We start from the raw sequence: 57,757 nt of genomic DNA, 5'->3' as shown, positions 1-57,757 counted from the left end.
GACTCAACTGTAATCATATTACAGGCAATCTAGTGAGTCATTTGACCTTCTCTGTATTCATAATAGGGACCAAGCTGTAATCTAATGTTATGTAATCTAATGTTTGATATAATTACAAAGATTGTTCAAGCCAGACAACTAAAAGCCTAGAATGATCATATCTCTTAGTAGAGGCCTAATACAATATTAAATACATGTGAAAAATCACATAGAGCTTTGACAGCCGATACTGTACCTCAGAGAAAAGCAGCATATACACTGCATGGTAAACAGCTCATAAGCAGCATGTTCTGTTTTATTTACACTCCCGGTAAGGACTTTGAATATTCATAAAGATGAGTAGGAAAAAGTAAACCAAGATTATTTTTTTTGCATCCCTTCTTTCAGCCTGCATCTGCAAACTTCCTGGTCATGAAAACTAATGGAAATGCATGTGGGATTTCAGCGGAGGCTCCAATCCATTTTAATCCTGAAGGCAATTACGGCGTGGGGTTTTAGGGTCAGTAGTGCTGTTGATTGATGGGAAGAAAAAGTCACTTTAACAAAGTGCTGTGAACTTCATCCACCTGGCTGCAGCACAAAGGGTGTTGCTTGATGCACCGAGACAAAGCTTTAATGCTTTTTTAATACATTCAATGAAAGAATGCAAAATGGAGAATTAATGATTGTGTCTCTGATAGGTCCTATGTGTCAATATCACAGATGCCTTTTGAATTACAAATTAATTCCTTAATTTCTATGGATCATTTGCTGTTGCCTGAGATGAACCTGGTAATGTTATTGCCACCAGCAGCACTGATGACACACAGTTTAAAGTGGGTGGTGTCATTGATCAGTGACATATTTGCAATGCCTCAAAAGCCAGGTTTGTTTGTGGGGGAGAATCATTCGCTTCACTGTTTTCTTCTTGCTCCCTTTTAAGAGCCGTGCTCCGTATCCTAGCAACAAGACTCACCCGCCCCCTGCCATCCATAGAGTCTGTGGCAGGGAGCAAATGCGAGAGTGTAGGACCCCTACTGTCTCCTGTCACTGTCTCCACATACTGGTCATATTCAGCATACATCTGTGGTCCAACTTCCATATGATGTCTCATTCAGCTAATTCAGATATCCTAACTTTACTGACATACAGTAACTACTAAGTACATTTACCGGTACTCAAGTACTACAATATTAAAACAACATGAAATTGTATATATTAATAATATAAAAAATAATGTTTATATTAACAATGGATCAAATTACTGTGTATGTGAAGGGGGTCGCTGGTAATGATGATTATAACCATGTAGTTCCCCTCAGCTCTATGGAGAATTGTAGCATAAATTTTACTCATTGTTTTGATTTTACAGCCTGCAACTTTGCTGTTTGAAGTTTCATTTACAGGCACAACCGGCAGATGTTTTCAGCAAAAAAAGCTGTGATGAACATACTGTGCACAACCTACACAGCACCTAACAGCAGACAAAGACAAAGTTAATGAATAACTAGTGAATATACTGTACAATTTAGCAGCTGAAGAGACGAAAGAGAGATGTTTCCCTCAGAAGTTGTTGGAGACCCAAACAGAGCTAAAAGGAGAGTGCAATATTGTTGCTGATGTTGCTTTGTGTCTGCTGGATGAGTTAATAAGTGACTGTTTGCGAGCATGCTCTCCATATTAACTTTATAAGGTGATAATTTGACAATATTGTGTTAACAGCTTGTTGCATTTCCCTCAAGTGGCCAAAAGATCTGTTGCAGGTTCAAGTACATTTTGCATTGTGGTATTTCTTTTTTTTCTTCAACCTGAAATAACTGATTCTTTCTTGGCCACTTGGAGGCAGGAAAAACAAGCTGTGAACACAACACAGACATGTTATCGCTTTTTCAGTTGATATGGCAAACAGTTGCTTATTTATACATTCAGCAGACACAAAGCAACTTCAGCATTCATTTGGAATCATGTTTCTGGCCACAAATGTAAAAAATGTAAACAATCACTTTCCTTTTTGCTCTATTATTTGTTCCCATTATCTCCTGAGGGAGATATCTGGCTCTTCAGCTGCTGAATGCTCCACTATGTTCACCAGTTAGTCGCTAACTTTGTCTGCCTGCTGCTTGGTGCAGGGTAGGTAGTGTACATAGTGTAGCTTATCAGGGCTTTCTTGCCAAAAACAGCTGTCTGTTGCATATCAAAATAACACTGATGAGAGCGTTGAGAGTTAACCAAAACAGTGAAGTTACAAAACCAAAGTTCTTATTCCAAAACAATGAGCTGAAAGATGCTGAAAATTAAGTGATACGTCTCTGCAACTTTATCAATACGAGCCCACATATATGTAAGTTATTAATTTCATCCATAGTTAAAATATAAATATTGATAATAGCAGTATATTAGAGTACATTACATAAGACTGTAAGACCACCGATGTATGAAATGATGTTCCTTTCTTTCTTCTTCCTGAGAGGCACAAAACAAAATTAATTGTTCATTTAATTGTTTCTTCAACCACTTTACTAAAATATCTGCTTAACTGAGAAACCATAAACTTTTGAGTATTTCTACCTCCTACAGTATCAAACACAAAGGTCTACTGGTTTACTTAGAAAAACACCAAAGGCCTATTATGGTATCAAAAATACCACAGTTGCATAAACTAAAGGCTGATTTTTTTGTAGCCCAGTGGGAGTCATAATTCTCACCCTCACAGCGTTGTGCCATTCTCCACTCACTGAACCCAACAGGAAATTGAACGGCCTTTAGTTGGAGATAAAACTGGAAAGATTTGGGGATCACAACTGTGCCTGAGGACCAATGTAACCTACTGTGTGAGCCATACCTCATGCTGTTCCTAATGACCTCTGCGCATATGAAGTAAAAGTCCTTTCAGCAAACCATTCCTATGCTCAACCTCTAGTGCCAGTACCCATGCATATTATCAGACAAAAAAGACCAATGGGACACCAATCTGCCAACCTCCAGCACAAAGCTGGTATGATTTCCTGGGATGAATCACAACACACTCTAGGCATGCTCTCTATTCAAAAACCCTGTGGCCTCAAAATTCTACCCCTTCCTTTCAAGTCTGCAATCAAATTCGTTGCGGAACAGACACACAAAAAAAGTACACAACAAAAAGGGCAATGAAGAAGAAAAGGATTCAGAATGTTTTGCTGCTAGTACGCGATAATGTTGAGGAAGTATTGGGGGGTACAAGGTCTCACTGATGGCCCAGCAAATGAACGGTTCCTCCAGGGGGTGGGTCTCATCAGGCCATGATGGTACTCCTGTTGAGAGTCATCAGCTGAGGGGCTGATTTGCCCTTGTTTCATGACTCCTCCAGACTGGGCATGGAGTGACCGGACTGCAGCAAACAGTGAGAAAGCAACTACAGTGCTCCCCTAGGGTGTATGAAAAAGAAAAAGCTGACAGTAATTGTTTCCTTTACGCCTGTTTCGCTTGTACAAAAACTGCATATTTAGCCACGTTTGTGTGAATCGTTGAGAGCTTTAAACGTGTGAATATGGATGGACGACAGAGAATGTGTTGATTGTTCCGCATGACTGGTGTTAGGAGTTTCATGTTGAAATCTTACTCTTTTTTTTTGCCAAGAAGCATAATGACCATAAGGGGAGTATATTTTGAATTCAAGATGCTTTTCTCTGTGAAGAAAGAAACTATGAACATTTAAAGGCAACATTCTAAGTCTGCTGAGGGTGAATATTTTATACTACAAAGACAGATTTAGGGTGGGTTTTATTGGTTTTATTTAAAGTACATGCAAAAATGTAAAGCAAATTACAGATTTTCTCTCACTTTATGGAAAATTAGCTATGTATTTTCTTTTAATCAATTGTAATTAATGCTGTAATGTTATGTTAACACTTTTAAGTTTCAAAAAGTGCAATTTCAGACCTTCTCATTTACTGTAAATGCAAGCTATTAGTCTGTTATATTCACTCTCTGCTCCTGTCTCAGACATTTTTCAAATTATGCTGTTTTCATATTACCGTCCATGCATGACATAAGCTGCCGATAAACTTCCCCTAGACTTATATCCATGTGTCATTTATAGTTTGCGAAGGCTTTGCATTCACAAGACAGTTGGCATTCTATCTTCCTTTTTCTTTGCCCCAGTACCTCCACACCACCAGCCCACCCCACAACTCACAACCCTTATTATTTTTCTAATAGAAGATAGCTATTATCAGTTCAATGACAGAGGACATAATCAACATAAACAGAGTTAGCAATTAGCAATAAAACTTTTACTTCATTTGTATGCAGCATTGATGCAGTATATATTGTGCTGACAAATTGGATGCACTGTGGCCGTACACTCACACACAACCAAAAACACAGTTACACTATACAAATATTTTATGTTCTAGTGTTGGTACATATACAACATATACCAAAACTATTAAATAATACACAAATGTCTCATGTTGCCTGGGTAATATTAGTCTGACCCAACCTTTCTGACTATTAACTAATTTTAATGTAATAAAGTAACACATTTTATGTTGTACCATATAGAAAAGCACATCAATTGAACTACAACATATAAAAAGTATAAGATGGGTTGTCAGTCCCCCAATTTCAGCAGCAATACGAATGAGATTATTATTATTTTTAATTATGTTAAATAAATTGATGCCGTTAGGTAGTTATTTAGCTACAAAACACTTTACCCACAAATATTAGAGCTGGTGATCCAACAACACTACCACACTACTTTTAATCACATTACCAGCAGGAATATTGACATGCTAATGGCCAATGGCAAATCAATATTGTAATTACAAGCTTTAGTGCTAATTACAAGCTTCAAATTACATGCAGTAGGCAGGGTATGTTGTGGTGTTAGTTTGTAATTGGATGTTGCCAAAAACATTGCTCTTAAGTTTCTCCAGTATGAAACAAGGTAACAACAGTTGTGGCAACTAACAAGAGAGAAGAGAGGTGTGCATAAATTAATCCTCAAAAACTTAACTCATGCAGACAAACTTTATGCAGTTTGATCCTTTGATTATTGTTTGCTTCACTATCGCACGGACTTGCTTCATAAACAAGCTTTCAAGACTTTTACAGGAGGATTTTTTCAGATTTTTTTGCTACAGGCCAAAGGCACATGCTGTGATTAAAACATTTGCCAGTTCAATTGTTAAATGATAAATGATTTCACAGGTGTAGACACTGAATGATAAAGGGCATGACTCATACTTTTGCTACCTCTGTACAGCCTATTCATAGTACAAATATGGTTAAATTGAATATGTTTTTATATTCTCAATTTTGTGAGTTCCACACTTCATGAACATGAGCAGATACTTCTGTGGTGGTGGAAGAATAATGGATCTTGTGTGACTAATTTATTAAGTTGCTCATTGTATGAATGTACAGTTTTATTGTCCTTTTCAAATGGTCCTTCAAGGCTCAAGTGCATCTTCATACATCTCAAACCACAGTGTTTTGCTTTTTTAAAATTTTATTATAAGTCGCCCCAGAGGAATAGCCATATATCCTGTTTTTCCGATCTGGGTCTGCTTTTGGAGACCTAAAATCAAACCAATTAATTGCCCCATATTTATGACAATGACCCAGATTTTATGTAAATAATTTCATGTAACAAAACTAGGCTCACATAGTACTGGAGCTACACAGCTGGAGGTAATGTTGTTTCAACATCATTTTTATTATATTTGCTGAAATTCCTATTCAGTGGGCTCCAGGGTGGTGGGTGGCAAGGCTGCCCTTTTGAGTGCCAGTTTAATAAAAACATTTATTTAACTAGGGTATGTGTGTGCCTTGATGGGGCACTTCCGTACGCAATTTTTGCCTGTGGTCAATTCAAATGGCTTTGTACAGCTCACCTCCACTGACCAGACAGTGCCTGTCTGGTCGATGGAGTTCTGCCCTTCTGATTTCTCTCATTAGCTCTATTGCTACTGCCATGTGACCTTTGGGTAAAAATGAGTCCTAACCCCAGACCTGTGGGAGAGATGGCCCTATTTTGATTTAGGGACTGTCCCTCAGAGAGTCACTCAGAGTGTACAGTACTGTTCCCTTTAGAGCGAATAAAATCAGGTCACTCCTCCCAATGATGTATCTGGGTTGCCAAAAATCTACTGCCTGCATGCTAATGCCCAACCACAGCTAACTGACCTCTTGTTTGCCCCCCACCCCCATTTCAAGCACTCATGAATACACAACAAATCTGCATTATATTCCATATGCATATAAATGAGACCAAATGCTACTTTTTACACATAAAAAATGTATTTTAATTTAAGCAAGTTAGCTGCATTGTTATCATAATCATCGTCATCACCATCTTCAAAACTTTCACTTCCTAGATTTTTTAGAAGTGAAGTCATCAGTGATGTCATCATAGGACAGCTGATTGATACTGATTATGGTAAGACCGCTGAAGATGCTTGGTTATGTAACCCCTGCAATGCCTAATGACCACAGAGTAGGTAAATGAATACTGGACCAGTGTCTAAGTTCTTTAGCGAGGGATTGAAGATAAGTAAAGGACTCAACAGTGGACAGTGGCTGGAGCCAGAGAGTAAGTTCCAAAGACGATTATATTAAAACTTTTCTTTTGTAAGAAAATAAAATGATATAGCCTTAGCTAGCATTTTTAACAAAAAAAAACCTGCTTCAAGTGCAATGAAACAGTTTCACAGTAGGCCTTTACAAAACCCATAACAGACAAAATTAAATCTATTCAGCCTCTTAATAAACCATACGGATGTCCTTAGTTCCTCTTTGGTATGTTCAAGTTTCCTCAGTCCCTAGGCAGTCAGTCAGTAGTCTGTCTATTCAGTGTTTAGGTCAGGTTCAGTCAGTTTTGGATCTGTTCTTAGTTCTGAGGTCAGTTTCAAGTTCTGGATGCACCTGGTAATAAAAGCAAAGGGATTGTGGGGCTTGTAACACAGTCCTAACACAGTAGTGTGACCACATAAAGGGATGAGGTGTCTTCCTCCGGGTAGATGAAGAACAAACGGTGGCTTGACCATCTCATTCGTTGAGAATCCAGAATTCAAGGTCCAAGGAACAGTATCTTCTCAAAAACTAGTCTGTATAACAACAGGGCTACTATTTTAGGTCAAGTCTCCATCATCTATGGTCAGAGTAAATCAACTCTGAATATGCCACTCTAACATAATGGCAATTCAATGAGTTCAATAGTTTTATCTGTACAGTATCTTCTTCTATGAACTGTGTTTCTTCTCTTTTTAATTTTTAATCATGGACTGACGTATGGACTGAGTACACAGCATTTATTTCTTATACACGTCATAATTTTTATAATAGAAGTAACATATAAGTGTTTTAACTTCTATATTATCTCTTTATGCACAAATAAAATTGTTCATCACACAAGCAGTAAGAAACTAGAACGGTTATGCTGCTATGCACATAACACCATTATGACACAGTGCAGAAGTGCTCAATTAGCAAATTAAAATGAGCTACATTTTACATCTCAAGTCTTTCATTCAGAATAAATACCACAGGAATTTCCCTTTAAGGTCAACAACTGTAATATCTCACAGCAGTAAAATTTAATAGATGTAGTTCACACATTTCTACGGAAGCTGAGAGGGGTTATCTTGAGATCATGAGTTAATTGTTTTATCTCAAGAAAACAAGCTTTGTTATCTCAAGTTTGTCCATTCTGGGCTACTGTAGAAACAGTGGAGTGCAGTGCAACATGGCAGCACAACATGGCAGCCTCTGTGGAAGAGGATCTGCTCCCTATGTAGATATAAAGGCTGTAAGCTCAAGTTATTACAGTGAAGTTCACAGTTCAGAGATAGTAAAGCTGATGCAAGCTAAGCTAACGCCATGATATGAATAACAAGCTGACTACTGTTTTAGATATGTTTTGCAAAGGTAACCCCAGTGAATAAATATGTTGCACCAGAATGGACCAAGAGCAAGAGCTTCACTGTGAGCTAAACTCACTCAAGCTAACTGGCTAAGATTTAGCATTAGCTAATCCTGGTTGCTTTAGTAATCAGCTATCAGTTTGCTGTTAGTAACTGCTTGTTGGTAACTCATAAATGTCTGCCTTTTTGTCTCAAAGTAACATTACAACCTTTTTTATGTCCAGCAGTTTACTCTCAATTCACATCCATCAATGTTATACAATCCACCAGATTAGTATAGCTTCCTAAAAATATGAAGTTCTTGAATGTTTGACTGCTATTTGACACTTACTGTTGATAACCAGTGATATAACTGAACAATACTCGAGACCCACTGCATTTTAGGATATATTTACTCATGAACAATTACTACACTGTCTACATCAAATGTGTAATATTTAAACTTTGGAACATCTTGTGTTATACTTCTGTCCATCAACAGGCGCACAGCCTGCAGCGAGGGGCAGAGCTGCATCACAGTGAGTAGTGAAGACCACGGCAGCAACATGGGACACCTGAAGAGAGCGACGCTTGATGTGGAACTGAAGCAGAAGCTGCAGGACATACAGCAACCGTTCCTTAGATGAATATCTTCCACTCAGTCTGCCCAGCTAGGAGAGACAGTGTGATGGCGCCCTGTGTTAGTGTGTTGATGGGAGTTTCAGCTTGTTCAGTAGTTTAAGACAGAAGCATCCAGGGGTTGGCTGCTGGATATTAGTGTAATCTGTCACATGCTCCTTTTGTAAAGTAAAGTTTTATTCTATACAATTCTAATGTGGTGGTTTTCCTTCATATTATACAATACCTGTACTTAAGTGTTGAATTTGACTTCTGTGTAAACATGGTTGCAGAGAACCTGAACATAAATTATTTGCAACAGTTTACTGAAAAAAATCTAATGCTCTTTGTGTTACCAGGTGTCCAAATCAACCAAAAATGTAATAATAATCCACGATGACAAGTCTACTGGTCTTGTATTACACTGGCTTTAATGTTGTTACTGTACATTACATTCAAACAATTACATGTGTAATACGGGGTTAACTTTTCACATTAATACTGAGAAAAAGAAGAGAGAATCACAGTCAGGTCTGCTCAGGTAACAAGGACATTAATAAAATATACATGTTTGATTTCTGTGAATGTTCAAACTTTTGTCCATCTCTACATTTCTTTCAAAGACTGAGGCAGAGTGGACAAGAGTAATAGAGGGTCTGATGTCCTAGCTGGAGGTGTCCTCATCTGCTGCACTGTACTGTGGCACAAGCTGCTTCTGTAAATACAATGACATGTGTAAATTAATTGTATATAGATCAGTTTGAGCTCAATGTAAGTATATGTGACCACTGAAATACAAAAGACAACTAATTTTCCCCTTTTGTTCAGTATGATTACTATTGTCACTTCACAAAACACTTCAGTTAAGTTCAGATAATTATTGTTCTTCACGCTGAACAGACACTTCATTGCTGTCTGTCCTTTGACTGTCTGGTAAGTTTTGCATTTTGTTTGGTTTAACAATTGAGCCAAAAAGAGGAGTGCCAACTTACCTTTGTGAGTATGACTGTGCTCTCGCAGTGTGCCAGCTTGTGAATTAGCATATCTTGCACCCAGCCACTGCAAAACTGTTCATGAGCTTCTAGGGATTTGTAACTTTTAAACTATTTGACGATTTAACCAACTTTTTAGCCAAACAAAACAAAAGGTAAGCTGGCAACTACCATAGCACCGTAGCAGGCACAGGCAGGTAACAGAGTGTGTTCCTCTAAAGATGGCGCCCCCATCCCAACACACAATGAAGCGTGACATACCTTCACACTCTCTACTCTTATTTTCAGGTGATTATATACTAATTAAAACATATTTATGAATATTATATCCCATTTCTGCCAATTCTCTTCCGCTAGATGCCACTAAATTCTACAAACTGCACATTTAAGAGCCACCTGTAGGCTTCTTGCACCTGATCTAAATAGGTGCATCTATGTGAGCAAAACATGGAGAGGAGACAGTTGAACAAATGAGAATGAGCTCCACTCGTGATAAATCTTGTGATAAATTATCTCGAGAAATGGGCCTTTTGTTTTCTCGATATAACAAGACAAATTAACTTGTGATCTCAATATAACAGCATTAAAAAATAATTGCATACTGCATAGAATATACACACTGTCCCTGCAGTACCACATGTCGACCGCTAATGGAGGAGGTAGCTACACTAGCTTAGCCGAAAAATTGACTAACTATGACATTATTACGAAAGAATAGTTAACCCACAGCATGCAGGTCCCTGGATTGGTCACTTGGTCACTCCACTTGTCTGCTGTACTCAAATTCGGTTTTTACATACACATTTATTAACTTTTATTATTTTTATATTTTATGATATCCACAGAGTTTCTCACTCACTTCACACTCTTCTCCTCTCTGTGTCTGCTCTCATCAACTCTCCTCACCACGTAGTTTGGGGGAGGAGCAGGACTTAACATATTTCCTCCAACAGGAACTTCCGCTACGCTGTATAACCAATGATAAACTAATGTAAACAAAATCAGTCTGACAGGCACATGAGTTAACCTAAAATATAGAATAAAAGTGCTAAATAAAATATAGCCATTTAAGAGGGCGTGAAAAAAAAAAAAAAAAAACACCTCACAGGGGCCCACTGCAATCACTCATAATGCAAATAGGCAAAAATGGCAAAAATGGCCCTGGTACAGGGCATCCAACCTGTACCTGCTGTCTGGAGTTACACCTCACAGGAGCATGGTAGTGTATGACTGTAAAGAAAGACAAAACGAAAGATCAAACAGAAAATGTACTCTTGTTTAAGGAATAACTGTGCTCAATGAAATATCAGGTAGTTTATTAATCATAAACATAATGTTTTGCTCTTTCTTTTGTATAGTCCATAGCGTTTCAGCTTTCAGCCTGCATTTGCATATGGACTTCTTTCGTGAGAAGGCTTTGAGGAAAAGGCTCAAAAGCCCCTAAACAACAAAGAATGTGGACTTGTTTTCATTTTTCCCCCAAAATCCACCCATACACCACACTTCCCTACAGCAGCTTCAAATTATCATTTTCATGGTATTCCGAACTATTTGTTCTTCTAACAGTATGTGCCATGTTGATTCCATACAAAGTGCTTATAAAAGTGAGAATTAACTTATTAATATTTTTCTATCAAGGATTTTGTTAACATTTTGTCAACATTTGTCTCACTGACATCTTTCAGCATACAATGGACACAATACAATATCACACCTAACATACTGGAAATTTAACAAATAATGAACCAGAAGTCCTTTAAATACTTTGAGGAATCATACATTAATGCATGTTTGCTGTAACCAACAGTTTTCATCGCTTGTAGGTGTTGGGATGTGTGAATGCACAGGGTATACATGATTGAAAAAAAATATTCTCGGTTGTTAGGGTCTTAAGTTTTTGGCCTAAGGGAAGTGTCTTGAAGAAATGGTGGAGAGGTTGTGATGAACCTCAAAGAATGTTATCTGCCAGCCCACTAAGTGCCTCCAGGAGATGGCTGCCAGGGAGTAGAGTTGGCAGTTGTTCTGTGATTTTGGATTCTGATTACTTTTGACTACAAAGGTGAGTGATTCAAGAGAACAACTCAATTCAAAAGGGACTGGAAAACTAGGATGAGTGTATCTCTAAAGCTCTTTTCTTGGGATGTTTTTTTCATAATATTCATTATTACACATGACAATTAAGCACTTTTTCATGTTGGCTTTGACGTGTACTATGCTCTATGAGTCTATTAATAACTGGAACATTTTGAGTTAATAATGTAATAGGTAGAGATAGCAAACTCATGGCTAAAGTGCCTTTTATACCTCTGTCAGACCAATGCTGTGACACATGTGGAGAGGACAGTCTGAATTCTAACCTGGCTTTGTTACCCTGATCCTGACCTTCTGATGCAGGTTTGGCAATGCTGCACTTTGGTTGGAGGGGGAGAACATAAGCTTCCACAGGATTGCTAGAAACTTACACTAAAAGGTTTTATAGTTATTACATACTATAATATTTTACCAAATTGTGTTGTTTTCTTCTCTCAACCAAAAATAAATACTTACTGTAGTTACTGTAGTTTGTTGCATTATGTGACACCAAATAAATGAGCCCACTTCTGCACAGTCTGCACTGTAAACTAGTGATATGTATGGAACTACGGTTGAAGACCAGGGTGTTATGTGACCTGTAACGAGCAGTGGGATAACACTGCTAACTGTCTGGTATGAAGGAGTTGTGAATGCATTAAAAGAAAAGCATTCGTATCACAAAGTGGCGTGTGAAATATCTCTTTCCCAAGGTCTGGGTTAGTTAGGTTTAAACAGCTCTGGCATGCATTCAGCCTTATGCTAGTGGCAGCATGAGAGAGACTTTTTAGACAGCATTTCAAGAGATGCATGAGGAAATTCTCCTGCTGTTGCTGGGAAGAACTTGTTTGAAGCATAATGCTCTTGTACTGAAGTAAAAAATGTTATTAACTTTAAGCATCCAGTGTACTCAGCACAGTGAACAAGCCCTGTGCTCAAAGCTGTCAGCAGTGCATCCCATTCCTCTCCTTAGTAAACATTAGAAAAAAGAAACCAGCTCTGTAACAAGAGGTCCCAGCAGGCATGCAGCCTTACAGCTCAGTGAGTTAGCCAGCAGTTGAGCTGACTCAATCTGTTTGACTTTCTCTGTGGGGCACATGGAGCCCTGGGCAGGCAACAAGGTCCTTGGGCTTGGCCCACATTGATCTGAAAATTCAGCGCTGGACCGCTGGCCAACTCTTAAATATTTGGTTTTAATTACTGCCACAACCTTTACTCTGGCAGGTTACTGTTGAAACATAATCCCCAAGGGGCTGCACAGCAAGGGCATCACACCATTATTCAACCATAGAGGGGATGGCAGCCATTCCCTTACCCAGACATTTTTTATCTGGGAAATGGGACACAGCCACAGCACACTATATAGGCTGCCCCTGACAAAGAGCAATAGAAAATAGTGAGATGAGAGACACTCCATAACCATTAATTATACAGCAGCTAAGTTCGGCTGAGGAGCGAAGTTTATCTCTCTGGTGGATTTGGTGGATTTTTGAACTTCTCATTTGATTACTTACCCTGTTCACCTGTCTGCATCAACAGCCAACAGCTGCACTGATGAAGGTGAATACTGTTCCTTTCACAGATATATAGATGATTTTATAATTTTGCCTCTTATTGTCCACAGAAACATGGGGGAAGAGAGAGGAATCTGATTGTAGATCAGTCGCCTGAGGGTAACATCTGCCTGTGTGTGAGTCTTCTCCTCAGCAGGGTCCTGACAATGACTATATAGGACATTTCTCTTGTTCACTGTGGCATTAATTATCCATTATCATCACTGAGGTAAAAAACAAAATGCATTTTCCTTTTGGGATTTATTTGGACTATCCTGCTCAAGAGATCCTTTGTTATTTTTCCCGAGGCTGCAGCATCCCATGATACAAAAGAAATGTTTTATGGTGAGGGCCAAAGAAGTTTGCCTTCAGCATGCATTTTTAAAAACTGCCAATGGGATGTAACAAACTTTTGGCGGAAGTAGATACGGAGGTATGTTAGGTGTGAACAAAACATTTCTCATCAGCCTACACTCTCTGCTACTTGCATGAACACTGTTGGAGCCTGATCTACTATCTTTATTAAAAGCACTAATATCCTGAATGTTTGTTGTATTGCTTTCACAGCATTACCCATTACCAGCCTCTCTTTTTTGCTGTGGAGAAATCATTATCCCCCTTGGTGTGAGACTAAGAAAGCATGAAAGGGTGGGAAAGTCAAAGTGTGTTTTACATATTGGCTTTTAATCCTGACACTCCAATAATTGGACTCCATCACATGTATCCTTTGATGTATTTCTGTCTTCAAAACCACAAAGCTGTGTCTACCCCACGGACCATGCAGAGACAAAAAGCTTTCCGATGGAAACACAGCTCCTGTTTTTGTTACCTCTCCAAAACCAGTGTGTACCACTCTCACAACAATGATCCCCACAAATCACACTCCTAGCTAAGCCTTGAGTATGGGGAGTGTGTTTGCTAAGGGGGTAAATATCGTCTATACCTGTGATCCTATCACTCTCTGATTAAAAATGTCAGTGAGGCCCTGGAGGTGACAGATTGCAGGGTTGCTGGCATCCCTGGGTATTTTTGGTGCAGGGACAGGTGCAGCATGCCTAGGAGACTAGGAGGGAGGAGTGTGCAAGAGACAGGGAGGGAGGGGAAAATGGAAAACATGGAAGGAGGGAACTGGGAGCAAAAGCTGCTCATCGATGGCCTGTGGCTAGCCTACATCATCCACTACCTGGGCCAGGCTCCAGAGCTCATCTGTGTCAGGCAGAGAGGCCTGATTCTCTCAGCATGATTGTAAAATGCCCATCGCAAACAGGTTCGTGAGAGGCAGCAGACAACACCAATCAGTCTGACAGAACCAGTACAGGTCAGATATTTAGCACTGTTGGGAATCAAGTAGACTTACATCTACATCAACTCCCCTATCCTCCACATGGAACCGATGACGCAAATCGAACAATCCCTGCACGACTGCCAGGACGACGTATGACTGTGAGGAACAGAGACACTGCTGAAGTTCATCAGGGCCCCCTCTAAACCCAATCCATCTGTTCCCACTGGTCACTTGACTCGGACTTGTCATTCAAGGGACAGTACAAACAGTCATGCCGTCTGTTTGTACCATGCCACTTGGAAAGGTTGACACTGTCTCTTTGATATTAAAGACACATTTTCATAGATAGATAGATAGTCTCAGGCACCCCAGCAGTAAATGGTTAAATATAGTGGATTTTCATATTTTTTATACTACACTATCCCTCCCAAATTCCAAATAGGTCAGTTCCAAATATATTAAATTTGCATTTCTGTTATTGGACAGTACATACAATTTGTTCATAAGAACGGTCTGAGAGGGAGTTGGACATCTCTAAGGTCTAACTGACCCCAAACAGAAATAATGTCAGTATGTAGGATAACATATTGTGCATGTCTTTGTTTGTGAATGACTTTTTGGCAAACAATAGTTGTGCAAAGACCATATAACCTAAGAGCATGAAAGATTTCCCTATTTGGTGTAAATGTTTTACAGTCATTACTGTATTTTGTTACCTTGATCAAATGTGTAAGCCCAGGTTGTGGCATAAGGAATGGTTTTCACTCCAATACTTTTCTATATATAGGGATTTAAATATATTTGAAGGAAGTAAATTAGTTGATTTTGCAATTATTATCATTATTTCCAGAAATATAGGAGTGGGGATATGTGAGGCCCAAAACAATGAGGAAATAAAGTTAATATCTAAGCCCAGCCTAGCTGGGCTAAAAACAAAGGTACTGACTGGCAGTGTCTGGCATGGTCCAATATCTGAGGAAGGCTGGCAGAAGTTGGATTTGTGTTTATGCTTTGTGATTAAGATACCCACTGCCCATAGTGTGTGCCCTTTGGCAGGCAACCCTCTGAGGTCTCACACATGGACATAATGATATGCCATGGTGACTGGCGTAGCGCCACTGCCCATTGCCTCTGGTCATGAAAGACAGGGAAATCATCAGGGGCCACACTTGGCATAAACCATCTCACTCTCACATATGGACAAAAATGGAATCACAGATGACAGGCACTGCAGTCTAAGCAGTCTGTGACCATGTGCTGGTTGATGTCTTGGGAAAATCCATTTCAGAGATGTGGGGGATAAGCATTGCACAAGGATAATCCTAGATTATTTCCATGGGGATTGCTTAGTATACTGCAATCAAGTGCCCCAGAATGAAATGTGTCAAAGTGACCTAACCACCTCTATGGACTAAGACAAACCTCCCTTTCAAGACGGATGCTCTTAACAAGGACCGACCGATCTGTAGTCAATGGAGAATGTAGTAAGAATGGTTGATTACGACATACATGGCAAGTTTGATGGATAATATTTGAGAATCAAATAAAGTGGGTCTGGAAGAGATTTAGCACCACATCATAAAAACAACACACAGAAAGATGTGATCAAAAACAGACAAAGACAGATAAAAAGAGATATAAAGAGAAGGTGGCAGGGATACAGTGACAGTTACATAGTAAATATTGTACACACACACACACACACACAAGACAGAAGCAAAGACGACTAAGGAGAGCAATCAGACCAGCTGTAATGACTGAAACTAAATTATTGATCAGTTTCAAATTGATTAGCTCATAACAAAGAGTGTTTTCGGCATTGCTTTTCTATCGTGCAGAGCTGTCAACCCCTGACAAGGCCACTCCACATCTAAGGCATCACTGCAGAGGGCTCACAGGCTTTTATTGCTGTCAGCAAGCCCTGAGCAAAGCAGACACTCGCCTTTCAAACTCATTAGCCAACCCTGACGTGATGAACTCATCAAAGGCATTGTAATGAATAGGAGATGTGAGGAACCAATACTCTCTCACGTTCAGCGATTCCTGCTCTTCCTCATATAACCAACATGATATGAAGTTAGCCCATAATGGAAACTAAATTAATTGTGAGTGTGTATTTCAGAATGAAAGTGTGTCAGGATTGCCACAGAGGACAGTCACAACAGCTGTGAATGTTTGGATGTGGCTTCCTGGGCCTGGGCCAAGTTGACAGCCACATCAGTTGCTCTGTGCGGTACACACAAACATGCAAGCACTCAAAATCACACGCATACAATGATAAGCCAGAGAGAAACACAGACACTCTGTGCTAGTATTCAGACAGGCTTTACAAGCACAATCACAAGCACATACACACAGGACAATACAATACAATACAATACAATACAATATATAGGGTTCAACCAATACTGTATATAGAGACTATAATGGCCTGCAGGAAAATCAGAGTTGCAGTCTGCAAAACCTGCACTAAGATAAAATGTAAAAGAGAGAAGGTATTATAAGAAGACAAATCTAAATAGAAAATGAAAGAGTTAAATGGAAAAATAAAAATAAGCTAAAAATTGAATAGGACAGATAAAACATTATAGCACAAATTATAGTGCAGCTACAGCGAGATATGAATCAGATAGATAGATAGATAGATAGATAGATAGACAGATAGATAGATAGATAGATAGATAGATAGATAGACAGATAGATAGATAGATAGATAGATAGATAGATAGATAGATAGATAGATAGATAGATAGATAGATAGATAGACAGATAGATAGATAGATAGATAGATAGATAGATAGATAGATAGCAATGCCTGTTTGTGACCCCACACCACAGATTATTGCCATAACATTGGTGTATGCTTTCCCTCTACCCCCACACCTTGCCGGCATCGGATTAAGGAAGGTTATAGGGAAGGTGTCCGACAGTTTCTGTAACTGACAATCTGACATTCACACCCACTTTCACGCTCTGATTGGCCAAGTGTACTGAGGTGAAAAAGGAGCCAGGGTTTTAACTTCCCTCTCAACAACCAAGTGCAACACCATGTATGTACTCCAGGAGACTGGAAAATGCGCACCATTACCACCGTGTTTGCTGTAAATGATATCATGTCTCCCCTCTCTTTAAGGCAAGCAGCTTTTCATTCTGCCTCCAAATGTGGCCATTCTGAACAACTATATACACATTTGATTTCCAACAAGGATGGACAGCATGGCATACAAGCTACTTCTTTTTGAACATAACCTGGTCCTTAGTGTGCACTTGAGTTATAAGTAGTTCGACCAAAAGTGATGATTTTTCCTTGTCAGATTGTTTCAGTTGAAGAATTTTTAGATGCCTTAGATTTATCTTGGGACCCCTTGGGGTCATTCCCCAGGCTGGAAACCATTGATGTAGTGAATGGGGAATACATGAACAAGGGAGTGATTTTGGACACTCTTGTGTCCTGTCATACAGTGGTGTCAATGCTGTTTCAGAGAATAGAAGTGTCGAGGAGGCACTGAACAGTTTTTTATGTTTGTTATATTCTCTAGGGAAAGCCTAATGAGGGATAAGACTTATATCCTTTTAAGTCCTTTAAGAGCATTAGTCTGTTTGTAGGTCAAGTGACATTGTGTTAATTTTTTCTTACAAAATGACCAATGAAAGAAATGTATAGCACAAATATCAGTTGTCAGTACCTTCAGTTTAAGATCATCACTGACATGTATCAGCCTTCAGAAATTCTTTAACAAACCAACACCTATCTAGATATATAACACATTTTGTGCTTCACCCCACTAACTGCTGTGCACACACCGTCACTCACACACACACACACACACACACACACACACATACCTCTCCTGCATACTGAGGAGGCATATGGGGTCAGCATGCATTCATGGGTGTCTGCTCTGTGACGAAGAAAAAAGAAGCTGGGAGCACGAGTGGAAAGTGGATTGGAGGCATATGGAGTATTATACAGAGGTTAGAGAGCAAAAGTGTAACACATTCCTCTATTTTTCCTCAGTGGTGACAGCAATAGATATCTGTTGAATCCTGACATTTAATTTCAGGTTCAGCATTAATGTGAGTGGAAGTTGATGGGAATGCAGGGAGAGAGGACATTGTCTCAGTTGGGTTGGTTGGTATCCATAATTGTAGTGTAAAACAGCTGCAGAAATCCACTATACTGAGATCTGTATCTGTTTTAAATGGATGTTAATGGGTATGTAATGGGTCCTCAATTGGATGCTCTACTGTAATTGAGAACCCAATTTAGGAATGTACTCTTACAATAATTACTCGTTGTATCCTAATTCCGTACTATATACTAATTTTAAGCAGCTATATATTGTATTAACACAGTAAAAGTGAGAGTTAGATGAGAGGATTGACACCATCATCATATCTGTGCAATAAAAGAGTAATAGCCAGCAGCTGGTTAGCTTAGCTTAGCATACAGTTTAGAAATGGACGAAACAGCCCCTGTATCCTGGCTTGTTATACTGTATCTCTTTTGTTTAATCTGTACAAAACCGAAGTGTGTTGCAGTTTGATGGGGGTTATTTGCCAGGCTATTTATTGGCTGGGCACAGTGACCTCCTGGTCTCGTTTTCACCATTGGGTTGCCAGGCAACCAACAGAGACTCCAATTAGTCAGTGGCTAGAGTTGCAGACTGATTGATGTATGTCAGTGCATGTATGGCATCTTTTCCTATTAGTACAAATAATTGAGTACAGAGATTTTCAGTATACTGTGAAAACAGTATACTATGAGAATTAGACATGAATATATAATTTGTTGTATGGAATGAGACACAGCCAATCTGTATTTTATTAATAAGTTTCTATTATGATACTTTCTCACATTCAAAATTACAAATCCTCTTCTGTGTCAATATAAGACATTTTAGAGAAAGAGAAAGTACCTGTATTTAACTGTTGATACTGACAATTTACCCAACCCACAAATATCCAATGAACCTCTGTGTGCATCAGTATAAGTGTAAGTTTATGACACTGTTGGGAGAAGCCACTGTATTTAGGTGTCCACACCAATAACTCTCCACAATCACACATGTCCACTAAACTTAGTTTGTGTCAGTATGATAGAATATTTATGGAAATGTAGACAATATAGTGCTGTTGCTCCTTCTTTTCAGTCATCACACGCCTACAATGACCACCTGAATACTGACATTGGTATCTGTTTGATTGAAATACAAGGAGACAAGGTGTCTGTGTATATGAGAAAACCTTCACAGAGAATACTCTGTCTAAGCTCTTTATATTTTCTGTGACTAGGTGTCCACACAATTATTATGAAGCATGAATCGGTATTAATATGAATGTTTATGGGAATGAGGGAAGTAATGCACTGTAGACTAATAATGTTAGCTTAGTGATTAGGAATCCGTATTTATAATTCACCACACCCATGGACTTCAAATAAACCTGTATCTGTATCAACATGACAGGAAGTCATTTGGGAATCAGCGGAGAATATCTATTGTGTCAGGCTGTTACAGTCTGAAAAGAATAGGGCTTGACTCAATGAATAGGTTTTCATTTTCATAATTGGCTATGCCTTGTGTCTCTGTGTAGTTTTCTTTGCAAGCTTATCACAATAACACAGAGTGATAATCGGCTGTTATCTCAATCCCCAAAACTCTCATTTCAACAGAGGTTATTAAAGAGTGAAATAGTTAGCCATATAGCCCCTCACTATATTCCACGCACACACTCGCTCTCAGATAGAGTATGAAATAAGAGGCCTCTCAACTATTTAATAACCCAATTTAATGATGATGATGAAAACATATTCCCACTTACCTTTTCATCTAAAACGTGTTATGTTAAACTCAAGTAGTCTGAAATTATAAAAAAGGTGGGGACATCAATATTAATAAACAAGCCTCTGGGCTGATACATCAACACTGTCCTCTTGTGGTGGCATTGATTTAGAAGATGTCCCCGTCTGTTTGTTGCCTGAGTCCAACTGTCCCAGATTTGTGTTGCTTTGCCAGGATGCCTTGACATCTGCCAGACACAATTGTGCCCAGCTGTCCCGAAAGGTGGCAGCAATGTGGCATGATTTGCAAGGAATTTTGGGTTGAGGATGCGCTGGAAGAAAATTCAGTTTCCAACAGTTGGATGGTACACCATTAGGTCATATTTATTCGTATGTCCCTCAAGGAAACAAGCATGCCACCTCTGTTTTGTACAATCTTGACCAGCTAAATTATAAAAGAACAGCCCACTGTGTCTCTCTCTTACACAACATTATGTTTTTTATTCACTCCAACAACATGCATGTTACTCAGCAACGCAACACATTCTTTTGGATCCAATCTTTCATTTAAGATAACCATTTCCTACACAGTCAGATCACCATGTATCTTATACTTTCTTCTATACTTATATGTATCCTTCCTCCTCTAACCATTTCTCTAGATCTTCAGTGGTGATTTCAGAGATGTTTCTGTGTGTGTGTGCCTGTGTGTGTGTGTGGGCTGGTACCCAAGTCATCCCAAATGACCTTGCATCCTCATTATTCTTTGCAGCCAGGCACTTCAAAGCAAGCTGTGGGACGGCGGAGTAGAAATGACGAAGTGGTGTCTGATCTCACACTGATTCCTGCTCTGACTGATACATACATGCATGCTGCTTGCTTGCACTAATATAGTCAACATTATTACGAGGGTAGGAAGAGGAAAGCCTTTAAAGTTGTCCTCAAAAGAGGATGCTGTGTTTCCAGCGATGTAAAAAATTCATAACATCTTGCAACACATTTGCTAATATCACTCAATCGTAATTCAGTGGGCTACCCCGTGTTTTTCCCACTATGACTCCAGCAGGCTGGCAGTGCTTTAAAGTCAAGGAAAAAGTAAGATCCCACTTTAAACGCTTGGTGGTCTGTTAAACAGCATTGATTCATAAATGGGGGATGGGACTAAAGGCTGATTCCAGTAAAGGGGTAAGAGGATGCTTGTGGCCCTTATGGATATAAAAGATACAGACACAATTCTCATTTAGAAAATAGTAATTTGTGTCTTTAATATTACCTGTGACATTTCTCCTGGCATCCAGCAGAGATGATTTCATGAGGTAGGGGTTTTTATTCACAAGCTACACCGGAGATAAATCATGTAGCTGGTCCCCAACAACCATCCCTTACCCTCTTCTCTTTCACACATATCGCCCTTGCTCACTCTATCTGCCTCTCTGTTACCCCATCTCTCATTCTGTTAGGCATGACATGAAAGTGGTAAGCCCCACTTCTCTACACTAGCTGGTTTTGGGCTGTTCTACAGAGCGGCTGGCACATCACAGCACCTCTGCCTCAAGAGATAGAGTCATTTGAATTGTATTCCTCAGCCCACAGAGCGCTACACTGGATATTATCATCAAATGGGCAGCAGTACCAAGAGTCTGACACACTGGTTAAATTTGACATCTTATGTAAATTGAAGAGTCAACATTTTTGCTGTGCACGCGTATGAGTGTGTCTCGCTTGTGTGTTGAGAGAGGACATGTGAGTGGGTTGTAGAGGCACAGATCCAGCAGTTTGTCTATGTTGCAATGCAAGTGTGGTGCATCGAAAGAGACGTGCAAAAGGGGCCAATCTGTTTTCCCACTTTTCCGGCAGTTCTTATCAGGTAATTACCGGCTCACCCATGAAATACCAACATGGTGCTGGTACACTAGTGATGGTAGAAAGGCGACATAGGTCATCTTGTAATTATGACTCCTTCCTTCTGCCTTTATTGTCTCTGCATAATCAGCTCCATCAGGGCTGAAATAATTGATTCCCCATTTATGCTAATGGTATGGATCTGGAGCGTAGAGGAGCAAATACTCAGCCATGTTGTCTTTTGGGTGTGACATTTAAAATGGAATGAAGAAAGAGTTAGATTCCAGTCAGACAGCAGGATGTTTTTGCTCTGGCCTCAGTGACAGCCTTGAGTATAGGCACCAGGTTGCACTTGTACTAACCAGACCAGACATTGAACAGGAATGAGACCTTCAGATGTATTTCATCACTGCCTGTTTAGGGACCTTTACTATTGTGTATCAACTGATTAGATCGCACTCATGCATGCAGAGCCTTACCAATTAATCCCTCCACCAACCAGACTGTGTAAGACTCTAAACACACACTCACATAGGCAAGACAGACCCAGACAGGCTTGCTGGCACACCCAGAGAGATACATATGTGCAGATTTGCAGAGAGGCAAATTTGCACACCAACAGTCCAAACACCCACACGAAAAAGACACACACAGTCATAAAAATGCTACATGTTATTTGTGAATAAGATCATTTTATAACAAAATAATCTAAAGTGAAGGTGTGATGTCTTCCACCTTTGGCCTGCCAGATAATGTCGTTTAACCATATATGAACCATACATTACTATAATGAAGGGGGTAAATTCAGTTCAGCATAAATATATACTGTACTGACAATCAAGTAAATATGTAGTACTTTTGTCAGACATACTATCATCCTCTTAAATGTATCATATCCATATTTTGTTTTCAATTTGCCCTTATAATCATTATTTTTCAGACACCCAATAACTCATTTTGTAGAGCAATTTATTTGTAAATATTTTTAATTAAACCGCCCTTGGTTTGGCTCCTATGAGAATACAAACCTCATCAAATTGCAAAATCACACTCCACAGACCCCTTTCATTCAATGGCAATGTCACACATATATCTGACAAAAGCTTCATAAAACGTATCAATCCATAGCCTCACAACTACCTCCGATTGCCTTAGTTCTTTAATGTCAGTCACCTGTCAGTCCACAGCTGATAGGCTGGTAGAAGCCCAGCGGGTTGCCTGTGGCAGGTAAAGGTAGCACTCTCTCATGGGAATTAAAGTTTTCTAGGTACTGCTCATGAGCAAATCACTTGAATGCCCAGTGTCCTCTTCACAGAGAATTACTGTAGTTAAAATGTAGTAAATGTAGTAAAAAGATATTTTTAACATTGCAACACTTAAAATTAAGTGAAAACATGTTCAAAGCTGTATAAACATCTGAGTCCATCTTAGCGATGCACTCAATTTCATGAAATCTGCTTCAGCTGCCAGCCACTAATTCCCACCAAGCCAAATGGGCACTTACTAATGGCCAGTTAACAAAACCTGCACACCAAGGAGCTTCTGCCATATTGTTCTCTGGACAGCATTCTCCCTAGAGAAAAACCCTCAAACAAAGGCAACATGGTGGAGAGGAAAGCCATGACAGCTCTATCTCATTCCTCCCTGCCACTCACATGGCACACATCAATCACAGCCTGCTGGCCTCAGATCTGTGCAGCTCTCTGAATGCAATTTGTCACAGGTCCTTAGGCGCTGACATGCTCCTAAAAAGCTCAACTAATCTGCCTAAGATAACAGTCTTAGATTTCCTTGGTGGGTGTTAATCAAAATGATCTGCTCTGTGTCCAAGAAATGACCACTGGTCACTATGAGGATGGACGTTGTAATTAAGCAAGTCGTTAAGCTAATGGGAATGGATGAGCACAGAGGATGAAACGATTTTTGACACTTAAAAGAAAATGCTCCTTTAAAAAAAAGACTAATATCAAGTTTGGTTTTTCAGTCATTTATGAGAGCTCTGATTTGTTTGTTTTTTTCTGGCAAAGCAGTTTGACAATAATAAAAAGGAAAAGGTGAGTAAAAAATCTTAATCTGAGATTTGATTCTAACTTTAACATTGTAACTTTAACATTCTTTTTCATTCTTGGACTTGATTACACTCCTCTTTTATTAGGACTTTTCATTTCGGCAATAGATTACTCATGAATAAGAGTCTACATTATTCAGTGACTGCTGGTATATTCACCAGCCAAATGCCTCAGTCTGCATGGTGAAAGGATACTCCAGCAAAGAGGATACATGTCACCCCTTCAAGAGCAATTGCCATTCTCAGTGAGCCCTCCATGGGAGCAAGCTGCTGAGAGGTGGGTGTGATGGGCCCAATTTAATGCTCCATTATGCAAATTGATCATCTCAATTGACCATCACTCTGGTAATAGGACGGGCTGACTGGGTGCTGGGGGGTGTTTTAAAATCTTTAGAAAAACATCAGACCAAAGTCCCAGTTGCTAAAAATAAGCGAGGTAAGTAAAAACATGAAGAAATGCATCACAACTTCCACCAATGAGGCATGACGGAGATGAGTGACAGGAAGTTAATGGCTGTCTTGGTGACCGACTTTACTGACCAGTCACATTTAAAAGTCACCTGTCTTGTATTTCCTCTATGAGATATTAGGATGTAAGTATGAAATACAGCATTTACATAATGAGTTTCAGCTTAATAATATTTTTGCACTCCTATTCACTTGTGTTACGGCTTTCTACTTCGATTTTTCCCCTCCAAGCTGACTCCTCTGTTGATAATTCCATAATTCCAAATAGATTAGAGGAGCAAAGCAGGGATATTTGTTTTCATTTCAATCTATCTTGGAGTTGATATACCACAAATTATGCATTGTAGTGAACTCAAATTGAGTTAGATATTCCTTATTTAATGGGGAGCTCGAGTTTCCCTCAGAATGGACAGGGTGCAGGAAAGTCAGAGTATGGGCGAATTAATTTTGTCAGTGCCTAATTGCATTTATTGGCCATGCCTGGCACCTCCTAATCCTGGATTATGATGATGCATTAACAGCTGTGACTGGCTGTTTACAAGGCATTTATTAGCCGGTGTCAACATAACGAGACAAATTCCACCTATCACATTAATCACCCCACTGCCAGGACTATGTCACTGCCAAGAGTAGAGCCAGATGACGCATAGGCCGGGGCTGCGCTGAAGCTGCTTGCCATTTTCCTGCATTAGCCATTGTTATATAGCAATCAGAATACCTCTTCAGTAACTGTCAGCCCAGCAGTGAAGTTGTGATGTGAAATTCGAAGTGAATAAAGAGCATTGAATCGAGGGCGGGGTTAAAGATAAGCAGAGAAGAACCGTGGGATCAAATGCATGGTTGAGTGCATCAAACCACAAAAACAATTTTCCCCACATAATGCTTCTAATTGAAGTCAGGTCACTTAATTACAGTCTGAGTATTGTTTACTGTGAAACCATCTCCTCTTCCTTTTTGTCTGTCCATCTGTCAATTTCCCTTCGCTCTACCTATCTCATTTTCATTTTCTCTCTGCTGCCACAAGAATACACAACATTCAAAAAAAAAACAGGACTGTATGGTGAGTGAAATATTATCCCATACAAAAGGAAATATGAAATTGTGAAGATTGTTTCATGAATTACGTTTCATAATCCATGATCCAATCTGAAGAATCTTCACTGTTCTATTACTATCAAATGAATGAAAACATTTGTTCTAATATGTCTGTTCACTCAATTTAGCTTTAACAAAAGTACAAAAAGATATTTCATAACTGAACTAGTATTCTGTTTAATTCAGCAGCTTTTAGAATTCATGTTTTAGTCACGCAGCAGGAGGGACATTGATTTCTTTCTTTTTCAAGTGGTCCCCAAAAGTGATGTGCAGCAATTAAACATGAATCTGCACGACAGACCTGACAAAACCATTTGAGAAATGACATCGGAGAACGTCCCGCTGGCCTTGCCTTAACGATGGTAAGGCTTTGAATATTGCATTTTGTGCAGACACGCAGGAATCATCAAGTGAGATCACCAGGTAAACACTTTATCTGTGGAATTGTCTGATTCCATTTGAAGAACAATCTCTGGTCTCAGACTTCGTGCCTACATCACTCCTCCGATTCTCAGGCCTGTCTAGATCTGCTGGACTTGACACATTCATACTGTCAGCAAGGAATGCTCAAAATCACCTGCAAGATCAAAGTATGATGGTTGTTTTTCCTTTGAAAAACATGTTTCTTTCCCATAAAAAACATGACTTTGGAATAGACTTCCAGGCAAAGGGGATTTTTGCCAATCTGAGACGTGAGAGTATGTGATAAACATTATCTTTGAAATCAATATAGAAATGTATGAAATTAGTCCAAAAAGTATATCAATATGAACAAAACTATCAGCACTAGTAGGTGAGTGCTTAACATACAAAGTACAATACATTTTACACAATCAAAACTGATAATGCCATGCAACTTGTTCCATCTTGCATTTTATTACTGCTAACATTTAGATTCATTACTTTCAAGTTTTACGCATCAAATCATGCTTTGTTGATTGCTTTTAAAAGAAAGGATGAGACTGGATTGTAAACTACATGCTCTCTGGCTTCAAAAATGAATGCGCTTTAGTGATAAGGACTGGATGAGAGGAAAGGAGATACAACACAATGCAGCGGCACATCTGCCAGCATGAGCTGTTTCACTGCGTGCACGGTAGTCTGTGTTATGCTGTATAACTCTGATGGGGTTCACTGGCACCTTACAGTTCACCTATCACCACTAAAGTGTGAACACAGGATCACCTCTCCTGTGTTGGACCGTCCTCTAACAAATGTACAGAAATAAATAGACAGCAAAGTATCAAATTATTTCCAGTTAACAAACAGCCAGACAGTTGACTATAGTTTGGCGCATAGGGAAATACATATCACTACCTTGATTAATGCTGAATCATGGTATGGAGATAAGAGTGGTGAGTGGAGTGCGTCAACTTCCACCAGCCTCCAACTCTTCACCCTCACTCTACCCCTTTTTCGGGAACAGCTCCCTGCCATCTGTCAATATTGGAATGCCCTGGTGACTTGCAGTAGGTTTATCCAAACCTACATACATGACTGCCTTTCCCTGTCAGAGACTCTGCTGTGCATGAACCCTCAGCCATAACCAGCCACTGGGCTAGAAAACAGTGTCAGCCTAGCCAAAGCCTCATTGATACCCATGAAAAATATCTCTTAGTAGTGTTATTGACCCAGGACACAATCAGATGGTGGGCTGTACATTGGCCAGAAAGAACACAGTAAAGTTAAAAAAGCATTACCGCCAATGAAGCCACTTTAATGTAATGAGGCGATGTTTACCTAAGTGCTATTTAATTGCCCGACTTCTCTCTGAATCTTTCATGCAACTGTGTGCTGCAAACAAACATAACACAGCACTGGCAATGTCTCCTTATTAGTTATTCATGGCTTCATTTGCTTCACATCTCTCTTCATTCTTTTCTGTGCAATGCTGAAAGCGAGCAGAATGTACACACTCAGTTGAAATCAGTGAGTAGAGATGGCTCCTGCACAACCAGTGAGAAGAGGCTTCCTTCATGAAAAGTGACTGATGAAGTAAACAGGACTCAAACAGCACAGTGGGGATGCCTTGTTATGAACGAATAACCAACAGTGTGTGTATAGACTGTTGTTTTCATGTAATATCAAACGTCTTGCCTCTGTATGTGATATTATGAATTATACTGATGAAGGGCCATAAGTCATTTCCTTTAACAGAAAGAGGCTGGATCATAAAATGTGCCTCTCTTACCTCTGATACCTTATCTTTGCTGCCCCCGCCCCCTCGTAGTCCTAATAAACCTTGTGTAGGGCTCATAAATCAAGTGCATGTCTCCCTAACAGATACATGATGATTAAAAAAATGTATGATTAAAAAATCTTGTTCAGTTCATCTTGAGTGTACTCAATTAAATAAACCCATCTTGTCCAAGGCATAAAGGACAAACCTCAGCAATGTCATTTCACCCCTGTCAAAAACAGGCATAGGAAACTGAGGCCAAAGAAGAGAAAGTAATAGTTGAAATACTGAAATGGCTACTGGTGTGGCATCGGGGTCATGGACCAGCTGTGACAGAGACCTCCAAGGGTCTTTGACTTTGACCGACAGCAGATTGGGTGGACAAGGGCGAGCAATTTAAGCTCTGGTGTGTTCTTAAATTGTAGCAGTTGTTAAGTATTATCACATAGGAGAATAACCGACTTGCAACTTAAAGCCCCCCCCCCCCCCCCCCCCCCTCCCTCATTAATAGCATTTACATCTCAACAACATATGGCGTGCTACCTCCTGCATCTTAACTATGCTAACATTAAGAGCTATAAAATCAGCTCATCTGTAATTATAAAACATTTTGTGTGTCATTGGACTGACCCTGTTCTTGCAAGGCCAAATTTGATTGATAGTTAAAAAAAACATGTTTGCAAAATTTTGAAATAATAGCATTCAATCATGTTGCAATTTGTGACTTACATTAATACTTATTGAATGGATCTTGTATGAATTTCAGATCATTTGGAGTTTTTTACCCACACAATTCATGAGATTACATAGTACAAATGGTAATGCTTCATATGTGAATGTTATAATCATGGAATACAGTCTTAAGCCAGATCCTCATCCAGAATAGCAGACCTAGATCTATGTCTTACCTCTACTCTGAATTAACCTGAACTCCTTATCTACCTCTATGATTTCAGCACCGACCACTTGTGATGACTTTCTCCCTGCTCTTTGGTTTTTAAGCTATTCTGTGAAAGATCAGTGTCTTATTGGATTTCAAGTGAGACTGGTGCTACTGACAGACACTTCCAACTACCTGATACTTCCTTAATACTTCCTTACACATCTCCATAAAAGGACCAATTTGAAACATGCTAGCAAAGGATTTTAGGGCTATGAAATGTATGAATAATATTGTAAAAAATTCTATAAAATATCACAGCTCATATCATTTAAAAATCTTTTTTATATAATTTTATCATCTGTCACATACTATTTAAAAAAATTCTTTTAAAGGCTAAAATTAACATTTGATTTTAAAACAATTTGACTATTTTTGTGTACAAGTTTGGCATCATCCAACATACAACCACAATGTTTCAAAATGTATAACTTACCTATACTGTAGTGACACAACTTTGTCCTGGATAAAAACTTGACTTATATTTGTCCTCTACACTTTATTTATATAATAATATTATCAAACATGGCCAGTATAAATATCTCTTAAATGTGTTTCTTTGTGACAATGTCACTCCCAGAAGAGCCGATTATGCAAATCTAACAAAATGTCATATCATAGCTATCATATTATTACTCAAAGGTTTACTATGGTGTATATTACGCATAACATAAGATTCATTTGTATGTGGGATTCAGTTTGTGTAAGCTCTCTCTCTCTCTCTCACACACACACACACACACATACACACTGCAAGCAGATGCCAGAACAAAATAAAACCGGAGGGTCTGTGGACATGTGCAGTGTTAAATGTTGGCATTAACTGTCATCTAGTGGCCAGTACTTGTATTGCAAAAAAAAAAAAAAAAAAAAACATTACTGGCAAGATCAGTTAAGGATTTAAAGATGCTAAATTTTGATTGTGAATTTCTAAAGAAAGTGTGTACAGTCAACAATATCCATAATTTAAAACAGATCTTTAATTAGTCATTTGCTAAAATGTTGTCAACTGGACATTTACAGCCTCAATCTCAATATCTTCAATATCATATGAAGATATCTCTATGTATTCAAAGCCAGTAATTTCAATTCAACAAATTGAAGGCTTACCTCAGTCTTTATCTCAAAACTCAACCCTGTGCCCCTTTTGTTTGTGCATGTGTTAATCACTCTTTTCACATAACCACTCTGCTTTCCAAATGTGTGTTGCTGAGGGTTTCCCAAACACACCTGAAGGTTATACCTATAGGAATGTAAAATGTGCCTGGTGTTCAATAGCATGTTCATAGTCACATTGCACTATACATTATCCTCTAGTTTACTATGATATTTGCATGACATGTAAACTTGACACATTAAAACAAAACCTGTCATCACCACTGCATTTGCAGGAAACCGATATCTTCTGATTACAATATTTAGTTTGCATGGTTTAACGTTTCTCAAGAAGAACCGGTTGGTCTCTTTGTCAATGTTGCATTCACGTGTTTTCAGTAATATAAGTAGTCGGTTTAAAAAGTACATTATTGTCTCAGTTGTTTGGTTTACATGTTTGGTAAACTTGCAGAAATTATATTTTTTAACATGGCTATGACGTTTTTTAAAGTACGACCTATTTCACTGTTCATTAATTGTGACAGTTAGGACACGGGAGGTAAAGACAGACAGTAGTGTATACCTTTGTTGGCTTATGTATGTAATAATTGCTGTGTTCTTACACTGATGAACGAAGTGTTTTTTTCAAAAACTACCTGGCGCAACGTTGGCCCGTTTTTACTGTACCTAGGATGTGAGACAGTACGTGTTTTCATATTACGAAAAAAAAAAGTTACGGTGAAAGAGCTGCCGAAAGGCACCTGAAGGCAGCAGTAGAGGGGGCGGCGCTGATCCAACTATTGCTGCATGAGCACAGTGTGCGCACCCTGCTAACGAGCCAGCCAGTGTTAACAGGCACTAAAATGTCGGGGAAGAATTTTCGAGTCAGCGACGGGGACTGGATTTGTCCTGATAAAAAGTAAGTGCCCCTCAAACATGAAATAAATCCCTATATTGAGTTGAATGTAGTCGCAGACTTCTAAAGTCTCTGCTTGTGCTAACAGGCCAACGTCAGCTAGCTAGCGAGGCCTCCTAGCGTCTAGTTTAGGCTAATGTTGGCTAGATAAGTAAACTATTTACCTAACATCCACCATTTTATCTACACTAAACAGAATAAACACGACATATCAATTGTGGATTTAAGGGTGCGGTTTTGGGTTTACGCGTCACCGACTTTGAACATTGTCAGTATGCGCTGAGCTAGCTAGCATTAGCATGTGTGGGTTGGGGTTTTAGATTGTCCACTCACTGTCGTGGCGGATGTTTACTATGTTGCAGAAGCCAAGATGTCATGAGTGTACAGTCCTAACTCGGGGTCAGCAATATCAGGTTGCGAGTGCTCTACATTACAGATAAGCCAGCTGCAGTTGTCAGTGCATAGGCCTGTGACACAGGATGTTCTACGAAACACTGTTAGCAAATGGTGTAGCACATGAAAAGGGAATAAAACAGACATCATCCGGCAATACTTGCTCGTAACACACTTATGCCTGATTAAGTACGCATCAAGATCAAGCCAAATCTGTATCTAACGTTACATTATGTTTTGTGCTTTTGCAGGTGTGGAAATGTGAACTTTGCAAGAAGAACTAGTTGTAACAGATGTGGCAGGGGTGAGCCCGTTTCTGTGCAAATGATTATGTCTTGCAGAAGCATAATACATCCTTTTCAAAAAGCTGTTGTACTGAAGATCATTGTTCTGTTTTCACAGAGAAAACCACAGAGGCAAAGATGATGAAAGCAGGAGGAACAGAGATTGGGAAAACTCTAGCTGAGAAGAGCAGAGGCCTCTTCAGTGCAAATGATTGGCAGTGTAAAACGTAAGTGTTTATTTTGAACTGCAGTGCAATCATTAAATACTTTTAATATTTGTTAGAGTAAATGTGTTTTTTTACTTGAAGGTGATGCATTTGAATGTACATTTAATCAGAGAATTTTAAAGTAATGAACCAAGGAAGTAAGAGAAAAAGATTTGTTAATGGGTTAAATATGAAACTGTCTTTACAGTCGTTAAGTTTTAAATGTGTTACAGAAATATCACCGATGTCTATTTTCCTTCTCTGTTCTTTTCATAAAGATGTGGTAATGTGAATTGGGCCAGGAGGTCAGAGTGCAACATGTGTAACACACCGAAATATGCCAAGCTTGAAGAGAGAACAGGTAACCCAACAAATAAATAGTTTGCCAGTTGTTGGTGTGCTTTTGAATACTAGTTATTGATTTTTTTTTTAAAACCTCTATTATGTGTCCAGGGTATGGTGGAGGATTTAATGAAAGGGAGAATGTGGAATACATTGAACGAGAGGAATCAGATGGTGAATATGATGAGGTGGGTACCAACTGGTGCTAAATGATCAATAATGTAATGATTCGCAATTGAAGCATTATTGATTAATCTGTCGATTATTTCTTGATTAATCGATTAGTTGTTTGGTCCATAAAATGTCAGAAAATGTTGAAAAATGTTGATTGGGTAACGTCCTTAAATGTCTTGTTTTGTCCACAACCCAAATATATTCAGTTTACTATCATATAAGACTAAAGAAACCAGAAAATATTCACATTTGAGAAGCTGGAACAATTAAACAATTAAGATAGCAGGCTATTAATTTAATAGTCAGCAACTAATCGATCAACCAATTAATTGTTGCAGCTCTACAATTTTTATTGATGAGGATTATGTTCTCTTTTTGTTGTTACAGTTTGGTAGGAAAAAGAAAAAGTATCGTGGGAAGACCAACAGCACATCCTCCTCAAAAGAAAGTGAAAAGAAAGAAGTGCCAAAAGATGAAGAGGAGGAGGAGGAAGATGATGAAGATGACGAAGAGGGTGACCTTTCCAAATACAAACTGGATGTAAGATTGGACCCTCAAGCTAGAAATTCAGAAATATTGTTATACTAGCTGATAACAATATTAATATAAAAAAAACCCAAAACTTCCTCTCCAGGATGATGATGAGGAAGACGATGGAGATCTATCAAAGTATGACCTGGACGCCAGCGATGATGACGACGACAAGCAGGCTAAGAAAAAGGGCAGCCGCTCGGGCTCGTCCCGTTCTCGCTCATCCTCACGCTCCTCCAGCTCCAGTTCACGGTCGAGGTCCAGGTAAAAGGGTACAGGTCAAGGGTAACTCCGGGCAAAATGTCAGTATCAGCTCAATCTTCCTTCTGATTTACTGATCAACATCAATTAAATGTCCTGTATTGCTGTTTGTTGTTTTCTCTTTTCTTAACCCTTCTCCTTCTGTGGTGTAAGAAACTTGATGTGAATAATCTTGAGTTGTGTAAACGTCGGGTTTCCGGATGTCTATGCGTTCAGATGGAAGGAATGCATTGTTCATATTGTAATCTTGAACTAGATAAATTAGATGAACTCCATTGAACTTTAGTCTAAATATATGCTCAACAATGATGACATACAATAAGGAAAGAATAGTGTTTCTCCTCTAAATATATCTCAGTGTCATTAAGTACTGAAAGTGCAGTTCATTGTCACATCTGTGCCATATGAACCACGTAGCTATGTTTGTTGTGAAGAAAATATTGGAAAGGTTTTGTTTTTTGTCTTTCAGGTCCCGCTCTAGGAGCTCATCTAGTTCCCGATCTGGATCTCGCTCGAGGTCCCACTCCAGGTGAATGAGGTGACATGCACTCTCTCCCTTTAGAGAGTGTATGTATGGAGCAGAAGGCTCCAGAACAGACTTAATTCTTATCTTAAATTTTAGCAGAGACTGCATAGTGATTATTTACTTTTTCCCTTAATCTGCAGATAGTCATATGGTTCGAAATCACAATAAGGAAAACTCATAAGCTTTTATTTTGGTTTTCATTCACCTAATGTAGGTTCATTTCAGGTTTAAGTTTGGCCTGAATATAAATAGTACCTGAATTGAGTTACTGAGGCTCAGAAATCTAAATAGACTAATCTAGGGTCTTCATCAAGCATCCCTGCAGAGTGGTGCCCACTCAGTTAATGTCACTATATTTAAAAGTAGTGAAACAGAGCCTTAAAGTGTCTTGAATAAATTTTCCCAGTACAATAAATCTGTAGCTCAGTGCTCTTATTCAGAGAAGCTTGATAAATACCCATCCTGGTGGAGCTATTGCCTTGACCCTACTGACCTTAGTGCTTGGTTTATTCCTCCAAAAGATCCAGCTCCAGGTCTGGAAAGGGCTCCTCTCCCCGGAAGAGGTCCCGCTCACCTTCCTCCTCACCTGAGAGGAGACAGAAGCGCAGTCGCTCCAGGTCCTCATCTGGAGGGAGAAAACGGAGGCGTTCTAGATCACGTTCGTCCGAAAGGTTTGGGTTTCTGTGGAATACCACAATGGCACTGATTATTATTAGCCATCTATCGCCTCGCTTATGGGAATTCAGATTTACAGAAATATGTCCATATTTTCCATTTGTCATAACGCTTTACATTTTTATATCTTGTGACCTTTTACTTGTTTCAAGTATGTATAATTGAATGTTAATAGTTGAGCCTGCTGACCTTTTTTCCCTTCCCATGGTGTTTGTGTGATTTCAGGCGCCGCGGCCACTCCTCTGGATCCTCCCATTCTGGCTCCAGTTCAAAAAAGAAATAACTTTATTACAGCCTTTAAGACAAACAAGAAAAGGAACCTTAGTACAAGTGCATGTTATGTTGCAAGGAAAGCAACAACATCCATACAGTATGCTGTTCATTTTCATAGAATCTCCAAAGTCTTACTTCCCTCAGCAAAAAAAAAAGACAGCAACATACTTCTCTCTGCCGTTTCCCATCATTACATGCTCACTTCTTTTTTTTTTTTTTTTTTTTTTTTTAAATCCACATACACCCCAATCTGTGACAAATGTCTGTAACTATAGGTGTCAAATAAACATAAATGTTTGGTCCTATAAGAAAATCAAATATACTGTGATGAGGCTGTATCCTATTTTAAACCCATTTTACTCTCAATATTAGTGGCAGTACATTTTATTCTGCCCATCTTTGGGAAATTAAAAAAAAAATGTATTACCTTTTTATTTTCTTTGGCCATTGAAAACATATGAGAATGTGTTTGAAAAAAGTCAGTTTTTCTTTCTTCCTGTCGTTTTTTTTTTTTTTTTTTTAGTAAATGCATTCTTCATTTTTTTTTTTTTAAATAAAAAGTGAAGTACCTAAGCACCAATTTAAAATAACAGATGTAGCAATGAATTTTGGCTGTTTGTTTTATTTTGTTGATAAATATATATATATTTTGTGTTATCAAGGTAAGTATTTTACTTTTTGATATTCATAAATGGCAGAAAGTTCAACATTATTTGGTTTAGGTGTTTTGTTTTTTGTTTTTCACAGTTGTGGCCTATTTTACAACTTAGTTATTCCTCATTTGTCACTTGGGAAACCAACTAAGTCAATAAATGATAGATTTCAGTGCTCCAAATTAGTGCTGCAAGAGTAACAAAAATCCTCCTATGTCCAGATTAAAGGTAGAATGTGGCAATACTGTCTTTTTATTGGTGAAACAACTAAAATGTACACGTGTAAATAAAATCCTGTTGACATTGTTTCTTGTTTATTCTCTGTGTTTTGATTTGATAAGTTTGAGAGATCATGAGAAAAACCCAGCTGCACATTCAGCCCCGTTTGGATGCTTGCTAAATTTGACATAAGGAATTCTTATTTAATGATATCTCAAATACAAAGTTGTATTAAATAAGGTAATACATTTCATAAGATGGTCTGATAAGATTTAACGGAACATTCCGGTGAAACTACCAATGTGCAGTGGAAAGGATATAAATCAACGGTAACATCTCAAAAATTAGCTAACTGTTACTTAGGTTACCAATATCAGTTGGGGAAATTATATTGAGACAGTAATATTACGTTACGCGGAACTCATGTAAGCTTCCTTAAACTTTTGTGTTTAAGTATTTGTAAGCATTTACTTGTATTTACGTTTAGTTTATTTTCCAATAATGCAGGAAGGACATTTTTCGATACTATCATAGAAATTTCTGAACAGCCCATGAAGTAAATTAGACGTTAGGCGACATCAGCTAGCATCGTTATGCTAGTGACATGCAGCCGTTAATCACGTCACCGAATTTTCTAGTTAACGTACTTAACGGTAACGTTGCCGCGACCAGTTACCATTTCGCTTTAAACATTAAGTTACATTAGCTTTGTTACTTAGAAGAGAAAACAGAAGTTCTGGCACACCTTTTGGGGGGGATTTCGACGCCAGGCTTAGTTAAAATGTTCAGCTATCTACTGCTAGTAAGTTAGACAGGTGAGTTAGTTAATATGAGTACTTGAATACTGAGCAATGTGTTGATGCGTCACACATTTTGAGTTGTGGTTCTTCTTCTGATCAACAGGTGGCGCTTCTTCCTTCTACTTTAGTATGCTGAAGTCATCTAAGTTCAGTCAGGTTATTAGTTGCATTACGCGAAATTAGACTACAATACCTGTCACTCATGGGGTCTCAGGCAAAATCTCAAGGCTGGATAAAATAAATAGTTTGACCAGAAAGTTGTTTTTTTGTTGTTTTTTTTTTACATAGTTTGACAATGTTGCACTCGTGATAAGCTTTCTGCTTCCTATATGTCTGTATGTTGCTAGCAGAAAATAATATATATAATCCAGCCATTTCCCATACTACGAGTTTTACTGATAGGTAAACAAGTTTATTGAAGACGCTAACACAAAACGCCTCTCTATAAAGAGATAAACCATAAAGGCCACCCAACGTACTGGCTTAAAAGTGCATGATAAGTAGTAGTTCATGCTTAACCTGATTTACTCATGTTAATTTCCAAATAAAAAACGAACTGAGCAGGTTTTTTCATCCCCTATCTCATCGGATGAGTCCACCTGTCTGCTGACTTCACCAAGATATGATGATAATCTCAGTTTGGCTCCTCTGTGTCCGCTGCGTCATTTCAGGACCATGAAATGTGAGCCACTTATTTAAAGTGCTTTACCCTATACTTGTAGAAATAGAAAGTGAAAAAGACAATCGTCAATCACAATCAATCATCTGACAACAAATCTAACCAGAGATCAGTATTATGATTTAGTGAGTAGGATATATTCAGTTCAGGGTGTTTGTTTCATCTGGGCGCTTTTCCAAGTAGTCCCGCCTCCAGCGCGGAAAGGACCTGACGCGCCTTTACGCACTGCATTCAGTTGGAGCACTGAAGGATGCCGGACACACACATGGGCTATGTACGGTACCTAGACTTATTCTTTCCGAAAGGATGATTTGGGACGGTTGTGATTCTCTTGAGGGCCTGCAAACCACCGCTGGAGCGATGCTTGGCACCAACGTCTCCAAATCATTGCGCGAATGCAATGCCACCAAGAATTCCAGTTTGGGAAATGTATCAGTTGGTTTCCCCATAACCATGATGATCACTGGCATGGTGGGCAACTCATTAGCTCTAATTCTGGTGTGTATCTCTTACAGAAAGAAGGAGAATAAAAGGAAAAAGTCTTTCTTACTTTGCATTGGATCGCTGGCGTTGACTGACCTGTTTGGACAGCTTTTGACAAGTCCAATAGTGATATCAGTTTACCGAGCTGATCTGAAATGGGAGCGTATCGACTCATCGGGCAATTTGTGCGCTTTTTTTGGTGTGTGCATGACAACTTTTGGCCTGTGCGCCCTCTTCTTGGCCAGTGCCATGGCAATTGAAAGGGCTATGGCGATAACAAACCCCCACTGGTACTCCAATCACATGAAGACAAGTGTGACAAAGCAGACTCTGGCTGCTATATGGTGTGTTGTGTTGCTCTTCGCGCTGCTGCCCATTGCAGGGGTCGGGAAATACACACGCCAGTGGCCGGGCACCTGGTGCTTTATCAGCACCGGGGACAGAGAAGTCACGGGCAATATGTTTTTCTCCATCACTTTCGCTGTACTTGGGATTTTCTCTCTGCTTATAACAGTTTCCTGCAATGTGGTGACGATCCGGGGCTTAATTATCCGGTGTAAAACAAAGTCTGGCACATCTCAGTCTTCAAAGCAGTGGGAACGGCTCACCACGGAGACCGTCATTCAGCTGTTAGGGATTATGTGCGTCCTGCTTATATGCTGGTCTCCTCTGCTGGTATGTGTTTACTGGCGACTGCAGCCTATACATTCATCACAGCATAGCAGTAGTCCCATTTATGCGCATGTAACTATTTTGCAATGATGTTAAATTATTTACTCTACTAATATGATAAAGTTGCCATAAATCACAGCAATCAAGTTTTCTGTTTTTGCAATCACTCATTTAATCACTCACCCTCTTCTACTCTGGTTTTTTCCTCTCTGCCCTCCTTCACACAAACACAGGCCATACTTGAAAGACAGATTATAGCTGTCATGTATGATTCCTTTGAAACACGGCTGCCACTTGCCATTAAGGAACAATCCACTTAGCCGAGTCCTGTTTGGAGGGTCTGCTCGGTGTGCTATGAGGTCATGCATTGTCAGTCACATATTTAATAGTCCCACCAAGGATATTAATAGAGCGCACAGGACAGTGGTAGCAGAAATGGATGAGAGAGTAGAGTGTGAATGTTATGTTTTCCTCCTAGTTGTCTGATAGCTGCTCAGGATTGTCTTGTGTCAGTCACAGAGACAGCACACAAAATCAAAAAATCTCCAATAGCCAATAAGTGTTCCTATAATGAAATTCCCAATGGTTAATTTCTTAATATAATATTATAGGCCATGTTTTACTACCATAATACAGACATGTAACATGCCTCTGTTAGTATAAACTTGTGCCTGCTTCCTTTTTCTTCAGGTGCTGATGCTGCGGATGATCTCTACTCAGGTATCCTCCCATCAATGCAATTCAACAGTAGTGCCCGTTAATCAAACCGCTGGCCAAGATGTCCAGTTAGACTGTAATTTCTTTCTGACGGCCATCCGCCTGGCCTCTCTCAACCAGATCCTGGACCCATGGGTCTATTTGCTCCTCAGGGAGATCCTCCTCCGCAAGTTCTGCATCATGGCTAATGCCGTGTCCAACTGCTCCCTAGAGGAACAGAAGGAGACTCAGACGGCGCTGGACGCTCTAAACAAGCTGAATCATGAAAACAACAGCCTTCATAAACCACAGAGTAGCTAAGTCGACCTTTGAAGACAACAGGAATTCGCCATTTTGCGAACCTGAAGTCGGGAAAGATTGGATGGATGTGAAAATGGATACATCATTGCCTTGGATGAAAAAAATGGGAATGTAATGTCTCTACATGTCAGGAGGATATTGTGAAACAAGGAGACAGAGTTGTTGCTGTTGCAGTGTTAATGAGAACCAGCCAAGTCTGCTCTGGGTGCATTTTTTTTGTTGCTTAAAACACATTCCATTCAAAGTCACCTAACCAGCATGTGGACGCATGACTGCGACACCTTTTGCATGTGTCTGCACCGTGGCTGCCAGGACCTCCCTCATTGCTAGTTTTCAGTTTTAATAACATCTACCAGACCCAAGAACTGAATATGTGACTGTAAACTGACTTACAGAAGTGGTGCATCTCATGTTTGTCTTTTTTTAGTTTCTAAACCGAGTCATTGCTTTCAACAACTTGAAGCCATAAGCCAACTAAAGGATAAATGACTTTTTTGTGAATGTCTTTAAATTAAGAAAAAAAACTCCTTATATGAAGTTGTAAATAGCTTTGCCATATCTTACATAAAGTGTTTCAAAATGGATGGGCAGACATTCAGAAGAAGAAAATATAAAACTGGAGCCACTTGTTGATTGTAAGGTTATTTATTGATGTTTGTAGTATTATGAAATTAGTTGTGTCTTTGCTGAATGCTGATGATGCTACCTATCAGGCGCCAGTTGCTGTAAATATGATAATGTATTATATGTGGTGTTCCTCGGCTTGCTGCCAGGACTGTGAAATGTGAAGCTTTCAGTTTGTCACTTTCCCTTCTGAATATGAAAAGCACTTTTAAAGTGCTGTGCAGTTATTCTCTCAGCAAATTCCTTCAAGGCCACTCTTATGAATGTCAAAGTGTGTGAGATAAAGGACTGATCTGTGGTGTAAACATTATGAGATCAGTTTGCCTGATCGTTATAGAGCTGTAGCTGTCAAAGTGGCGTTGAGCTTTTCCTGTCAGCTCCATCATTTGATTGAAAATATTCTTCATCTGCAAGCATTCAATGTGAAATTATGAGTTCACCAGCCAGAATGTTTTGGAGAAAAATACATAATAATTGGTGCAGTCTAAGTTGACAGAGTGGACTCAAGACTGACTAGCAGAAAAATATCACATGCAGAAGATTGTGCACAAATTATCCAAAATAAAGTCACCATATAATTTAAAAGAGCAAAAGCCTTTTATTTAGTTTTATGTAGCTTGTTTAACTGCTACATACACTGTGTTGCGGCTTTACAAGCTTCCAGCAGTGTGTAGGCCAACAATGCTCTGTTTTTACATTAATAGTCATATTCTGCCAGTACACAGGTTTTTAAAGTTAAACAGTTCTTTTGTTGTTGTTTTTTTCTGTATGAATTTATGCTTTTAATTCTGCAGCGAGTGCCTCGGACATGTTGAGTGTGTCCTTCAGTATTCCATCATTTTTCTTCTTATGAGCCAAATTTTTTCCTTGTAGTCCTGATGCTACCTCCAAGTAGAATTAGATGTTGATTTTCTTTAACGTGTACAGTGCAATTTCTCAGCTTTCATAGATTAATTCAAGGAAGTGGAAAATGCTTGCCAAATGACTAAACATTATTGAGAGGGATATTGACAGGCAGTGGCAATCTACTCCTATTACAGTGATGTAAATGATCCTTTTATCTTTTTGCTTATTTGTCTTGTGTATCTCATTGATGTACATACTGTAAATGTTTTCAAAGAGGTTCAGCTTCTGAATGATGGACACTTTTGCTCTCATGGTAACCGAGTTATGGGACAATCTCTCACATTGCCACACCGCAGCTCTGCCTTCTTAGCACATCTAGCAACAAGATCAGACTCATGTACTCTCTGCCTTGCCCGGTCTTGCCTCTGCCTTGTAAATGTGAAAATACATACAAGCTCAGTGATAATGATCCCATAGAAAACTGTTTTCGTTGAAAGCCTTGTGACAGATAAGCGTTACGTTTTTCCATGTTATTGTTAATCTGCCAACAGAGACAGAGCAAATATTGATTGTCAAGCCAACCTGCCTTAGCAACTCAAAGAATAAACCTTGATTGGTGAGAGAAAAACAAAACTGTAGAGAGAAAAGAAACATTACAACAACAACAACAACAACAACAACAACAACAACAACAACACTGTTCAGGGTGTGTTGCACCAAGAAACCAATTATTTGGCATTATTTGTGTTAATTATCAAGTGCATTGTCAGCTACAAATGTGTAGTGAGGTTTACATACTATACCTTGCTTGTTAATATGTGAAAATGCTAATGTTCTCCTCAACAAGCAGTCAGTCTCATTAATGTTTAAGTGCTATCATATCGATATGAGGAGTGCTCATTTTAATGAATGCGCCACTAATTGAGCTTGTGGCTCTGTATTAAGAGCATTTATTCCAGGCATATGTTCACCTTGTGTAGCAGTTAATATACACTTGAGCAGTAACATCTGGGGTTTAATTCATGCATTTAAAACAATGATTACATGGCTGGTTTACAATTGACTCAATCAGTTTCCACTTGAATCTACGTCATGTAATTATCTCTGTCCAGGAGACTCTGAAGTTTCCCGCTCTTCAGTTGAGAAAAAAAATAATTACAAAAAGGAAAATCCCCTCAAAGCTAACTGGCACTTCACATGGATGTGAATTTTCTCCCACCCATCCCCAAAACTGGAAAGGAAAATTGAAGAAGAGGAAGTAATTCTTTGTCAATAGAAAACATAATACCCTCCTTAATAGATTTAGTAAACGCCTACAAAATATTTAGAGAAAGTGTTTTCTGTGATTCTTCAGTACATGTTTATTAGAATCACGGGTACAACATGCTGATATGACATGAAAATATCTTCCAGTCTCCATTTTACGGATCAGCAAGGTGTAATCTTCAAAAGCCGATGATGTTTAATTTATGGCTTCATTAAGACGTATGTCAGAATGTCATTTGCGTTCTGCTAGAAAACATGTTTCTGCATATTAATGCCAAAGTGACACACAAGCCTCTTTGAAGACATGACACTAAGAACGTGATTCGAGCTTTGATTGTCAGGACTCTCAGTGTTTGTTTTGCACACATGCTTAAATGTTTGGCTGTTTGTCTGACAACAATTTGTGAAAGGAAAAGGTCATGTAATGAGCAGGCAGTTACACACCAGAGTCCTGCACCAGCATTGAAGGAAGGGTCCAATTACATAATGATTTGAAAAAGGCTTTATGGTGCTCGGAGAATCCGGTGTTGCCAGTTAGCTCTGTCTTGCTCACTCGAGTCACTAATGCATGGGAGTGATTTACTGATTGCCTCACAAGCTGAGGATTCACTGAATGTATTGAGATTTGAAATGGTTAAAAAATGTTTGGTCATTTGATACTTTGCATTTGTGCTTGATATTTTTTATCTATGCATTTTACAAAACATATCTGCTATAAAACATGAGGGGGAGATGCTTTTTATCCCTTGTATCTGTTGGATAAATTTACACATTTGTTTTAGTATTTTTTTAGAAATCCTACATTTACTTTTGTATTCCAGTGATTAATCCATTCATGACCACTTTTGTGCCATAACAATTACTCTTACCAACATATTTAACACAAACCATAGGAGAGAATATTATCAGTTTAAAGTTGCGTAAATAAATAGAGTGTCCCATTCTAACTCACCTTGTAAATCTTCACTGTCTGCATAAATTAAATTCAGCTGTTGGATATCTTCACTCATAGTAGCTCAACACAGACAGTCAGTTTTTGCAACAGTGAGCAGGTGTGCTTTCTAGAAAAAACTGGATAACTGCAGCCATATTTTCCTTTTTTTTTTTTTTATCTCTGTGCTATCAAGTATGTAGCTACATTTCCATCAGGCGACCTTCATCAAGTATCTTATATATTGTTCACTTTAAATGTTGACTGTGTGCAAGAGCTGATTTTTGTTACTTGAACTCACAGCTTATTCTTCTGCGCGCCTCTCTGAAAGGCAAAGATTACATTTCCTCTATGCCATGTGGAGCTGCCGAGTTTCAATCACGTAACAGTCTTAAGCTTTGTTTATAAAAGTCATTTTCAAAATGGCACAAAAAGCCAAACATTAAATGTACCCATTGTTAAAAGGGAAGGAACCAGCCTGACAGGTGCAACTAGCAAATTGCTTCTCAAGTCTATTTAAAGATGTTAAGCACAATGGTGTCACATGTGCAGACAGTACAATAGAAACAGGTTTGGCCCAGCAGGCAAGGCCTCACTGATGAATGTAAATGAATACTGAATGTCTATCAGAGGTCCATCTCCTTATCGTTTACTCCCTTTATGCCTCTGCTTTTGAATGCTAAACAAGAACTCCGTGCACTCTGATGGAAATTTTTCCAAACTCTGAACTCTGAGACCCGATTCTCAGATGAGGGCTATCCACGCACGTTCATGGGGCTGTTGTTTATTTCTCAGAGCTGTTTTTCTTTTCACCCTGTGTTCAGGTGAGGAATGCTGTACATTTGCAACCTTTTTTGTACCTTCAGATATTTTGATATATCTGTCAGAGATAGGCTTATGTAACATGTTGCAGTGATGAAAAGAGAATATCTAGCTACCTATCAAAGTGTCCTTTCAGTACTTTATGTCTTTGTCCTCTACTTGACTTGTGTCAGTTCAACATGCAATGCACTTTTGATTCATTTGTAATTGCAGAGTCTTTGGCTTATGTGGTGATGTAATGTTGTAAATCTATTAAAGGATACGAACATATCTTTTCAACATGTGTTGGGCCTTTGTGACTTTGTGATGTATAAATCTCTATATCATACTAATTCGTAACTGATGCAAGTGGAGTATACAGTGTTTTCTCAAGAAGCGTGCCTCCTGAGTGAACTCTTGTTGGGCTGAGCCAAAATACATATTGTCAAAAAATTGAGGAATTGGATCATCCTGGTGTCTAGTGATCTAAAACACTATTCCCCCAGGTCCCAGTTTGAGTCTGTCTTAAAGACATTTCCTGTGTTTATCCCCCCCACACACACACACAATGAAAGCACAAAAATAATAAGAATAATATTTGGGTTTACTTTTTATTTTTAAAATTCCTTTCATGTGTAACAAATCCTTAAAACTGTAAAAAAGAAACAGTGGCATGTCCGTTACATAAAAACTTTTGCAACAATTTAACCAAAGAAGAAGCAGAAACATCCTCAAAAAGAGAAAATAAATAACTTATATTATATATGCTCAGTTACAGACATTATTTTACATGCTCCTCATTTTCTCTGCTGTCATTTGAGAATAATTTAAATGATATTGATGTGACTGCTGTTTAATGTGACTGTTATTGAATTCTGCTGGCTGCAGACCATATGTAGGCTTCTATCGTTGTTTCCCATGGGCCAATAAATGAAACAGTGTGGTATCAAATTAATCATTGCACATATACATTAACAGCATGTTTAGAGTTGTAATACATGACACTGGCTGCTGGCTATTACTGTGTGATAGGCTACAGTTGATGAAAAGTCAGGAGATCAACGTTATTACATCTGCTGGGGACCATGAACGTGTGTACCAAACTACCATTCAATAGTTTTTGAGATATTTCAATAAAGAACTAAAACAGTCAACCTTATGGTGGCACTAAAGGAAAAGTCAGGATCACCAAAGTCATGAGAACGTGTCCTCTGGGAACCTTGAATATCTGTTTTCACAAGATTTCACAAGGATCCATCTAATACTTCTAGATATTTCACTCTGAACCACAGAGGTGGTGGGACTAACCTCATGATGGGACTATAGAAAATGTAAAGGATCACCAAAGTCACCAAAATTCATCTTCTGTGGACCACGAATATCTGTATAAAATTTCATACCAATCCATGTAATAATTGTTGAGATATTTCAGTCTGGACCAAAGTGGTCGACCAACATTATCAACTGTAAAGCAATGCCGCTAACACGGCCAAAAATGCAAAACAACATGTAAAACGTCACATTGCTGGCTCTACCTTTCCAGTAAGGTAACATTTATAAGATAAACTCCTCCATTATGTTTTAAGACAACAATTATTGCTGTAGACCTACATATAAATGGGTATTTGTGTCATTTTCTGCAGACGAGCAAAAAGAAAACTTTAAATTATTGTTTATTATTTTATTCAAAGCCAATAGGAATTATTCATACTTTTATGGGGTTTAAAATATACAAACTACTCAAACTTTAAGAGACTGAGGTATTGAAACTTTAGCAAACATTATGTCTATTGGGCTCCCACTCCTTTATGCATTATTCCATTTCTTTAATTTATTTTGTGATTACAAATTAGTTCTTTTGGTCATCATGAAATACTTGCATTGGAAGTGAGGGTGAAACTGATATTTTGCAGTGAAGCTAAATGCCACTTAAGGTTACAGTTTATGAAGTATGTTGCTGTATTCAGCTGCAGCAGCCTCCAACTGAATGTCAGAAGCACTAATGAGTATGAAAAGAAGCTCTAAGTACCAGAAACCTTGACTCCCAGCTGTGAGGAAGTCATAGATGTAGAAGATTTAGAAGTAGATTTGAAGTAGAACAAAGATTTGAAGTAGGATGCAGACAAAGAGCCTGAAGTGCTCAGTCAATATGCCTTTAATGAATAAAGGTAAAAGACCTTTCCATTGCCTTATATCAGATGACATCTGTGACTAATTTTGAGGCTTTAATTCAATTAGCAATGAATTGTTTAAATCACCTGGCTCGTTGTCTGGGCTATGCACACCATGTAGTCGTTTTATTGCTGAGTGAGGACACTGATAAATTCTAGTGGGCCCATTAAGGGCTTTATTGTTCCATTATTCATCACCGTTAAGCTCAATAGACTGAGGATGTATATTTTTTATGAGGAAAACACAGAGAAAAGTACTTCTGAAGCATGACATACAGTGCTACATAGGTGTTAAAATCAATTATAGATATAAAACTTATTGAACAAACTGCAGGGTGTCAAAAAGTGCTGGGAAAACGGAAAAAAATACGTATTTAAAATGAAACAACATGCTGCTTGTGAGGGTGAATAAGAGGCAATTGTAAATGGCAATTTTAAAAGATGAAAACATGCTGGTGCTCCAAATGCATGCTTCCTTAAATTGTAATCTTTTTTTGTTTTGATTGAAGCAAAAGTGTCCCTCTGTGATGATAACAAGAAATGTCTTTTACCAGTAATGGTTCAATCATGAAGACCAAGCACTTTAAATGTGAACTGGCACATGGAAAGAGAAAAGTGTATCTAGTTTGGTAAATCATCTCGATGGTGAGGTAACAATGTTCTAATGATTTATTAAGTCTCATGTTTTGATGGTTTAATGGAGTTAAGTCTCACATCACTGACACAAAATGCACCAAGTCTGAATCAATTTTATTCTCACTGAGAGGGTCATTGATTTAATTAAAATATATGGCAAAAGGTGACCCAAAATTTCCCACTTTTTTTGACTGCGATCTTGAAATATGTCTCTATTTCCATTTTTTCCTCAATCTCGGAACCCATCGGCTATCTGTCTGACAATGATTTAGCCTCTGGGGGCAACAGTCATTATTTTGGGGCTGCTGGTGTAGCCAGCTGGTCTTTGTTTACAGTCCGATTAGCAACTTGAGACGGTCCAGACGACATTTCAGCTAATCTCTCTAAACAGATATCTGCATATGAATGCAGATAATTTAAAAAAAAAAAAAAAGCTAATGAAAAGCTAAATCATCATCAGACGACAGTCAGTGGCTTCCAAGATTGCATTTCGGCCAATGCATTCCATCTCTTTTGCTCTCTACACGGACTGTTTACCTGCATGTAATCAAAGCCCGCTCAAACGTGATTGGTCAATACTACGTGGACTACAAATGGAAACCAGAATCTTGTCCCGTCGCCAACAGATTCTGCATTCATATGCAGATATCTGTTTATAGAAATTATTGTTTCCTTAATGTCCTTCTTCCATAGACCATTGTGCTAAGAGAGATAAATGTCTGTTTACTCTAAATGACATAATTGCTCCTCCAGGGCCTCTCACAGAGGAGCGGAGGCATGACTTTAACTGAATTAATACGACTTGTGATGGATGCTGCTACTTTACCTTTCTTATGCTTTTAATGTATGGACAAAGTCTTTGTTGTGAGCCTGTGTGCTGAGGGAATAAGACGAGACAGTGCTGCTGTTCTTTGTGCAAGGACAAGTATCCTCAGGTCAGATAAACAACCAGGATGAGTCAAAAGGTCGCCTGCTGGCCGCAGAAAGGATGCAGCAGCGTCGTGTCCCTGTACACAATTACTTAGATTACTGTGGATAAGGTTTGGTTGTATGTCCTCAGGCGATGAATCCATTAAGGCCCCAAACATAGTGGTTGGTATGTGATGTTGATGTAAGAATGGATGTTATTCTAGCTGCCGTGAGACTCCCTCTGAATGACAATGAGGATGAAATGAAAAGATATGTAGAGCTTGTTTACCCATCATTCAAGTGAAAGGAGATGTGATTTCCAGTGGAACCAAACACATGCATAAAAATGCTGTAGATAATTTCAGCAAATTCAAGTGACTTCAGCAATCTCTCTCACTTGGATATATACACTACAGCATTTAAATTCAATACTTCATTGCCACATTGTTTTTCTCTCAATCTAAACATGGACTGAACTGTGGTCAGGAGACCCCTATCAGTTTCTACCACACAGCCTGCCACTGTTGTTCACTGCTGTCCAAACACAAACTAATGAAGCTATAAATCCATTCCATATGTGCTTAGCAATTCAAGTCCAGCAAAAACATTCATCTATGTTCAGTCGTTCTCTCAGTGTAGTAGTAATGTAATGTCATCAGTTATCACCCTCTTAATGTGGCTTCAGTACAGTTTATACTGAATATGTTACATGTTAAAGACATTAACTTCTTTTATGGAAGCAGGCTGATGAGGAGAATCAATTTACTATTATAAAACTTTTATTAAATCTACATGATCACAAAGGAGGAGATTTAGGTAAAGAGATCTTTCATATATTTTTGTACAATCGGTGTGAATGTGCTCTCTGATTCTGGCCAGTGTTGCAGTGCTATAGCATCTGTGGTTCTTGCCTCAGGCAGACATTGATTATACAGTAGCACAGTGTTTTTCAATCCTGGTCCTTGGGCACCCCCGCCCTGCATGTTTCCCTCCTCCAACACACCTGATTCAAGTGATAGTTCTGCAGAAGCCTGAAAACAACCCATTCATTTGAATCAGGTGTGTTGGAGCAGGGAAACATCTAAAACATGCAGGACAGGGGTGCCCCAGGACCAGGATTGAAAAACACTGCAGTAGCACATTACATCTGACTTTATTCTCCTTCTTGAGTTCCTGTGGAGGTTTAGTCTGACAAAGGCTCATGTTTACAAAAATGTACCATTTATTTTGCTGCATAGAATTAATTTTAACTTTTACATAACCAACACAAGAGTTAAAACTGTGTGCCAATGTTCCAAAAAAGCAAATGTCAAATAATTGGGTACAAAACTTTGGAAATTTCAAGCAATCCAGTGTGCTGCAGAAACGGTTACCAGGTCGCTTGACATTGCGATACATTTTGAAGATTTGAGTGGAAAAATCTGTCCATCTGTGAAAGCATGGGCGTTGGTGCACTGTACCTTATTGTATCAGTTCTCATGGCTGCAATAAAACCCAGCTGCTATAAAAATAAACACAATAAAAAAAGCCATTACAGAGTGTCAATAATGCAAAAGAAAAGTTATTGTGTTTATGGCAGGAGGTTATTTTGCATGAAAGGTCTCTAAAACTGAAATCACAATTTTTTGACCTCATGGAAAAAAAGGAGTCAGTGTTCAGGAGGATAAACATTAAAATTGTAACCAGAAATACACTTTTCCCATGGACAGATTAAGGGTTGTGTGGGGGTGTGTGTGGGTGTGTGCGTGTGTGTGTGTGTGTGTGTACGTGCGTGCGTGTGTGTGTGTGTGTGTGTTAATTCAGAGTCATGAGAGGGCAACTTACAAGGTTATGCTTAAGAGGTTCTGTTTGTCTTTTTTATTAGCTTATCAATAAAGCTTTTTATGACCTTGTGTCATTTAACATCAAGATAACAGCAACACCAAACAAACCCAGCAAGAGAAACAACTCAGGTGGGATTTTATTCACCCTCTCAATGTTATTTGTCAGTGTGGTATCTAATAGAATTAAAGTAAAGTAATGCTCTCAGGAAACGCAACAAGTAGGTATTGAATCATGGTTTGTTGCTATGGCAACACTAATGCCTGTTGATAAGTCCTCCTGGCCACACAGTGAAACTGCCAATTGTGTTAAATTAAATCTGAAAATATTAAAATTGACATTTTAATGTGGAGTTTGAAATAACATAAACATACAATAAATTGTTCTGGGCTGTATTACTGCCTCAACTAATAGGAAAGTTTTGACAAATTAACAGTGTAATATAATCTGGCACAGAATGGCTGCAGAACGTATCAAACATTTATTTGTCTTGGGTTTTCAAAGCGCATATTTTAGCGGTCTCCTGCTTCACATTCATAGAGTTTCATGTTTTCCCTTTGCAAACAGCACAAACAGGCTTTACTGCTGACAACATAACAGCTACTGTATAATGGAGCAGTTTAGTAGCTTGTTGAAAAGTAGAAGCCATGCATTCAAAATCCTATAAAGTAAAAGTATAGAAGTATTATCAGCTAAATAGATATAAAGTGTTAAAGTAAAAGTATTTGTTTTGCAGAAAATGTGGTTGTGACTGATATATTAAATAAATGTAACATTTTTATAGCAGCATTTCATCATTAGTTAGTTTGAACTGCTTTATAAGGGTCACAAGATAACTCTGAGATGATACATGGGGTAGGAAAGAACTTCAGAACTTCTCTTTAATCTTTGCATTTTTGTGAAATACTAGGGAGTTTTACCTCTTTGGGCCTCAAACTGTTATTTATTTAAAACCATGCAAAGAAATGTCTCTTTGGTGGAGCTGCTAGCAACAACATCTGAAACATAACAAGGAGACATACAGTACAGTAGTCAAAAGTTTGGACACACTTTCCCATTCACATTTCCCTCTGAAATGTAGTGGAGTAGAAGCATCAAGTAGCATAAAATAGAAATACTAGTAAAGTTAAGTATAATTACCTTAACATTGTGCTTAAGTACAGTACTTGAGTAAATGTACTTAGCTGCTTTCCACCACTGGGAAAGACAAACCAACATTACCATCCCTAAAGCCATGCCACTAGCACAGTGGTTCTCAAAGTGGCGTCTAGGGGCCCTTGACCCTTGTTTGTGGTCAATAGCCCCTGCTTAACTATATGATGGAGCAGTTTCTGAATTAATATAAAAACAAGTGAGTGCAACATGTTTGAGGACGTAATCTGTAAAAGTTGAGGTTTCCCTAAGCCTAGTGCACACAGTGCTGTTTACACTTGGGGGACACTTTATTTAAATTCAGCAACAAAAAGAGTGGAAACATCGTAAAACATTGTGGTAATAGCTCCCTGCTGACTATATACACAAACGCAGTAAAATAAAGCAACATAATAGACTAATCATGACAACATTTTAATACAGCCATATTCTCCAGGGCAACACTGCAATAAAGACAGTAATACAATTGTACAACAAATAACAGTCACTCAGTGCTACATTGCAGCTTCAAGTATTTTCTTTGGGTAAGATTCTTTTGCCATTTTGGGCCCTCCAGCTCTGTTCCTAAAAAAAACCCCAAAACACTAAACATTTCCCATTTTTTTCAATCTGCTGGATCTTTAAACTGGCTGCCCAAAAGTCATAAGAATGTGATATTTTTCCATGAGGTTGGGTGCAGTGATGTGCCTTGTGAATGGCTCTGGCTCAGGAAACGATGAGCTTTGCATCTTCCAGTCTGCTTGGCGCTGCCTTAGCACTAACGGGCCAAATCCAACCACATACATCTTTATAATAGCACTCTGCCCGGCTTCCTCCTCGTCTGCTACCCTGTTCCCAACCATATTGGAGTTTCAGTCTCATTATCTTCTGATTTCAGGGCCAGTATGAAAATGAAATGATGCAAAAATAACATATTGGTTCTTTAAAAATGGTGGCTGTCCTAGTGGCTTGAAAGGAATTAATTCTGGGTTTTCTCTCATAAATAGAGAAACATGGTGAAATGAGAGACAGTTTGTCTGAATTCTGAGCCATATACCAATCCTGAAAAAAGTTTATGAAGCACTAATGTTAAAAAATACTCAGAGCTTTTACTTAAGTGAAAATAGCAATTAAAATAAAATGTAAAACATGTAAAAGTTTAATCTGCAAAGTAACTACAGCTGTCAAATACATGTAATAAAAAGTACAATATTTCCCTCTGAAATAGATATATATATATATATATATATATATATATATATATATATATATAGAGAGAGAGAGAGAGAGAGAGAGAGAGAGAGAGAGAGAGAGAGAGAGAGAGAGATTAAAGACATCACAGGTGTAAAACAGGTGTTCTTGAGATTCAGTGTCTTTGTCACAAAATGTCCACTAATTATATTCCCAATTAAACCTAATTCTCAAAAACTCATTACAAGGGTATATACCATTGAAAATTTTAAAATGAATCATTTTTGGAAGTAAATGAAAAGTAGGCCTACTGAAAGTTAGTATGCTAATCAAGAAAGTAATGGACCTTCCCAACTTTTATTGATTGAAACAGCGTCCATCTGGACTGCATGTTTGGTACATGCCAGTCAGCTCCTGTGGTGAAAGCCAGGAGAAGTTGGCATCTCTGATTACTAACTTCTTGCAAAATTGTAAACAGCCAAGACTCTTTAAAAAAACTGGAGGGAAGCCACAGCATTACACCAAAACTCACATCAAACGAGGACCAACACATGGAAAGGAGAAGTTGGGCACTTCACAAAACATCATTGGAGTCCTCTGTGGAGATTGATGGTCTTCAAATACCGGGCAATAGGTGAGAAAAAAACACTCTCTCTGCTAGCTGTGTGGCTTTCCTGGTTCATTTGCTGATGTGGTTATATTGCTTGTCATGGATAAAACATAATAGCCTATTCCTCGTCTTGTCTGAATGTGGGTGTTTATAGTCGGGGTTTGTCATTGTGTGCAGTCCACACATTCACTCAGGACCATGGACAGGGACTGCCAGGGCTTTGGAGAGGTTACAACCATTTTTAAATGGATGTTGCCTTGGCCCGGAGGAGAGGTCATCAGGTGGTATCCATCCTTCACAGAGTGTTACGACCCTTATCCACAACACTCTCCAGTTGGCGGTTCAGCAGTGGTGGCCAAGTAACTACCCCTCTCCCCCAGGCTTTCAGCTAGTGTCCTTCTTCTTGTGCCAGAGCCAACAGGAGGTTCTTTCCGCCATTTCCCCCAGCCTTCAGGGAGCTGTTTTTCTCTCATGGCCCCTCACTCCTACTTTTGTCAGCAGATTCCATACAGTTTGGGCTGGAATCTACAACATCCCACCTCCACTGTAAACAGCCATGTTGTTCATCCTTTTTCCCAGCTATCCCGGACCAGTTGTTGGTACTTGGTCTTCTTTCTCTCTGCCGCTTCTTCACAGTCCTCTTCCCAAAGAACTGTTAGTTTCACCATGATAATTTCTTTCCTCTAGGAGACCATATAATCTGGTCTCAGGGTTGTGGACAGTTTTTCTACCCAGGTTGACTGCAACAGGTTTTGTTTGGCTTCACCCTGAACGACCGGCCTCTGCCCCTCTTTGATAAAGGTGATGGTGTTCAACAGTGGTTGTTGTTTTGGCTGGATGCCTCTTTCTCCTTTCCTGCTCTAGGATGTCTTTGAGTGTTGTCACCACCCTATCATGACGCCATCTGTATTTTCCCTGGGTCAAAACAGTTTTGACTCATGGGAGTCTCTGTATGTCAAGGAGAGTCTGCACTTGGCAACTTTGAACTCCTCTACTACAGAGGACAGGGGGAGCTGAAGCATTCCAGATCTTATGTATAGCCTGATAGATGAAAGCCTTAGGGTTATCCTCAACCATTTGTGAAGGTGCTTATTGACCTTTCTCTCCAGTCCCTCAACTGTTGTCATAGGCACTTCATACACAGTAAGGGGCCACATAAGTCTCGGAAGCAAGCCTTGTTGGTAGATCCAACACTTGAATTTTCCAGCCATTCTTCCACTTGCTTCTCTATGTGGGATATCCTGTTTTTGTCCGTCAGAGTGTCATCGTACCATTTTCCAAGGCATTTGGTTGGATTTCTTTGCATTGTTTTAATCACTTCCCCTTGAATCAGTAGCTTGAATCTGCTTGTTGGTTGGCCTTTCTGTATTACCAGGTACCTTGATTTTTTGGGCTTGAATGTCATCTATGCCCAGGTGACCAAGTTCTGCAAGGACCCATCTTGCCTGCACATGGGTTGGTGTGGTCACCATAAGGTCATCCACGAATCCCCTGATTGCTAGCTGTTGACCTCCATGAATCCCCTGATTGCTGGCTTTTGACTTCCTGTGGTGGTCTTTTGCCCTCTGGACTCTTGGCTGGCTGATGTAATCATCAGTGTCTCCCCTGAGTCAAAGCAATTTCGCACCCTGACAGGATGTACACCATGGTTCCTTTCCCTACACACAGCTTGCAGAGTGGCTCTTCCCTCATCCCCCACTTGAGTACATTGACTGGAAATGAGAAATTCTCTAATTTGTTATTTGTTAGTTGTCAAGTCACCTATTTGGCATTGTTTGTATCCTGTGCTGGGGTCTTGTGGTTGCTTGTGGGATTTTTTAAAATTATTGTTCTGCTCTTAAATTGTGCTGTAAAATGGGTAATAATCTTAATGTGGTCAGTTAATCTAGGAGGATAGGAGGGGTGTGCAACTCATGTATTTGATACATCAGTAGTTTCTGATGAAAACTTTCCCTCTATGAATGTTATGTGGGTCATTATACCATACTACTGATCTGTAATTAGTAGTTGTAGGTTTTTATGTTATGAAGATAGATAAGAGACTAGTGTGAAAAAAATCTAATGTGAAACAATACATGTACTACAATGCAATTTTAATTCAGGGTCCACTAGCTTTTTCTGGACCTTTCAATCATATCTCACTGTCTACCTGCATGACCCATGGGTCATCACATGATCCAAGTATGCAACATGGGTCATGTGATATCAGGTGGTTGCATATGGAAAGGGGAGATCATCACCCCTGTCTCTGTTCAAAAATGATCTTTGGTGTCAGATGTGAACAACCTCCTGGAACTTTCTCTGGCGGTCTACTGACTCAGTGTTGACGACTATGAACGGTTTTGGTCTAGCGTTTAGATGTATGTTGCCAATGCTTATTCAGTCTATTGTCCTACGTCCTTGATGTTTCACTGATCTAGTAATGTATGTTGTAGTAAATCTCATTCAGTGATGTAGTCCTGGGAAATCTGTTGTTTAGATCTCACCCGGCAGTTGGAAAAAAGTCAAAAATGTAGATTGTGTGTACAGTACTTCAAATCTATAAATATCACACTTTGTACCTTTTTTATAGAGGATCTGTTGCACTTGGCTCCCTCACATTTTTCCTACATCAAAGGCAATGCTGATGAGTGGTCTAAATAATAAGTGGTAATTCTAATGACATTCCCTTTACCCCTCCATTAGCTCTATTTTACATACATGCTCATACATTATGTATGCTTTTTAACCCTCTGTAACCTTTTTTGTTCTGATTAATTGTTTTGCGGCATCTTGAACTTCAATTTAAAAGCATAATTATTCAGTCTTGAGGAACAGTTAGGGTATTTTCACCAGGTCAGTGTAGTATTCTTGTGCTGTATATTTTGGCTGTTCTGGGTCAAACTCCAGACTGATTTATTGACAATACAGTAGTTTGTTGATGATATTGATGTTAATATTTTTAATATCTTAACTTGAGGGTGGCGCTGTACAGAAAAATAATTGGAGTTTCCAATGTTGAAAATGTTCATTCTCTGGGTTGCATGAATGTGCTTGAAAACTTCACGGCAATCTAATTTTATTTACTTTTTTTTTTTTTAACCATGTACAAGTAGACATTTTAGCCTGATTGTGACAATAGACAAAAGTCCTGTAAGTCTTCAAAATGATTAGGATTGATACGTTTAAGACCATGAACATCCATGCCAAATTTCATGGAAATCTGGAGAGTCGTTGTCAAAATATGGTGCTTGGGACCAAAGCGCAGCACTAACACTGACAGACCAACTGACATCACCACATGACTGCCATCATGGGATCACCACAAATCAATACACTATTGAAAAGGACCAAATATTATTAAAAAAAAACAACAAAAAAACCCATCAGTCTTGAAGGACATGGCACTGATGAAGTGTTAATACACCAGCCACATACACTTAGAAAGTCAGATCACATACCAGCTGATTTATGGTTTGTGGTTTGTTCATTTTTGAAATGGCCTATTCGCTTGAGTTTTTTTCACTTTCTCAGTAATGACAGTTCTGTTTGTTTTACATAATATATCGACCACCCGGCATCTATAATTCAGTTCTCTTAAAGATGTAATGGGTTTTCCAATATTCCTAATACGGTCTCACCAAAGGAAAACGGCTACAGCACCACTCTGTTTTTCTCATGGGAGCTTGTAATCGAATTTAGAAGTGAATGACATTTTCTCAGTAGTAAATGCATTTCTGTCCTTCCTATATATGTTTGAAGTTGAAAGTGAGAGAATGGGAGGTCCATTATTCTTGCTAAAGTAAAACAAACAGCTGCCACAAAGATAAAGCCATTATCCTTGAAACCCTGAAGCATTTCTGTTCAAGCAATGAAGTGGGAGGCACAAGGAGGAACTACACTGCAGGTTACAATACACAATTACATCAAGTAGTTGAAACAGAATCTATTGTACGGCAATTATACGAGAATGCGTGGGAGATTACACAGTGAGTATTACTGATTATAACTGTCACCAGGCTGCTGAAATCAAACCACTCACATTAAGAGGGAGGATTGTAGTATCTAGACACTAACCAGCCACTCAAATTCAATCACAGGACTCATTAACCTCAAAACCTCATAAAATGTCTCTCTGAGAGGTTCTGAGGCAACTGAAACATATTGTCTAAAAGATTTTGACTGATCCTCCTTTTGAAAAGCTGACAAAGTGAAGGCAGGGTCGTGACGTCTGCAACTCAGTTGTAAGCATTGTTAGAGGTTAATGTTCTTATCCACATTGAGCGATGTGACTGGTCAGATCTGTCTATGCTCATGGTGTGTCTATGTGTCTAGGGGGAGATTTACAGGTAAGCAGATACATGCCTGTATTTTGTTTGGTCCGGTTTGAGTCTAAATGAGTGTCTTATATGTCATATCACATGTGCTATAGATTGTGGCTTGTGTGTTACTGAAAGCCAAAACCATTCTTTTTACTCAAAAGGACATGTGATAAAACAACAATGACTGTCTCCTACTAACAAGTATTATCATAGCCTGATGTAGCTTATTCCTCTGTATAATCTCCATTACTGTCCATTAAACATTAGAAACACTGTAGTGAGCCAAACTATTGCGCTGGGTGACATATTCTTTCATTATAATGAACATGGCCTCTGTAAGGCCTGTGTCTATTTTAAGTCGATCCAACAAGCACTGTCCTACAGTCATAACTTAGTGCATCAAATTCATGGCTGAAAATCATCCCCAACAGTTTTTGTCTTTTCATGAAACCAATCTCTCCACTGGAATCTGTATTGTAATTTGTCATTTGTTTCACATTTTGCTGTTATTTAAGACAGAATGACCCACTGTGTGTATTCAGTTGTAGGGGTAGAGATTAAACTTCTAACATTTTAATCAACAAAACAATGTACTGAATAACTGAATTAATAAATCCAAATCTCAGCAGGTTTTACAGAGAATCTTGAACAAAGAGAAACATCTTTATAGGCCAGTGTCAGCAAATTAATTTCATCATAAATTAGTTACCAGTATATGACCCAAGTCCAAGCTGTGCCTGTGTGAGTATGCATGCGTCAGAGTCCATATACATATATACTGACCATGATACTCCACAACAAAGAGTCATTTAGCTAAAGCAAGTAATTTCCCACTCTAATTCACTCCTAACTGAGAAGCAGTGCTAATGACAAGTGAAAGTGAAAGGCAGTGCGGACAGCTTGTAGCAGGAAATTAATAGCTCGTAGCACGAGTGTGCAGGGCTAAAGGTGAGTCGTCAATATGGATTTGTCAATTCAGTTGCAGAATGGGGCTGAGAAGGTAGCTGCAAGCATCACTGCATTTTTAGGTTTTCTAACCATTTTGCTGAACATGAATTCTAATTTTAAAACAGCTCTACTTCACAGTCGAAGTGACACGGAAAAGACTTATCCCCGACTGGTCAGCACAAACACAGTTGGCCACTGAGATGCTTGTTCAAGAGGTTGTAAATTAAGCAGCAGCAGTTGATGTCAATGTAATTCTCTTGAGATGCTCAGTAGGTAGTGGGAGATCAGGATAGGATGAGCCATCTTGCCAGCAACACACGATTTGTGTCATGAGACCTGAAATATAGGTAGAGAGTCTTTGATTTTACCATGTATGTGATGGTTTGTGGTATATGGATTGATGGCTCCTGTCTCTGTGTATTTTTAACCATTTAATCAAATAGTTATACAATTAATTGTGTTCTATTACCAAGAACTGAATCACATTCAAAACTTAGCTAATGGTTAGCTGAAAACAAGCACAAAGGTCTGTTTTTGCTTTGTTTTTTTACCTCTTAGCAGGCAACCCATTTTTTGTACACAAGCCCTAAAATAATGTTCCTAAAATAAAAAGGT

General features: G+C 38.8%; 2 protein-coding genes and 2 long non-coding RNA genes across 4 annotated transcripts; 2 read left to right on the top strand and 2 right to left on the bottom strand.

The window, feature by feature from the left end:
- Nucleotides 1–8,892: 8,892 nt before the first annotated feature.
- On the bottom strand, nucleotides 8,893–34,061 carry LOC122988472. Its single transcript, XR_006404806.1, has 2 exons — nucleotides 33,979–34,061; nucleotides 8,893–9,198 (listed from the first exon to the last, which is right to left on the bottom strand). It is a non-coding gene; the product is annotated as an uncharacterized LOC122988472 (long non-coding RNA).
- Nucleotides 30,605–35,392, top strand: zranb2 (zinc finger, RAN-binding domain containing 2). The gene is made up of 10 exons (XM_044360790.1): nucleotides 30,605–30,771; nucleotides 31,413–31,465; nucleotides 31,564–31,672; nucleotides 31,930–32,012; nucleotides 32,105–32,181; nucleotides 32,555–32,707; nucleotides 32,802–32,962; nucleotides 33,429–33,488; nucleotides 34,007–34,156; nucleotides 34,386–35,392. The coding sequence occupies exons 1-10, from the start codon at nucleotides 30,716–30,718 to the stop codon at nucleotides 34,441–34,443; spliced, it is 960 nt and encodes a 319-aa protein (XP_044216725.1). The 5' UTR covers nucleotides 30,605–30,715; the 3' UTR covers nucleotides 34,444–35,392.
- Nucleotides 34,080–36,136, bottom strand: LOC122988470. The gene is made up of 3 exons (XR_006404805.1): nucleotides 36,051–36,136; nucleotides 34,350–34,455; nucleotides 34,080–34,166 (listed from the first exon to the last, which is right to left on the bottom strand). It is a non-coding gene; the product is annotated as an uncharacterized LOC122988470 (long non-coding RNA).
- A 489-nt stretch (nucleotides 36,137–36,625) lies between these two features.
- Nucleotides 36,626–43,724, top strand: ptger3 (prostaglandin E receptor 3 (subtype EP3)). Its single transcript, XM_044360789.1, has 2 exons — nucleotides 36,626–37,942; nucleotides 38,630–43,724. The coding sequence occupies exons 1-2, from the start codon at nucleotides 37,091–37,093 to the stop codon at nucleotides 38,954–38,956; spliced, it is 1,179 nt and encodes a 392-aa protein (XP_044216724.1). The 5' UTR covers nucleotides 36,626–37,090; the 3' UTR covers nucleotides 38,957–43,724.
- The last annotated feature ends 14,033 nt before the right edge of the window (nucleotides 43,725–57,757 follow it).

Source organism: Thunnus albacares, chromosome 9 (genome assembly GCF_914725855.1).
Source record: "Thunnus albacares chromosome 9, fThuAlb1.1, whole genome shotgun sequence".
In the NCBI taxonomy this organism is placed as follows: domain Eukaryota; kingdom Metazoa; phylum Chordata; class Actinopteri; order Scombriformes; family Scombridae; genus Thunnus; species Thunnus albacares.
This window is presented reverse-complemented; position numbering and strand designations above follow the sequence as displayed.

Bases quoted from the DNA above. Each gene is read 5' to 3' on its own strand.
- ptger3 (XM_044360789.1), top strand. From the start codon at position 37,091: ATGATTTGGGACGGTTGTGATTCTCTTGAGGGCCTGCAAACCACCGCT. The intron at 37,943-38,629 runs GTATGTGTTTAC...CTTTTTCTTCAG, and splicing joins TATGCTGGTCTCCTCTGCTG to GTGCTGATGCTGCGGATGAT.
- zranb2 (XM_044360790.1), top strand. From the start codon at position 30,716: ATGTCGGGGAAGAATTTTCGAGTCAGCGACGGGGACTGGATTTGTCCT. The intron at 31,466-31,563 runs GTGAGCCCGTTT...CTGTTTTCACAG, and splicing joins TTGTAACAGATGTGGCAGGG to AGAAAACCACAGAGGCAAAG. The intron at 32,708-32,801 runs GTAAGATTGGAC...CTTCCTCTCCAG, and splicing joins TTTCCAAATACAAACTGGAT to GATGATGATGAGGAAGACGA.